The sequence below is a fragment of the Peromyscus californicus genome, unplaced genomic scaffold, assembly GCF_007827085.1.
Source record: "Peromyscus californicus insignis strain IS unplaced genomic scaffold, ASM782708v3 Scaffold_12__1_contigs__length_115047231, whole genome shotgun sequence".
Taxonomy (NCBI): domain Eukaryota; kingdom Metazoa; phylum Chordata; class Mammalia; order Rodentia; family Cricetidae; genus Peromyscus; species Peromyscus californicus.
Genome location: NW_026294413.1, coordinates 68,758,731 through 68,830,602, shown reverse-complemented (window position 1 = coordinate 68,830,602; position 71,872 = coordinate 68,758,731). Strand labels below are relative to the sequence as shown.

The 71,872-nt window shown below is 45.0% G+C and overlaps 2 protein-coding genes across 2 annotated transcripts in view; one reads left to right on the top strand and one right to left on the bottom strand.

The window, feature by feature from the left end:
• The window catches only part of LOC128107957 (dehydrogenase/reductase SDR family member 2, mitochondrial-like), a 6,900-nt gene extending 5,069 nt beyond the window's left edge, over positions 1-1,831 (top strand). Inside the window, exons 5-8 of the mRNA XM_052734287.1 lie at positions 387-438; positions 955-1,089; positions 1,407-1,462; positions 1,720-1,831. Coding sequence (XP_052590247.1) covers positions 387-438; positions 955-1,089; positions 1,407-1,462; positions 1,720-1,831 — 355 coding nt within the window. The remainder of the gene's footprint in view (positions 1-386; positions 439-954; positions 1,090-1,406; positions 1,463-1,719) is intronic.
• Positions 1,832-17,483: 15,652 nt separating this feature from the next.
• Positions 17,484-35,135, bottom strand: LOC128106531 (U2 small nuclear ribonucleoprotein auxiliary factor 35 kDa subunit-related protein 2-like). Its single transcript, XM_052732087.1, has 2 exons — positions 34,902-35,135; positions 17,484-19,181 (listed from the first exon to the last, which is right to left on the bottom strand). Exons 1-2 carry the CDS (start codon positions 35,133-35,135, stop codon positions 17,484-17,486), a joined length of 1,932 nt encoding a protein of 643 aa, XP_052588047.1.
• Between the last annotated feature and the right edge of the window lie 36,737 nt (positions 35,136-71,872).

The following is a 71,872-nucleotide window of genomic DNA, read 5'->3' as shown; positions in this document are numbered from 1 at the left end:
TCAGAGGCACCATGGGCTGACCTCTGACCTGGTCCTTCTGTGTATCCTATGGCTACCCAGGGGTGATCCAGCCTGGGACTCCCTAGTGATCTATGACACCACAGAGGTCCCTACAACATATGGACATCGCTTGAGTTATGTCCTCTGGATGTGCTGCCTCAGTTTGGGGACCCTGTTTAAGGGCTGCCACGCTGACTGCATTTACTAAGTGGTGGTGACTTTAAGGTTCACTACTTCAGATGCCTCGTTTCTCAGAGTTCTAGATCATTGCCTAACACTGTCACCATCAACTCTGAGCTCTTCTCCTCTTAGCGTGAAAACACAGTTTCCTGCCTCTTCTAATTGAATGAATCTCTAATCTCACTCCATATCCCTTTCTCCTCAAGGGGAAGCTCTGTTGTTCTGGTTTCCTCTGCAGTGGCTTATGTCCCAGTGCCGGTGAGTATGGCACCCTCTGGTAAAGTGGGTGAGGGCAGGCTGCCTTGATTTCTTGTGAGGCCTTGCAGAGGGATGTGGGAGAGCTGACTGTTGATCCTAGATAAAAAGACTACACCATGAATATGAATACACCATGAATGCTTCAGATCAGGTATTATTATCTCATTTTGCCCTCAAGGGGCAAAAATCTGCCATTTGCCTGTAAGTGATGTTCATTTGCGTACCTGCCAGGATAAGACCCTGTATCTCCTAATTCCAGTTTCCTGGCTGACTTCAAACGAACAGCGCAGCCAGCATTCCCTGCGTCAAGCTTGGGTACACCTGATAGCAACTTGGTGACATAGACCGGGCCCTGACCCCTGGAAAACTACTGTGGGGTGGTGAGGCGCAAGGGAAGGGTCTGTGTTCAGGCTACAGTCAGGCACAGCTTCGTAGTCTGCAGCCCGGAAGTGACCTTGTTCCAGTAAGGATCCCTTCCTGCCGCACTGATTCGCGGTCCCCTTCTTTGCATCTCAGAAACTGGGCGCCTACAACACCAGCAAGACGGCTCTGCTGGGCCTCTGCAAGTCTCTGGCTGTGGAGCTGGCTCCGAGAGGCATCAGAGTGAACTGCATAGTGCCAGGAGTTATCAAGACTGACTTTGGCCTGGGGGTGAGAATGACAAACGCCTTCCAGTCCCCACCACCTACGTCTTTCTCTCTCCATACGCCTTCTGGTCCCTTTTCAGTCTTCCATCTGAATGGAGGCCCACAGAGCCTGGACATGCAGCGAGAAGAGCCCCCTTCCCGGGTCAGGCTTTGGGTAGCAGCCCCTTACTTTTCCGCAGAAGAATGAGGGTCTCTGTCTTCTTCAAGCACACTAGTGTTCATCCCATCCTCCCACAGAGGTGTGGGTCAGCCATGATGCTATCCTCACCCCATCATATCTCCAGTCCTCTGCCTAACGCTGACTCTGAAATCTCTCCCTAGGAGAAAACATTGCCGAACATGTGGCCTGAGTTGAATAAAATCTATGGATTGCAGCGGTAGGTAGGGCTTGGGGGCTTTGGTGTTCTGGGCTTCGTTTTAGGGAAAATTATATTTCAAGATGAAAAAGCCCCCTCCCCCCACTCCTGGCTTCTTCTGCTTTCTGGAGTCCTGGGTTGGAGGCAGGAGGGTGGGTATGAGTCCAACAGCATCACCTCCCACCGAGACTGGCGGAATGCTAGGTGCCCCTCCCGGACTGTGGAAGCCCGGATCAGAGCTCAGCGTTTCCTGTGACCTCATCTCCTCTTTACTGCAGGTTAGGGGAGCCAGAAGACTGTGCCGGGATTGTATCTTTCCTATGCTCCTCAGATGCCAGCTATATCACCGGGGAGAACATCACAGTAGCTGGCTTCTCCCCTAGACTGTGAAAAGAGTGTGGCTTAGAGACTGGCTGGAGGTCCTCGGGAAAACAGAGGGCTTGGTGGGGAATAGTAGATGAAGAGCCTTAGCACGTGCTTGGGGTCCAGGTCATACAGGGAACACCTACTTAAAAATGGTGAAGGAAGGCCGGTGTTTAAAGTTTTCATTTGGAATAAATTTGTTTGGATCCTCCTGGACATGCTCCTGTTTGTATAGTGATACACACAGCCCTCTGGAGCCAGAAGCACCCTCCTTGGGTTATTGCCTTTTCTTACCACTGGCCCTCATCCCTAACATTTTTTTTTTAAATCCCTCCATCTCTCCTTTCATTCCTTTTCTGTGAAGACGGAAATCAGGCTAGAGTCTTCCCATCTGCTCTTCCAGAACCTTTTCCTTGGTGTTGGACTCTGTGCCTTGGGACAGTCTGTAGGGATACTTCAAGACCTTTGACCTCTGGTTTACAGGTGAGTTTGGTCAGTTGGAGGCCGATTGCAAGTCAAGATGATGAGGTCAGAGAATGTGTTTCCCAGGCTCCCTTCTTATCTGCCTGCTGTGTCTGGGTTCTTCTGTCTACCAAAGGGAATTTTGGTCAGGTGACACCCTCCATAGCTTCTTACCTGTGACTCTGGCCTAGATGTGGTAATGGTTCTTTACCTTGTTGGGAACTAACTAAACATTAGCTGCTCATTTGTAAAGACTTTAAACATCATCTTGAGATTTTCTTTTTACATGTTTACATCGTATATTGATCAAATCAAGGCACTGTGTGACTCTTCCAGGGGAGATGGGAACAAATGTCCATTCCCTCTAGATGCGGCACCAATTTCAGGCTGACGATGTGATTCCATGCAAGTCTAGCAGTTTCCCGAGCTTCCTTACAGGAGCCCGGGTGACTCAGAGGCAGGTGCATCACTGGAGCTCACCCCAGCATGGGTGATGACTGTCCACAGATGCATCCCTGTAACTCCTTGCCCACCTCGCAGGCTGCCCAGTCTTCTCTCCTCAGCAGCTGTTACCGCCTAGATAGCTTCAGGGAGAGACCTTGTGAAACTTGTAATTTTTGAGTTTCCTGAGTCATGTAAATTGTATGAACTTCCCTTCTCTCTCCAGCAGGAAGTGTTTCAGTTGGGAAGAAATGGTTACAGAACACCAAATGATTGATATCCATTGCCTCAAACATTTTATCATTTCTTTGTGGTGAAACATCCCAAATCCTTCCTTCAAGCTATTTTGAAACACACAATATAGCATTACTGGCTGTTGTTACTCTCTAGTAAAACAGTAACAGATTTTATTCTTTCTCTCTAACTCCAACTTCATACTCACAGGCAAAACAGTTCCATTTCCCACTCCCCAACTTTTCTAGCCCCTGGCAACCATTATTTTACTTGCTGATTTTATGAGGTGGAGTATTTCAGATTGTACACAGAGTGAATTATATAGTATTACTTTTCTTATGTCTGGTTTATTTCAGCCAATATAAAATCTAGCTCCATTCACAATGTTGTGTATGACAGGAATTCATAGTTCATAGCTATATAGTGTGTGTGGTATTCTTTATCCATTCACCCATTAATGGACACAAGTTGATTCACATAGCTTAGCTCTTCTGAGTAGTTCTGAAATAAGCTTGGAAGTACAAACAGTCCTTTAATGTACTGATTTTATTTTCTTTGGCTATATCCTCAATAGTGGAATTCCTGGATGATGTGGTAAGTACTCCTGTTTTATTCTCTGAGAATGACCACACAGTTCTCCACAATGGCTATACTTAAGTAAACCCCACCAATAACATTTCCCCCCTCATCCTTGCCAGCACTTACCTTTGTCTTTTGATCTAGCCATCTTAACCAGAGTGAGATGGCAGTGCATCAGGGTTTGGATTTGTATTTTCCCAATGACTAGTAATATAGCTTGAGAAATGGCTATGAAGGTTTATTTGGCCCATTCATTTTAAAAATTTTAATTTAATATTTTTATTGAAAATAAACCCATGGTACTAGACTAGGCCCTCTGGATAGGTTGTGTAGACAGTTGTGTAGCTTGAACTGTTTAGGGGGCCCCCAGGCAGTGGGAGCGGGACCCATCCCTGGTACATGAGCCGGCTTTTTGGAGCCCAGTGCCTATGGTGGGACACCTTACACAGCCTTGGTGTAGGTGCAGGGGCTTGGCCTGCCTCAACTGAATGTACCAGGTTCTGCTGACTCCCCATGGGAGACCTTGCCTTGGAGGGGATGGGGATGGGGGGTGCCTTAGGGAGGAAGCCTGGAAGGTGGGAGGAGGGAGGAGAGGGGAATCTGTGGTTGGTGTGTAAAATGAATAGAAAACTTCTTAATAATAATAAAAAGGAAAAAATCATTTTTTCATATAATGTATTCTGATCACGGTTTCCTCTCCTTCATTCCCTACACCCTCCTACCTTCACCCACTTTCGACTCAGGCCTTCTTCCTCTTTCTCTTTAGAAAACAGACGGAGAAGAAAAATAAACCAGAAAAACAAAAACAAAACACAAGCAGCACACACACACACACACACACACACACACACACACACACACACACACACACTACTACTACTACTATAAAATTGTTAACTATAATATACAAGCAAAAGACCAGTAAGATTAAAAAAAAAATGCCCAAACAAAGCAATCGGAGACAAAAAAAAACCTACGAAAATACCATCAACTTGGTTTTGTGTTGTGCTGGCCATCTACCACTGGGCATTGGGCTCCCTTAGATGTGGTTTGTCTACCCAGTGGCATGCCATTGGGAGAAAAGTAACTTTTCCTTTGCAAATGGCCGTCCACGTCCCCTCTCAGTGCTGGGACCTATCTCATCTGGCTCGGGTCTGTTCATGCTTTGGCCCATTCTTTTTTTTGTTTGCTTGTTTGCTTTTGGTTTTTCTTTTTTATTTTTTTGAAGGAGTCTTTTTTAAAATTATTATTAAGAAATTTTCTATTCATTTTACATACCAACCACAGATCCCCCTCTCCTCCCTCCTCCTGCCCCTCAGCCTCCCCCCACAACCTACCCCCATTCCCACCTCCTCCAAGGCAAGTGTTTTTGGTTTTTCAAGACAAGTTTTCTGTGTAGCTCTGGTTGTCCTAGAACTCACTCTGTAGACCAGGCTGGCCTCGAACTCACAGAGATTCACCTGCCTCTGCCTCTTAACTGCTGGGATTAAAGGCCTGAGCCACCACCACCCAGCTGCTTAAATAAGATTGTTTATTTTTCCGAAAAGTGTTTCCATTTTTGTTTTCTGAATTTTAACTCCTTGTCAGAAGCATAGTAGTCATGTATCACTTGAGGACAAGGACTCATTGTAAGAAACATGTTCTCATGTGACTTTGCTATTGTGGGGACATACAGAGTACACCTATACATACTAATATGATGTCCACTGCCACTATGTGGATATTAAATACCTTCCCCTCTTCTGGTAGATTGTCTTGCTGCTCTTTTGATTGTTTCCTTTGCTGTGAAGCTTTTCTGTTTTCTTTAATCTCATGTATTTCTTCTCACTTTTGTTATCTATGCATTTGACCTGAATTTGCAGGATTAAGGGTCCTGGCTGGTGAGGCGTTGAGTGGGAGGACTGGGGATGAGAAATAAAGATAAAGCTGTAGCTGGGACTAGGAGGTCTTGTATAAGCAGATGATTTATGCCAAGCAAGTTCATTAGGAAGTGCAGCATCGTCCATAGGATTTGCAGGGGGTAAAGGGCAGGGTCAACAGAGAGGTAAGTCAGACAATGTTGGTAAAGAGAGCGTGGGTACTTAGACAGCTGCCTAAGGACCGATGGCCACAGCTCAGGGGAAAGAGTCGGGTCCCCAGAAACTGCAGCCTTGACTCCTGTGAGGGACTGGCTCCAGCCCTAGGCAGACCCTACCAAGTCTGTTCCTGGACAAGGACACAGGACTGAAGTTTGTCCTTTCATCAGGGCCTCTGAGAAAGTCTTGGGGAGGTCTGGCTCCCCACATGTTTTTATGATCTTATCCAGAAAAATCCTCGTCTGGACCAACATCACGAAGCATCATCTCCACCCCCACCCCCGTATTTTCTGATGTTTTGGAGCCTGGTCTCAAACCACATCTTTTTTCTTTAGCTGAGTTTCACTGAGTCTGGTCTGTACATTCAGAGTTTGGGACGATAGAGACAGAATTTGAGGAGTCTCTTCTCTGCCTCTTCCATCGCTGGGATTCTCATTTATTTAGTAGCTTCAGATTGTTGTTGTTCATAACACTTCTTTATTTAATGGTTGTCTTCTGGGGGGAATTATCTGGCAGTGTCTTACTCTATGATTCCTAGAAAATTCTCATTTTTTAAGTTTAAATTTTTAAAAATTAAAATATGTCATTTCCCCCTCCCTTTCTTTCCTTCAGCCCTTCCCTTCCCATTTACCCTGTTTTCTCCCTGCTCTCTCTCTCATTGTTTCCCTTTCCCTCTCACTGTCACACACACACACACACACACACACACACACACACACACACACACACACACACATATAAATACAACCTGTTCAGTCCATATCATGTTACTTGTATGCATATGATTTCAGGGCTGACCACTTGGCATTGACTAACAAATTGGGAGGCTCTTTATTTTTTCAATTTTCAAAAATTAAAGGCTCGAGGGTAGTAGCTGACTCTCAGAAGCCTCAGAGCTAAAATTCTGGAAGTGGCTTAGAAACTGGGCGGTGGTCAGAGGCTGGACCCAAAGGGCCATCGTGGCTCATAAGAAGGGAATCTGCAAAGACAGCGTCAGCCTCCTCAGAGGCTATCCAAATGCTCATGTGCTGGAAATTGGTGGAAATAAGGACAGGGAAGGTCACTTTGATGAGGTCTTATGTTGTGCAGCAGTTTCCTCTGAGGCTAAACCTTTCATCTTGGACAGCAACTTAAGACATAAGGTGTAAAAAAGAAGTAAAACAGCAGGATATTTTAAGATAGGATGCATGTGTGTGTGTGTGTGTGTGTGTGTGTGTGTGTGTGTGTGTGTGTGTGTGAAACATTCCATCCTGTGAAGAAGCTTGTTAAGACAGAAGTAAACGACTCAAAAATATCCTCAGGAAGCCCCTGAAACTGATCAGATTCACCCCCCCCCAAGAGTATATAAACAGAAAAGCATGCTGGGAGTCACTCTCAGGCAAGCTGAGCTGCATGGAGAGGCTCAGATCAACTGAGCTACATAGAAAAGACACTCTCCAACCAGTTGAGCTGCCTGCAGGCTGTGCAGTGTGCTCCAGCTTTTGTGAACTTTCACCTATGCTGGGGTGGCTTTTGGTGATGCAGCTGTCTTTGAGACATTTCTGCTCCTGTAGTAACCCCTCACTTATATTCCTCTAAGTAACCCCAGTAAGACTCATTGGTTCGCCAAGTTAGACTTTGGTGGCATCTATCTGTACTTTAGTCTGTGGTCAGTTCACTATCTGGGGTGAATAGACGTTTGTTCACATCTCCCCAGGAAAAGTGTCTCCCACCTCAGGTATGATTGAAGAGCATCGTTTTTTAAATTGGAGGAAAAGCTATCTGTGTTGAAATGGCAATGAATTTGGTTGAAACTATCCATGTCCTAGTGCCTCCTGGAAGACAGATCTTAGGAGAAATGAACTTGGACATTTGACAAAAGACATCTCCAGACAAAGTTCCTGGGGTGTGGTATGGCTTTTCCTGACTACTTATGATAAAATGCAAGAAGAGAGAAAACAAACCAAAGTGGAACTTAGGATTTAAAGAGACTCAAACATTCAGAAGTGGGACATTTCAGCCTGTCTGAGGCCTGGGTAGGCAGGACAGCTGGGGGGAGGACAAGCAGTGACAACATGGCCCAGTGAAAGGCCAACAAGGAGTTGACATGCACAGGATACTAGATGCTCTTCATCAAGACAAGAGAACAGTGATGCAAAGGAACCTTGGGTGTTGTGGAATAATCTTTGTGTACACTGTGAAGATGTGTCTTTGCCAAGGTGCCTTCTGCGATTAGTTTAATGAACGGCTAAATGGTCAATAGCTAGGAAGGTAGAGGTTAGGTGGGACTTGTGGACAAAAAGAGAGTGCTGGGAAGAAGGAGGCGGAGTCACCAGCCAGACACAGGAAACAGCAGATGAACATGCTGTGCTGAAAAAAGGTACCACCATGTGGTAGAGCATAGATAAGAAATATGGGTTAAGTTCTAAGAGCTAGTTAGTAAGAAGCCTAAGCTATTGGCTGAGCATTTATAATTAATAATAAGTCTCTGTGTGGTTATTTGGGAGCCTGCTGGCAAGACAGAGCTGACCAGCAGTCTCAATAAAAAACTCCACCTACATTTGGAGATCAAGGCTGCTACTTCCATCACAGAACCCTGTGGATGTACAGTTTCTAGGGATGGGCCAAGTGACCCTTCAAGGAACCTTTGAACTTTACTGCCCCATGTGTTTTTTCCTCTAATTTTTCTTTTATTGAAAATAGTTTTTTATACAATATATTATGATTATGGTTTCCCTCCCCCAGCTCCTCCCAGATCCTCCCTACCTCGCCTCCCATCCAAATCCACACCCTTTCTTTCTGTCTCATTAGAAAACAATCTAGAAAATGATAATGAGTAAGATAAAAACGAAAGTGGACAAACTGGAATATGATAAAATAAACAAGCAGAAGAAAAAGAACCAAAGAAAAAGCATAAGAAATATATATAGGTGCACACACACACACACACACACATTTGCCTACACAGACATTCCATAAAAACACAAAATCTAAAACCATAATATATATGCAAAAAAACCTGTAAGATTAAAAAAAGTAGCCCAACAAAGACAAAGAACGTCCAAAAATGCTCATTATGTGTCAGCCATATACTGATGGGTATGGGGCCTGCCCTTAAGAGGGGTTTGTATAATCAGTTAAGACTCCATTGGAGAAAAACAATTTTTCATTGGTGAGCAGTTATCAATTAGAGATAGCTTCTGGGTTAGAGATGGAGGCTTGTGTATACTTCCCCTCTCAGCTTTGGGACCCTACCTGGTACAGACCCGTGCAGGCCCTGTGCATGCTGCCACAGTCTCTCTGAGTTCTTATGTGTGTCAAGAGTACTGTATTTAGAAGACACTGTGATTCCTTGGTGTCCTCCATCCCCTCTGGCTCTTACACTCTTTCCACCTTTTTTTCACTGGGTTTCCTGATCCCTGAGGGGAGAGATTTGATGGAGATATCCCATTTAGGACTGAGTGTTCCAAGGTCTCACTCTCTGGACATTGTCCAGTTGTGGATCTCTGTATTTGTTCCCATCTACTGCAGGAGGAAGCTTCCCTGATGATGGCTGAGCAAGGCACTAATCTATAGGTATACCAGAATGTCATTGGGAGTAATTTTGTTGTTACGTTCTGTAGCAGAACAATAGTATTTGGCATTCCCCTAGGTCCCTGGTCTATCTAGTCTCATGTTCTAGGCTACCTGAGCAGTGTCAGGTGTGGGTTCTATTGCAAGGAGTGGGTCTTAAATCCAATCACATATTGATTGGTTATTGCTGCAAACTTTGGGCCCCCCATTGCACCAATGAATCTTGCAAGCAGGTCACCATTGTAGATTGAAGTGTTTGTGGCTGGGTTGGTGTTTACCTTTCTCCTTTGGTAGCTATCATATGAAGTACCTTTCAGTACCATGAACACTAGTCAACATGGGTGTATGCTCTAGGTAGGCACCAGCTCAGCTTTTCCATGTTCAATGTGTTGTCTTCAGCAACAGGGCCTTATCGTGAGTTTTTAGGATGCAACCAATAGCCTTGGCAACAGCCTGGGTTGTTTGGGACTTTCCCTGGGGCCCTTTTGGCCAACAACTTGATTCGATGTAACCCATTCCCAGAACTGGAGGCTTCATTTGATGATGAGAGGTCTAGTTGGGCCTTTGTCTCCCTGTTATTTGGTGATTCCATTTAGATTTCATTTGTATATGTATTTATTTTAGGAAGATTCTACTGTGTTAGGTTTCTGTACAACCCTTCAAATGACCCTTAGTGTTAGCTGTCTCTCCCCATATTCTCTCCTTTGCTTCTTTCTTCCTTCCTCCTTCCCACTGATCCTACATTCCAGTCCCCCAGCCTACCCACCCCGTCCATCCATAACTATATATTCTGTTTCCCTGTCCTAGGGACATCCCTCCCTCCCACACAGTCCCGTTCTCTATGCCTAACTTCTGTGGTTATAGGAATTATAGCCTTCTTTTCAAAGACTTAACAGTTAAGCTTCACATATAAACAAATACATACCGTATTTTCCTTTTCCTCACTCAGGATAATTTTTTTTCTAGCTCCATTCATTCACCTGAGAATTTCTTGATTTTTTGTTTTTATTTTTTTGAACATCTGAGTAATATTTGATTTTGTACTATACCACAGTTTTCCTTTTCTATCGACAGACATCTAGGCTGTTTCCAGATTCTGACTATTATGAATAGAGCAGCAATGAACATGGTTGAGCAAGAGTCTCTATAGTAGGATGAAGTGTCCTTTGGGATACGCCCAAGAGTGGTGTAGCTGGATCTTGAGGTGGATCTGTTCCCAGCTCCTGGGGAACCACCACACTAATTTCCATGGTGGCTGTGCAAGTTTACACTCCTACCAGCAATAGATAGGGATTCCCCTTCCTCCAAGTTTACGCTCCTACCAGCAATGGATAGGGATTCCCCTTCCTCCTGGCTAGCATGAACTGCCATTTGTTCTATTGATTTTGGCTATTCTGACTAGTGTAGGATGAAATCTCCCCCCCACCCCGCCCCACCCTGAAACAGGGTCTTTCTATGTAGCCCGGGTTCTCAGAGCCTTCCTTCTGACGATATATTTTATTTTGACTCTCTGTTCCTCTTTACCTTACAAAGCTGCCTTAACTCTAAGCCAGGGAAGGTACTTGGAATGTGGAAGTAGGCAGCAGAGACACAGGCATTTGTGGTGTAGTGTTGGGACTGGCTTTCTAATTCCCTGGGCAAAGTTAGTGTGTGTGGGTTTTTGTTTGTTGGTTTTTTGTTTTGTTTTGTTGGGGTTTTTTTGAGAGTCAAATACCTTCTCTGTACTAAGACAGAGGATACCTAAGACTATGGTTTGTGGTTTGCTTTTTAATGGACACCAACCCGTTTTGTGTCTGACCTCTCAATCTTATTCTAACATTCTCTATAAATATTTACTCTTTCAAAGGCTTTTAAACCGGGTGTAGCATCACTTTTGTTCACTCACTATCTAATGGGCAAGTAAAACCTTGACACCTGCCCATTTTATGTGTGTATGAAATATACAATGTTATCTTTTTGATAATTACATCTTGGTGCTGTTTTATCACATTCGGGGCAAACACAAAATGACTCTTCGGTCTTGCAGTAGAAACTTTTTATTAATTGTGCTGTTAATCTTTGTCCTTCCCACTGTTTACCTTTCACAGGAGAAGGTGTTTGTCCTTCTATTTTTAAATGAACAGACACTCCTGCAGTCCCTTATCATTCTATAGCTGATACGTGAAATTCTGCTTCCCCAACAATGTAGTTCAAAAAGTTGTCTCAGACCAGATATCTGAGGTTGTACATGAAAAACACCATGAATGTGTCAAGTTAATGTTGGATAGGTGTGAAAATTTCACATCTGGGCTTCTTTACTGATGCCTTTACCGCAAAGTTTCAACCTCGGCTCGGCTCTTTCAGGATCTCCACTAGCCTTTTCTATCAGCCAGCTTAATGAGCTCTCAGGGTAAGCGAATACCAGCTGCTACCGTTCTGCCTAGAATTTTCCTACCACCGCCATAGAAACAAACCTCTGGCTTTGTGGGGAAAATCATGTTATAATGAGGAAGACTCTCCAGTGCAGCTAATGAGCTGAGCAGCAAACACGTTAGAACTTGAAGAGGAAGGAACTGAGCGATGGTGGGTAGTTAGAGGGAGCAGACAGCATGAATGGAGAGACTATACATACAGTCCAATAGCTTCTGGTCGTCCCCCCAAGAGACAGGGGTCAGAAAGGGGGTCTATTCAGTTTGGTGTCATAAAGCCAATAGTGAACTAATTCTGAGTGTCAACATCATGGGAAAGGGGGAGCCTCACATGAGAATCAAATTTTCAACTCACTTAAGGTTGAGAAGTCATAGATAGAGGACAACGGACTGATAAGGACAGATTGATAGGAGGACAATGGACAGATAAGGACAGATTGATAGGAGAAAGTAAACAAGTTTAATGATATGTACATGGGTGGCAACAGGCCAATGAGGGGACAGAGAGCCTGCGTTTTCTTGGATGTCTCAGAATTCTGGTATGAACTTTCCTACTTCCTTTTGTGACAAGGACTGACTAAGGAGCAATAAGGGGCCAAAGGGAAGAACTTGGAGAGAAGCCAGAAGGAATGCAAAGAGGCAGAGTCAGAACCTATAAACATGTCCAGACACTGGGTCAACAACCATCCAACTGGGCTTTGCACGGAAGGAAAAACATGCAGACACCATGACGTTCTTAGCTGTGTCCTGACATGAAAAATAACATTGTTCCTGTCAAATCACCCTGGTCAAGAACTAAGGGTCTGTGTAGGCCTGGAATGATGGCTCAGGGATTAAGAGCTTGTACTGCTGTTGCAGATGACGGGAGTTTAATTCCCAGGACCCATGTAGGATGGCTTACAACCACCTGTAACTTTAGCTCAGGAGATCTGATACCCCTTTCTTCTGGACTCCCTGGGCACCTACACTCACATGCACACACACCCCACATATACATAAATCTTAAACAAAACCTACGTAACCATATACAACAGCCCCCGGAGTGGCTAGTAAGCCCACTAAAAAAGCCCACCAAGGAAACCCACGCTCTTTCTTTGTTGTTAAGAAATTTTCTATTCATTTTACACACCAACCACAGATCCCCCTCTCCTCCCTCCTCCCGCCCCCCCCCCCCCCAGCCTTCCTCCCTAGCCCACCCACTATCCCCACCTCCTCCAAGGCAAGGTCTCCCATGAGGAGTCAGCAGAGCCTGGTACATTCAGTTGAGGTAGGTCCAAGCCTCTCTCCCCTGCATCAAGGCTGCACAAGGTGTCCCACCATAGGCATTGGGCTCCAAAAATCTGGTTCATGCACTAGGGATGGATCCTGATTCTGCTACCTAGGGGCCCCCTAAACAGTTCAAGCTACACAACTGTCTCGCCTATCCAGAGGGCCTTGTCCAGTCCCATGGGGGCTCCACAGCTACTGGTCCACAGTTTATGAGTTTCCACTAGTTTGGCTGGCTCTATCTGTACGTTTCCCATCATGATCTCGATGTCCCTTGCTCATAGAATCCCTCCTCTCTCTCATCGACTGGACTCCTGGAGCTCGGCCTGGAGCCCGGCTGTGGATCTCTGCATCTGCTTCCAACAGTTACTGGATGAGGGTTCTATGGTGACAGTTAGGGTATTCACTAATCTGATTGCCCGAGTAGGCCAGTTCAGGTACCCTCTCGACTATTGCTAGTAGTTTAAGGTAGGGTCATCCTTGTGGATTCCTGGGAACTTCCCTGGCACCCTGTTTCCCCCTGTTCCCATGATGTCTTCATTTATCATGGTATCTCTTTCCTTGCTCTCCTACTCTGTCCCTGTTCCAGCTCGAACCTCCTGTTCCCTTAGGTTCTCATCCCCCATCCCTTGCCCTCCATTACCCACCCCCTCACCCCCAGTTTGCTCATGTGGATCTCATTTATTTCTTCTTCGCCGGGTGATCTATGTGTCCCTCTTAGGGTCTTCCTTGTTAGCTAGCTTCTCTGGAGCTGTGGGGAAACCCAGGCTCTTCTTAAGTGTGCATTTTCACAAATTAGCAATCTTTGCTTGCTATATTTGGCTTTGTCTCATGTATGAATTCTTTCTCCGATGGTGACAATATATTGGAGATAATATGTAAATGTCTCAGTCTGGTAGTCTGGTCTGTCTCTATCTCTGAGATGTCCCCAGTCTTTTCCCATCAGGAGCTCGTTTATGGTCTGGTATTCCAGTCACCTCAGTGGAGGATGTATCACTTAGCATGGGAATCAAATTGTGGGAAAGTTGCAGGCCATTCGGTGGCTATTCTGGCAGCTCTCTTAGGTTGAACTAGTTTGGACTAGCCCACCAGAAGAGGAACTTTTGGTTTTCAGATATCCTATCATTAAAGATACATTAAAGATACATTAAAGATAAGGGTGGATCAGAAATATAGTCAGGCCACCAGATAGTGCGCTGGACTGCTTCTACGTATTACTCTGGAAGACTGTGTAAAAAGGACAGGTGAGGTTTAACAAGCTGACAAAGAGACTGTGTAAACTGATAAACTATTACTGTTGTTTAAGTAAACAATGGGGAAAGTTAATGATAAACACTGCATAAAAGTATAGAGGAGGAAAAATGATTTCCTTCCCAACCTTTGTGTGTTCTTTAGCAAAGACTCCTTGTTAAAAAAGACAGACTGATATGAGAAAAGCAAACAAGTTTAGTGACGTGTGTGTCTAATGTCGGAGAAAACCCAGGGGAATTAGGGGATCCCTACAGTAGATCGCTAAGATTATCTGGGACTGTAGATTCACATGCTCCTATTATGGGAAACAAGGCAGATGGGTGTGAGAAAAGACCCTTAAGGCAAGGGCAAGGCCTGCTGGCCACGTGTAAGTCATGTCTTTCTGTGGATTGCCACTCTCTGGGATCTCCTCATTTGTCTACAGTGCAGAGGGGAGACAGCTCTACAAGCTGAGATTTTTTTTTGTAAAGGTTAAAGGTGAAATGTCTTTTTAAATAATTAAATAAATATATTTCTATTTTTAAAATGAAGACACAATAACATCATTTCCCCCCTTCTCTTTCCTCTCTCCCATTAATTCCTTGTACCCTACCTTGCTTCCTCTAAGATTCATGGCCTCTTTTTCTTTAATTACATATATATGTAAATGCATGGATAAATAAATACAACCTGTTCAGTCTGTTTAGTGTTCTCGTACATATATGCTCTCAGGAATGACCACTTGGAATTGGATAACCAGTTTGGGGGCTTATCCCTGGGGACAACTAATTCTCCCTCACTCAGCAGTCATTAGTTCCCTGTAGTTCTTTGTTTAGAGGTGGGGCCCCATGAGATATCCCTCCTCTATGATAGCATGTCTGTCGGAACATGGTCCAAGAATAAAGTCATGTGAGGAAAATTCTGAGTGCTTGTGAGAAAATTCCAAGAAAATAAGACAAGAGTCTTGTGACCTCAGTTTCTTCAAAACATGGAATTGTTCTTGGAGTGTGTTTTCATGCCCCTCCCAGGTATAGCAGATAAAAATAAGTTTACTTCAGATTATTCAGTACTCTTTTTTTTTAATCAAGAACTTACAACACATTTATTTTCAATTAATAAATGCTGCTCTTAAACCCTTGATGCGGCTGCCTTTTCTATGCTTCCTGATTTAGCAATTCGGATTTCTCCAGATAATCAATGATATCCAAATGGTGAATCCTCACTTCTTATGTATGAGGAACAGATCTGCTGACTGCTGCCTAATGTAAGCAACAAGTCAAACTTGCAGTTACAGTACTAGTATGGTTATGGGGTCTTCTGCTACTGCAAACAGAAACTGTTGCATTCTAAGCTGGAGATATTTAAGAACAAGGAAAGGATTCTCAGCAAATTAAGTTGAAACAGACATTTGTAGGTTTAAAGGACTTTTGTGAATGCAGCTGCTCACTAAAAAGCCTGTGAGCTTCTATCAGTAATGTGGAGTTGAATCGTAAGTAGTTTATCACAGACACACACAGGCATCCATACATTATAAAAAATGTAAGCTCAAAGTCACTCTCAGGGGAATGACCCAGGCAGAGGTTTTCTAAACTCCCCCTGCACTCCAGACTGGCCATTAACATTCGAGGGGAAAGTCATCACTTGTTCAGGTGTTTTGGACCCATGAAGATGGATCTTCCTTTCTTTCCCATCATGATCTAAATATTCAGCTTTAGGACTGGGGATGGACCTCAGTGGTAGCGCCCCTGCCAACTATGTTTGAAGCCCCAGCATCACACATACAAAACAATTTTTACATCATCTTGGCTGGTTTGTACAGTATTTTAAAAATACCAAATTTGCTTAAAACTATTTAGCATTAATGAACCCAGTGAATCTAGAAATCCATCATTTTTAGTACAAAGTAGGCATTTAGAATTGAAACAAATTGCATTTTGTTAAACTTTTTCAATATTTTGTGCCTGTTTTTTTTTTTTAAAATGAGGCAGGGTCCCACTCTAGCCCTGGCTGGCATCAGCCTCCCAAGTGCAGGGATTACTGGGATAAGCCACCACACAAGACTTGTATGCATCTTTAATGAATTCTCAAATGTCAGATTCCTAAATACCATGTGACACTGAATGTTGAAGTCCAGAGCATGACAGTGAAAGTCTGTGAGAGGAGATCATTTTGGGAAAGCTAGGGATCATATACATGATTCTACATTCAGTTCTCTTCATTGATCACTCTTCAGTGATTGTTATACCAGGACTGTTTCAACAGTGCATGGAGTCAATAGTGACTAATTTTCTGGGAAATGACAAAATGTCTCTATATAAAGAACTGTCACAACACACTATTCAAATAAGATATATACCACGACAGCCCCAGGTGAAGGAGGGGCTGTAGATATGGGGAAAGAGGAGTCTGGAAATGGGTACTGCAACACTCTGAAACAGGAAATAAGTTTGAGAGCAAAAAAAAAAAATGGCCATTAAGTAGAAAAAGTAGTGATAATAAAAACAAGTACTTAAATACCTGAACTTGCCAAACTGGTAAAGATCAAGATAACTTTGTGCTGTGGAGCTGTAAGGTAACTTTGTTTGTCGTCTTCCTGGAAGGCAATTGGGATTGCTTTCTTGATATAGTTTATTCTAAGAAACTGATCAAAATGTGTGGAATCGTTAAGAGGATCATCTTTGAAAATCCAACAATAGGTATACCATCAAATAAACGTAGATGTATTCTCTATGTTGTGAGTAAAAATAAGAATTATGGGACTAAAGAATGAGAATTGTTGAAATGAGACAACTGAGGGAAAAACATTAAAGCCATATGTGACTTTTGAGCTCAAATTAAAGTGTGTTGGGCTGGAGAGATGGTTCAGTGGTTAAGAGCACTTCTAGAGGACCTGTGTCCGGTTCTCAGCACCCAAAGGTAGCTCACAACCCTCTATAACTCCAGTTCAGGGGGTCTGACACCATCTTCTGGCCTCCATGGGCACTAGGCACACATGTGATGCATACAAATACATGCAGGCAAAATACCCATATGCATAAGGCAAAAACAAAGGGTATGGACACTTAACAAGAATAAAGGTGGGCGGGCAAGACGGCTCAGAGGGTAAAGATACTTGGTGTGAAAGCCTCATGACCTCAGTTCTGTCCCTGGATTTCACTGTGTAACTGACTCCTGAAAATTGTCCTTTGACCTCTGTACTTGTGATACACACACACTCTCTCACACACACAGAGAGACAGAGACAGAGAGAGAGATACAGAAAACACAACAACAACAAAAACCCTGACGCTCTCAAAGTTACAAATAATTTCATATTATTATATAAACAATTTATCAAAAAGTATGATTTACACAATAGTGTTTGATTAGTCTGGTCAAACTATACAGGTGAGTGACTGCCATAAACAGACTGATATTTGAAAACAACCAAGTTTATTTAGGTTTGGGACTCTGGGTGGTTTTGTCTCTACTACCTGATTGCCTCCTGCCATGACTCCTGGACCTTGATGAGCTCCGGCTCTGGCTTCGGCTCCGGCTCCTGCGACTCCTCCGGCTCTTGCTCCAGGGGCCGGGACTGTGATCCCTTCTTCGTCCTCTGCTCAGTGACCTGCGCCTCTCACGACTTTTCCGCACGTGTTTGTGAGACTTCCTCCCCCTGTGACTACTATCGCTCTTCCTGTCAGACTCGCCGTTCCTCTCGTAGGAGAGGTCTGGACTCAGGCTCCTTTGTCTTGACCCTCCATAGTGTTGTTCATGGTGGCTGGTCCTTTCCCTCCTCTCCAAATTCTTACCGAGGGAGGAGCGAGGCCAATCTGGCGACAGGTGGATGTCTCTATTAGCTTCCCTAAATTCATTGCTGGGATTCCTGAACACGTGAAGAAAGTTGCAGTGTTTTCCTCTTGGACACTGCTGTACTTCCAATAAGCCACAGATTGCCATTTTCCAGCGGGTCACTGGGCAGAATTCGCACTGAAGCTGTCGTCCCGCGTACCATCGCCCATTAAAGAGAGAGAAGGCTGCTTGGCAGTCTTCCTCCGACTGGTACTGACCGTACACGTTGCCCCGCAGGTGAGGTTCCAAGTTGCAGCTGACCTTAAACTGAATCACTCTCCCCACCTTCCCGAACTCGGGCAGGCCGTCGTGATAGAAGTCTAGGAACTGCTGGTAGGTCTCCTCGTCGCTGTACTCCAGGCTGGAATCCGGGTCATAGTCGTCCCTCCGACAGTGCTCCATTCCAAACGTGGTAAACATGCTCTTCACCAGCAGGGTGGGACTCGAGGCGGGGAAGCTGTGTGTCCGCGAGCAGCGCTCGCCGAATCTGCAAGCCCCGGTTTTGCTGTAGAACGGACAGTTGGCTCGGTCTTTCTCCGGCACCCTGACGCCCGCGGGCGGCTCCGGGTTCTGCCAGGGGCCAGCGGCCCCCAACTCCTTCCCGGCCCGATCCAGCATCTGCCGCGCGGCTTCCTCCCGTTCCCTCGTCTCCTGTTGCTTCTGCTCCTCTTCCTCCCGCTCCTTTCTCTGCAGCTCTTCCCATTCGGCCTTTAACTTTCTCTCTTGCTCCTCCTTCCGCCTTCGGGCTGCCTCCTCTCTCTCCTTCTTCGCCCGGAACTCCGCCTGGGCCTTCTCTTCCCTCAGCAGCCATTCTTCGTGTGACTTCTGCCTCTCCTCCTCCGCCAGCCTTTCTTCTGCCAATCGCCTTTCCTCGGCAGAAGCGTCGTCTTCCTCCTCTTGCTGCGACGGCAGCTCTGCGTCTCTCAGTCGAGCGAGCTCCTGCCTCCGTTGCCGCCGTTTCTCCTTCTTCAGGGCGGCCTGGTACTTCTTGCGGCTCATTGTCTCTGGGCGACGCGCGGCCGGCCCGGCGGCCGCCATGTTGCCGCCCTCCCCGGCGGCCGCCATCTTGCGGCCCTCCCCGGCGGCCGCCATCTTGCGGCCCTCTCCGGCGGCCGCCATCTTGCGGCCCTCTCTCGGCTCCCCCGGCCCGGTGCGTGCGAGCGAGCGGAAGTGGGCCTCAGAGGACGGGCTCTGTCGTCCACGCAGCGCCGCCAGCCGGGCAGAAGCGGGGAGGCACGGCGGCCTGAGGAACCTTCCTCCCCGGAGCCGCCTCCCGAGCTCTCCCTCCACGCAGGCTTTCTAGACTCAAGAAGAAATTTTGAAGTGTTCGGGATAGACTCATAAAATAAAAATATTGGAAATAGTCTAAATGCCCCCCAGCTAAGGAAACTTTTCCGTCACTGAAGTATCTGCCCCCTCCGGTCTCCGGCATTGTCCACTCACTCTACTTGTTATTTCTCAGTCAGGTGTGGCTGGTGTCAGTATGAGGATCATCTCATTTGCGGTACTCTCTTTGGAATACTCTCCCCTCATATTTTCCGTTTGTTAACGCTACCTTGTATTAGTTACTTTTTGTTTTTGTTTTTCGAGACAGGGTTTCTCTGTGTAGCTTTGCGCCTTTCCTGGAACTCACTCTGTAGCCCAGGCTGGCCTCGAACTCACAGAGATCCGCCCGCCTCTGCCTCCCGAGTGCTGGGATTAAAGGTATTAGTATTAGTTACTTTTCTATTGCTGTGAAGAGACACCATGATTAAAGCAACATATAAAAGAAAGCACTTAATTGGGGTCTTGCTTACATTTTTCATAGAGTGAGCCCCCTGACTATCACCGCAGGGAGCATGGCAGCAGGCAGGCATGGCCCTGGAGCTATAGCAGAGAGCTTACATCTTATCTGCCAATTGGACGTGGGGAGCAAGACTAGACCTTGAAGCCTGATCCTAATTAGTCTTAACAATAAAAACCTGGAGTTAGGCCGGGCAGGTGGTGGCGCACGCCTTTAATCCCAGCACTCGGGAGGCAGAGCCAGGCGGATCTCTGTGAGTTCGAGGCCAGCCTGGGCTACCAAGTGAGTTCCAGGAAAGGCACAAAGCTACACAGAGAAACCCTGTCTCAAAAAACCAAAAAAACCCAGCACTCGGGAGGCAGAGCCAGGCGGATCTCTGTGAGTTCGAGGCCAGCCTGGACTACCAAGTGAGTTCCAGGAAAGGCGCAAAGCTACACAGAGAAACCCTGTCTCGAAAAACCAAAAAAAAAAAAAAAAAAAAAAAAAAAAAAAAAAACCAAAAAAACCCCAAAAAACCTGGAGTTAGATCTCGAGGGTGAAAGCTGAAAGATCAGAGAAGCAGAGCAACCAGCCACCAGAAATTTCTTACCTCTACGAAATCTCCGAGGAATAGGGCATCCTGTCTCTATGAATCCTCAGACTGAATGGACCCGATGTCCTGTCTCCACCTCCCTCGTGGCATCCTGTCTCTATGAATCCTCAGACTGAATGGACCCGATGTCCTGTCTCCACCTCCCTCGTGCTGGGATTAAAGGCGTGTACCACCACGGCCTGGCCTCTATGGTTATCTAGTGGCTAGCTCCGCCCTCTGATCTCCAGGCGAGCTCTGTTTGTCAGAACACAAACAAAATACTACACAGCAGGGCTTGGCATGGGCTTTTGAAATCTCTAAGTCCACCCCTAATAAGTAACAGGCTTTCTCCAACAAGGCCACACCTTCTAATCCTTCCCAAACATTTCTACTAACTGAGGCTAAAGCATTCAAACATAAGGGCCTATGAGGCCATTTTCCTTCAAACCACCACAAGCTCACCCAGGTCTTTCTTCAAACATCACTTTCACAGCGACTCCTTTACAAAGCCACGCCTCTTGGCTGTGTCCCTTCTTTGCCTTCATTTTCCTTCCTGATTTTTAGCACTATCTAACATTCTATGAAGGACCTCAATTTCAAGGCAATCTGTCTATCAAGTTCATCATCACCCAGTAGCCTTGAAAAAGGTTTTAAATTTTAAAGTTCAATTAAGTGCTACATTTCATGGAACTGCGAGTTATTTTCATGTTTCTAAAAATAAGACAGAAAGAAGGACTTTTGAATCAAATCAGATTTAAAAGGGTATACTCAGAGGCTGCCTAGATGGCTCATTGGGTAGAGGAGCTTGTTGCCAAGCCTGGTGACCTAAGTTCAATCCCCAGGACTTGCCAAAAAGTTCTGATACCTACTAGACTTTTAGGGGACTTGATTATCAGTGAAATTTCTAGGTTAGGCAAGTGAGTTCTTATGCTACCTCAGTCTCAAAGGCAACCCTGGATTCTGCCTCTCATAAATTCAGTCAATAGCAAGTGATCGACTAAAGAAGTCTGGTTCCCTAGAAGGGACCATTCTTCCATATCCCCTCAGGTTTTGCCAGGGAGGGCAGTGTGTGAAAGAAGACTTCTATCCAGTGGGCAGGATAGAAGTATTCTACTTCCTCGACACGAGGAGAACTTCCCACGCCCCCTGCTATAGGGTGATGGCTGCTGCTCATTGGCTTTTCTTTCCTTTGCTAGGTGATTTTAGTTCAGGTTGCTCTTGTTTTCCTTCCTCATTTGTATCTGTTGAGGGATGGGTTGCATTTGAGGGATGGGTTGCATGGATTATTCATGCATAGGTTCCATACTTATGAAGTAAAAAGACTTGAAATTGAAATGGTATGGACTTGGGGCTGGATGAGATAATGTCATGACATTTGGTTGTTCCTCTTTCAGAACTTGTAAATACAATAATTGTGCCATATTGAGTGGCTTGGTTTGGCACTAAAAGTAGGCTTGCTGAATAGCTAAGGGATGGAACATGGCAGACCTATCATTTCTCTGCAATGTCTCGTTTATTTTATCTTTATGTATATAGGTGTTGTATTAGGGTTCTCTAGAGTAATAGAACTTATAGAATTAGTCTCTATGTATTATATAAAGGGAATTTATTAGAATGACTTACAGGCTGTGGTCCAACTAATCCAACAATGGCTGCCTATGAATGGAAGGCCCAAGAATCCAGTAGTTGTTCAGTCCACAAGGCTGGATGTCTCAGCTGGTCTTCAGTATATGCCAGAATCCTGAAGAAGTAGGCTCCAGTGCAGTGGAGGAGTGGACTTGCTAGCAAGATGAGAACAATCAGACAAAGATCACAACCTTCCTTCTTTCTTGTCCTTATATATGCTTCTAGCAGAAGTCGAGGCTCAGATTAAAGGTGGGTCTTCCCACCTCAAAAGATCTGGATTAAAAGTGTGTCTTCCCACCCCAAAGATCCGGATCCAGGAGTGGGTCTTCCAAATTAAGCAAAAATCCCTCACAGGTGTGCTCTATTTTGGGGTTTCAGTTAATTCCAGATGTAGTCAAACTGACAAGCAAGAACAGCACCACAGGTGTTCTGCCTTCAGGTGTATCTGTGCACCATTCGTTTGCAGGCCAGAAGAGGGTTGTGTATCATCATGTGGGAGGTATTAGGAGTCAACCTGGGTCCTCTGGAAAAGCAGCCAATGCTCTTACTGCTGATTACAACCCCTAAAATTCTCTTGTTTTGGAGAAATGTCCTTCACCTACTGTCTGATATACTAGGTATCAATAAAAATGTCTGTTCCATGTCTTGGGGCCCATCTGAGATAGGAAGTTTGGATTCTTCACTCACTAGCCATGGGGATTGGTTTAGGAATAGACCTGTGGCTTAGGATGAGCTAGTCCAAATTCTCAGTGGTTTCCTCTGCTGGAGCAAAATTTTTCCCATTCTTCTAATTCTATGATCCTGAAAGTACTTGGAGTTAGGTAACTAACGGTCACCCTTCTAGTCACTCTGCCCAAATCAAGAAGCGTTTTGAGGGAGGGAAGATTGATTTTGGTTCATGATTTGACTGTGTAGTTCAACATGTCAGGGAAGGTGTGTAAGTAGGATAGCTCCTGTCCCTGGCGGCAGGGATGTAAGGCACTCACATATCATCTGATAAGGAGGCAATGGGAGACGAATGCTGGTGTTCATCTGTTTTTTTCTTTCCCCCCTTTATTTAGTCTGCGCTCCCAGCATGTGGGACGGTGCCACCTACATAGGTCTTGGGTTCTATTTCCTCTCTGGAAATGCCCTCACAGACACACCCAGAGGTGTGAGCTCCTAGAGGATTCTAAATCCAGTCAAGTTGATGATGAAGGTTAATGATCACATCAGCCACAAAAGAAGGAACGGGGCCAGCACACAGATTTAAACAAATTACTTTTAAAAGATGAACACAAAGCAAGTGGAGATGCACACAGCATCAGCCCACCTGTGCGAGCAGTTTTTAAGTGGCTCTTGGTCTGGTAGTGGCTGTGAGGAAGGTAACTCTGTCTCCTTCGTGCTGTCTGTTTATGCTACACAACAAACCCTGTCTTGCTGAGTGTTCAGTCAGACTTCGGGTACTTACACAGAAGGGTCCTGACCCTTCCGTTGTCTCTACACAGAAACTGTGTCCTGCCCTTCACTCATCTATGATGGATCCTGTCAGCTCCCATCAACTCTGGTGTCTGAAGATGATGTATCTTTCTAACTTCACTTTTCTGGACATCTTCTCCAAGCTTTAATGTTGTTTACAACTTTTGTTCTCTTTGATTATTTTTTTTGAGAGACACTCTTCTTCTTTTGTTGTTCCTGCTTTTATAAGCTCTTATCTTAGTTTCCAGGTCAATGTGCATCTCTAAATTGGTTAGCTCCAGAGGTTTTACTTTACCAACAAGTCTTGGGTCTTGTACCTTGGGTGACTTCCTCCTTCTTCTGTTATTGCCCGTACACTGATTTCCTCAAGACTCCATTGCTTAGCTTAGACTCTCCTGATTTATAACCCACTGTATCCTTTGGACAGCCTTCATCCATCACACCTTCAAATCATCATCTTCCACACACTCTCTTCTTCTACTGTTCCAGGCACAGTGAATGACTGTATGTGAGCATTTGTTTTTTCTTCTAAGAAATCTGAGTACCGTTGTTGACTTTTTCTTTACCGTCTTGTCAAAGTCTGTCAGTGATTCACATATTTTTCATAAACTCTGTAACTACACATTTATTCCTACTGGGTTGCCCCAGTTTGGTCCAGGACTCTCTGAGCTATGCATTGTGTGAGTACTGCCTCCCAGATCTCACAATGGATGGTTTCAGTGTGTTTGGGGCCTGATTTAGGCTCAGAATGTCTCTCTTAGGTTTCTGCTGCAGCTTTCTCATGCTTTCCTCATATCCAGCCTCATTTCTCTTCAATCCGGTCTGCCAACGTGAGAAACTCTCTTCTCCTCGACGCAGATGAGAGCATACACCTTTTCCACTACAGATCTCATCGCTCACCACGCCTTTCCACCTGAACCTTTTACCTGGATTCTTGCTATGCTTTTGCCTTGCTGAGTATTTGAACTTTCCCGAATTGCCACATGTTCTGCAGTACATTTGCTTTGAAGTTCTTAAGTCTGAAGCCTAGGATCAAGGTCTACCCTCCATCCTCCAGCATGACTTATTAGCCTTTCCTGAATCTAATTATTGTGACTGACACTTACCTGTGTTAGAGCATGAATACACCATGTTGACACATCCTTTCTAAAAATCTCATCCGTCTTTGTACCTAAATATGAAGAGGTTTTGATTTGTTTTGTTTTTGACAGTCTCATGTAGCTGAGGCTAGTCTCCAACTCCTGATTCTCCCACATTGACCTCCTGAGTTCTAGAATTACAGGTTTGTGCCACCATGCCTGATAGATGTATGAATTTCTTGTTTTCAGGTTTTTGTTAGTTTGTTTTATAAAATTTGGGTTTTACAGAGGAGGAGTGGATTGGGGGGTGGAGGAAAAATGGGGGAGGGGATGGGAGAAGAAGGAGGGGAAAATGTGGTCAAGATGTAAAATAAGCAAATAAATAAAACAAAAAATAGTTTTATTTTTAATTTTAACTTTAGATTATGTGTATGGTGCTTTGCCTGCATGTATGTTTATACATTGTGTGTATGCCTGGTGGCCACAGAGGCTGGAAGAAGCCATTAGATCCCCTGGAAATGCAGTTACAGAAAGCTGTGAACTGCCATGTGAGTACTGGGAATTGAAGCCAGATCTTCCGGAAGAGGAGCCAGTGCTCTTAACAGCTGAGCCATCTCTGCAGCCCAGATGTGAGTTTCTTGATGGAAGAGACTTAAGTTACTTTGCTGTGTATTGCCAGACCATCATTGTCTTAGTTGGAGCTTCTACTGTTATGATAAACACTGTGCTTGCTAGTTTTATGTCAACATGCCACAAGCTATAGTCATTTGAGGGGAAGGAACCTTAATTGAAAAATTGCTTCCATAGGATGGGGCTGTAGGCAAGCTGGTAGGGCATTTTCTTAACCAGTAATTGACGTGGGAGGGCCCAGTCCATTGTGGGCAATGCTATTCCTGGGTAGTGGTCCTGGGTTCGATAAGAAAGCAGGTTGAGCAAACACAGGAAGCAAACCAGTAAGCAGCACCCCTCCATGGCCTCTGAATCAACTTCTGCCTCCAGGTTCCTGCCTTGTTTGAGTTCCTGCCTTGGTTTCCCTCAATGGACTGTGATCAGAAGATATAAACCAAATAAACCCTTCGTCCTCAAGTTGCTTTTGTTCATGGTGCTTCATTACAGCAAGAAAACCCTAAGACAAACACCATGACCAAAAGCAACCTGGGGAGGAAAGGGTTTGTTTCACTTTGCAGATTGCAGTCCACCATAGAGGGAAGTCACGACAGGAACTCAAGGCAGAAACCCGGAAGCAGAAACTGAAGCAGAGGTCATGGAGGAACGCTGCTTTCTAGTTTGCTCCCCATGGCCTGCTGAGCCTGTGTTTTTTCCCTCCTCCTCCTCCTCCTCCTCCTCCTCCTCCTCCTCCTCCTCCTCCTCCTTCTCCTCCTCTTATTCTGAAAATGTATTGCAATACTCCAACAGCATATTACTTTTTTCTTTGTAAGAGCCTGCTTTCTTATATACCCTAGGACCACCTTCCTTGAGAGAACACCATTCACAGTGGGTTGGGCCTTCTTATACCAGTCACTAAGAAAATGCCCTACAGCCTGGCCTATAGGCCAATCTTAGAGAGACATTTTCTCATTTGAGAGCCCCTCTTCCCAAATGACTCTAACTTGTGTCAGGGTGATCTAAAACTAGCCAGAGCAATCACCTCACAGATACTAAGTGCTCACTAATGTTCAGAAAATTGCATTGTCTTGTCCTCTAAGCGTGGCATGGCCATTGCTGTCTTGAAAGTGCAGCAGGTGTCACTGCATCAGGGGACCCTCACAGGATTAGGGCTACCAACAATCCCTCGTGGTGGGGAAGGAGGGCTTACATGTATGTGAGGCAGAGTACACGGACACACAAGTATCTTATGAGGTGGGTCATGCAGACTGTCTTATCCTCAAGGATATGTAAGCAGTTAGCAGCTGCTGGTGTGGTGGGGAGGCTTTCTTCAGTGGTGTAACTGATGAGTTTCCCATGCTCCTACAGGAACCTCTTCATCCATGATCCCCTAAGTAACCCTAACTAAACTCATTGGTTGACCAAGTGGGATGAGTGGATGAGTGGAATAATTTCTTTCATCTGTCACTGGCGAGCAGATGCTTCTTCATGACTCTCCAGAAAAAGCCAGTGCAATGAACAATGGAAGCAGAAACATTTAGCTTCTACATCTGTCAGCTGCCTTTCAATCACTCCAGCTATATCTGTCCAGAGGAAGGAGGGGAGGAGAAAATGTTATTTGTTGATTGCCAGTCATCCACTCAGAATTTTCTGGGCATCTTTCACGGTCAGTTACTATGCTAGGTATCTTCACACCATTAGGCCGCATTATTTTTATTTAAAAACCCGATTATATTTTAACTGTGTTCATTTTTTCAGTGCTGTGACAAGTACTGAGAAAGGAACTGGAAAGAAAGAAGAGACTTCTTCTAGGCCACAGGGTAAGAGCTTTCGGTCCGTAATTGGCTGGCTCCAGTGCCGTGGGCCCTGCTGTGGCAGGCTATCACGGTGGCAAGAGCGTGTGGAAAACGTTCAAGTCCTCACTTGGTAGCAAAAGGAAAAAGAGAGGGAAAAGGAGGGGCAGAGAGACCATGAATCTTTCTTGGACATTCCCCCAATCTTCTTCCTCCAATTAGGCTCCACCATCTAACTTTCCCACCACTTCCCAATAATGCCATCAAATTATGAATTCATCAATGGATTAACCCACTGATGAAATCAGAGACCTTGTGATCCAGGCACAGAGCTCCACCTCTGAATACTGATTATACTGATTCATTGAGTTCCAACCCTTCAACACAGGAGCCTTTTGAGGGTGCATTTTCTTTCTTTCTTCCTTCCTTCCTTCCTTCCTTCCTTCCTTTCTTTCTTTCTTTCTTTCTTTCTTTCTTTCTTTCTTTCTTTCTTAGAAACTTCTTTATTGGCTCTTTGGGAGTTTCACATCATGTACCCCAATCCTTCTCACCTCTCGGTCCCCCAGTATCCTCCCCTTACCTCTGCCACGCCCCCCAAAGAAAACAAAACAAAATAAGCAAGCAAGCAAACAAACAAAAGCAAAACCAAAAAAACCAAACCCAAACCAAACAAAAACAACAACAGAAGAACCTCTTTGCTTCTCCTTCTTCCCTGCCTCTCCATCACCTCTTCATTCCTCCTGGTGGCATGGAGGCTTCGGTGTGTCAACAGTACACCCCGTTGTCCCATGGGCTTTACCGGCAAAGTTCTTTGCACTGAGTCACTGGTCTGGTTCAAGGCCTCTGGTTTCTGGTACACCATCCTCACTGGATCCTCACCAGAACTCCTCTTATCCACAGATATCCTGTGGTCACCCCAAGTCTTGGAGGTTTTTTTGGGTATCGTTCCACAAGACCAGTTCCTTCACTAGCTCCCACAGGTCCTAGATGGGGTAGATGCTAGGGTGGGTCAACCCAAGGCCCAGCTGGGGGCCTGGGTGGTAGCCAAGCTGGTCAGTCGGGGCCACTAGGGCCACTGGCCTGGGGTGAGGGGGTAGAGTCAGCTCCCCTACGTGCATGCCCTCAGGGTCAGTTCACCCACGCCTGTGGTGAGGGGTGGGGACCATCTTTCTGGAGTGCAGGGGCCAGCTTTCTTGCTGTAGTGTTCAGTGAGAGACAAGGCCAGCTTTCCCAGGGCCAGTGAAGGGCGAGGCTGGCTTGAAATGGCCCTCTAATTTAAGCTTGCATAGTTCCTAAGGCCTCCTGAGGTGACACAGGTCACAGACATTAACACAGTCCCAGACATGGCCCCAGGTAGCAGCTCATCCTAGCTCCAAGTGGTGGCCCCAGTCACTCAGGTTAGGATGGCTCTGGCAGCAGCATGGCCCCTGGACACCAGCAAGGCCACAAGTTGTGGCTCAGACCCAGGCTTCATGTGGCCTTTGGTGACACCATGGAACATGAGCATCAGCGTAGACCTCAGCTGCAGTAGGGCCATGGACCCAGACATGGTCCTTGGCACCAACTTAGCCTGGTTGTCACCATGGCCCCAGATGGTGGCAAAGGCCACCCAGATCAGTATGGCCCAAACACGGCCTCTGGAGGCGGCCCAGCCCACTGGAATCAGCATGGCACTCGACAGCAACAGGAGCCTGGACATTAACACAGACCCTGGCTACTGTAGGACCAGAGACCCAGACATAGCCCTTGGCAGCAGCCTGGCCTGGACATCACCCATGGTGACAAGCAGGCCCCCACCATCTGCCCACTCCTCACCGTCTTCATTTCTTCCTTTCTACATCTTTCCACGGTGCACAAACCTTCCCGCTTCTCTCTCCCCCATTTCTCCACCACATATTTCCTTATCATAACAAGGCCCACATGGCGCACGCCGCAAAGGGGCGAGCCCATGGCTGTCTTCCCACCAGCCAGGGCCTTGAGGACCCGAACTGGCTAGACTCCATCGGAGCAGAACCCAGGGTGTATTTTCACATCCAAGTCATACTGGCATTACAGCTCTTAAAGCTAAGAAACCTGAGTTTTGAGTCCAGCAACTGTTTTGCTGACTTTTAAAATTCAAATGATGTAATTTTAATAGCCACACCACTTCCTGTTATACATATTTCTCTGATTTATTTTTTCTAATTTCTATCTTCTAGACTTTTTTTTTTTCAAATAGAATGTCCTGTTCAGGACAGTTATTCAGGAGCATTTGGTCTCCACTTCTAGAGATAGTCTTGCAATAATTGTACATAAGCACAAAAAGCACACACCTAACAGTGAAGCAAATAGACCAAGAGGCCACTAGTTGGCTAGAGATTGCCCTCATTAGTAAATCCATTTCCTCTCTTCTCCAAGCCACTCTTGCGACTGCATGTGTCCCAAGGCAGCACTTGTCACTGGCATGGGGTTAGTGTCACCAGCCTTGGCACTGGAGTGATTCTGGAAGGGGGAGGGGCCTTCCTTTGTTTCTGAACATTTCCCTTCGCACAGCTTATCCTGGTGGTTCACAGGGCAGTCTGTGAACCAGTTGTCACTAACAGTCTGTGAACTACCTGTTACTAATAGTCTGTATGGAAAGGAATGCTAACTTTCTTTCTATTCTCTTATATTCACTCCCTTTCTCTTTCCCTTTATCATTCTATTCCATCCCATCCCATCCCATCCCATCCCATCCATCCCATTTCATCATCCCATCCTATCATCCCATCCCATCCAATCCCATCATCCCATCCCATCCTATCATCCCATCCTATCCCATCCCATCCTATCATCCCATCCTATCCCATCCCATCCCATCCCATCCCACCCCATCCCATCCTGTTTTGTTCCATACTGTTCCGTTCTGTTCTGAGGTAAGGCTTCTCTATGTAGTCCAAGTTGACCTTAACCTCTTCATCTTCCTGCTTTGTCTTCTGGAGCAGCAGGAGAGTGTATGCCACGATTCTGGCCCCTCCTAAGATTTTAAACCTCTAGGAATAAATTTCAAACCTCCCTCCAGGCTTCAGAGTCCAGGAGCCCTCATCTGTGGCACTCCTGAGCTGGACTCATTCTCGGAGGTTTGAGTCTTTCCATTTGTGGATCACAAGGCCAGGCTGGGCCACAGCTCCCAAAGGATCAAGCCATGACAGAGAGAGGACCTGTCCTTAACCTTGCAGGGGACTCCTTGTGACCCCCACCTTGTCTTTGTCCTGGAGAGGTGGGTGGAAGTTTTTCATAACAGGTTTAGACTGTAGCAACTTTCCCGAAAATGTCTGAAGTCCAGTTCTCACCCAACGGCCTGTGTACAGTTTGTGCCAATTTCCAGGACAGGTTTACAGCACCTTCACTAAGTATTGCCATTTGAGGACAAATACTCTTTCAGAATCCTCTATGGGTATTTAAGAAGAAAGAGGATTTTTAAAGCAGAAGTAATATTTTTCTTAAAGAAATTTGGTAAGAGAAGAAAAATGAAAAGTAAAGAAAAAGCAAACATATAGAAAAGTACTTAGAAAATATAGAAAATACTTTTAATGTTTTGGTAAATTTCATTTCAATTTCAGTGATTTGCTTTTATCTTTTTAATGTCCTTTCTATTTTGAGTTTATTTGCTATTCTTTTAGTAGATTTCTGTGGTAAAAATTAACTGTATAATGCTTAAGCTTTCCTAAGTGGTTTCTAACAAATGTATCTATTTTTTTCATTTCTTTTGCCATAAATAATGGCATTTAAAAATGTGACATGGGGGCTGGAGAGATGGCTCACTGGCTGCTCTTCCGAAAGACAGAGATTTGACTCCCAGCACCCACATGGTGGCTCACAGCACCTGTAACTCCAGTCTCAGGGGATCTGATGCTCTCTTCTGACCTCTGAGGGTGTCGGGCATGCGTGTGGTACTCATACATACATGCAGGTAAAAGTGTGACATGTTTTTGTTGTTCATTTATGGATATTTGTAATCCACATTTTAGTTTTCTCTTTAACTGAAGGATAATAAGAACGCCATAATAAAAGTTATGTTATTTAATTACCAGTTGTTTTGTTGTCCAGTATGGGAGCCACTGGATACCTGTGGGCAATGAGTACTTTAAATGGGTCTGCTCCAAACCGAGATAAGCTTCTGGTGCAAAATATGTACCAGTTCAAGGGACTTAATTGAATTGTTTTTTATATCAATTACATTTTTGTTTTGTTTTGTTTTGTTTTCAAGACAGGGTTTCTCTGTGTTGTTTTGGAGCCTGTCTTGGAACTCGCTCTGTAGACCAGGCTGACCTTGAACTCACAGAGATCTGCTGGCCTCTGCCTCCAGAGCACTGAGATTAAAGGTGTGCGCCACTGCTTGGCCTCTATCAATTACATTTTTTTTTTGTTTTTCGAGACAGGGTTTCTCTGTGTAGCTTTGCGCCTTTCCTGGAACTCACTTGGTAGCCCAGGCTGGCCTCGAACTCACAGCGATCCTCCTGGCTCTGCCTCCCAAGTGCTGGGATTAAAGGCGTGCGCCACCACCGCCCGGCTACATTTTTAATGGTAAACTTTTTAATTTATTAGGTTGAATAGAGCATATTATTAAAAGTCATTTTTCCTAATTTTTTTCCCGGCTTGGGTTTTTGTTTGTTTTTTGTTTTGGGCAGTGTTGGGAATTGAACCTAGGGACTCAAGCATGTAAAGCAAACACAGTACCACTGAGTTACGACCCCAGTCCTTTATTCCTTTTGCTTACTTTTAACATGGCTACTAGATTGTTTTGTTTGTTTCTGAAAAAGTAAAGTTTAATTTAAAAATCCGACACACCAAACAACTTTCTGTTCACTTTAAGCCCTCCCACTGGGTTTGTGACAGGCAAATCTGTTTCCCTTTGAGCTCAGACTAGCTCAAGATGCACCTGCAGTAGTCTGAGAACCCATCTGTCCCTCAGAGGTAAACAACGTGTCCACAGCAGCCCGAGTAACTAAGAGGCACCACTGTTTTCCACATGCTTCAAAAGGTCAGTTTATTAATCAGGCCACAAGCTCTCAAACCTACCTCAAATCCATGCAAGCCATTGGCATTACCCCACCCCCCACCCCACCCCACCCCCAGCACACTGAGCAGGACTGTGGAGGCAGAAGAGCTGCTCTAGTGAAAGGACCGATACTCTCATTCTGACACGCCCTCCCAAACATTACAAACTCAAACGTGTCATCCCGGGAAGACCCATCACCCGTGGGGGTGAATTCACCATTGTTCATTGGCATCTTCACACAAGGTACTAGCTTTGGCAGGTTACAACCTATCATTCTAGTCTATGGTGTAAATTTGAATGACCATATCTAAGATGAAGCCCACATGGAAAGATTCATTCTCAACACGAGATCAAGATACATCCTGTTAGGTTAGGGGAATGTGTATGTTGTCTCTTCACAGCAACAGATCAGTGACTTAAGACAGTGGTCAGAACAGCTCATTCAGGCATGCCCTGTGAACCTGCCACGTTTGCACTGATAATCGTGACCTGCTAGGACACGTGAGGAAGACAGCGTGGAGGATGGATTGAGAATGGTCTGTGGATTTCCTGTGAGGTTAGCAATAGGAGACGCCATCAGGAAGACCCCATGGAGACACATCTTCCACAGTTCTGATTGTCTGTCTCCTCAAGATTGGGTTCAGTAAGACAGGAGGCTTACTGGTACTCGGCTACTATGCTTGGGGATGCGTCATGGACTTTTGAGGGTCTTCTTTACTCCCTGACTTTCCTTTCCAGATAGGAGCTGTGCCTTAGCTGGAACCAAATGCAATGGGTTCACATCTTAGCAAGTGCAAAACCAAAATAAGCACAGCCAAGACCTGAATGAATAGAGAAAGATTTATGGCCTGCAGCAGGAGAGATTGGGAGCCACTTACGAAAGAATGATCAACATGACCATTAATTTTAAATGTGTATACACATTAAGTATTTTGGTTAATACATGTAGACCATGGCCAGGGTAATGGAAATTCCAAATGTGTTGTTAAGCAGCTCTTGGTGGGTGGAAGGCTGACGAGTGTTTAAGCAGACACAAGACGCAGCTGGGACAAGATGGTGTTCTCTTAACTTCAATGCCCTCCTCAACAAAGGAAGCCTGGGTTTTATCCAGGGAGCCTGTCTTGGTTAGGGTTCCTATTGCCGTGAAGAGACACCATGAGCACGACGGCTCTTATAAAGGAAAAACATTTCATTGGGGTGGCTCTCTTACAGTTTCAGAGTTTCAGTCTGTTATCATCATGACAGGAGCATGGCGGCATGCCGTAGCACTGAGAGTCCTACATCTTGCAGCAACAGGAAGTCTATTGAAACACACTGGGCTGTATCTTGAGCATAGGAAACCTCAACCCCCACCCCCACCCCACGGTGACACACTTCCTCCAACAAGGCCATACCCACTCCAACAAAGCCACACCTCCTAATAGTGCCACTCCCTAAGGGATTATGGGGCCAATTACATTCAAACCACCACAGAGCCTACTCATGGCAATTGTTACATGCCTAAGTATGCTCAGTTAAGGTGTAATTCCCAAGCATGCTCAATTTAAGATCAAAAGATTAAATTGATGGACAAGAATGCCCCTTGGGCAAGTTCAGCGTGTATTATGAAATTTTAGCTGAGAAAGGGTAGGCCCTTTTGAAGGTGCATTAATACCGTTTTGCCCTTGAAGATACCTGCCTCATTTAGTGACTAACAAAATGGTTGCCATCGCTGGATGAGCAGAAGGGTAAATACATGGGAGCCCATGGCTTGCATATGTCTAGGGTTGTTTGGGTCCCCATGGCAGAACGAAATCTACAGTCCCTGTTCTAACATATCCCCATGTGACCTCCTGCCTTGTGGTTCAGCTCCAGAGATGGTGAACTTCCCCAAGTGGATTTCTGTCTCTAGTGACCTGCTTTCCCAGAAGCCACAGGAGACGGTGGAAAGAGCCGATAGTTTGCATCCTGATTCAGATTGGAATCTGGGTTCCAAGCTTGTTTACCCGGGGCCTTTGTAAAATATGAGTGTGTTTCTGTGACAGGACAGTGTAGACACTCAGCTGCTGATGTTTCCCCTTTCCTGCCTTGAGGATTTGAGACTGGACACTAGGGAATAGCTGTTGTGTCTCACCAGCAGGCCTCCAGGAGCATGATGGGAGGGACGAAGCCATCTGCACCTCTGCCCACAGGATTGGCTTTGCCACTGCTTGGTGTCTGGCTTAGGATGACCTCACATGAACAGCCACTGAAAGCCACAAAACGTGAACCACAAAGTGACTACATTACAGGGAGAGGGGCTGAGGGAGAGAGTCCAGATGGATCTGGGGCCTCACCAGAGACTGCAATCATGTGTTGATGTGCTTGGTTAGGTGGCGATCTTCAAACTAGCTGTGCTCCCTCACAAGCTGTGCTCCCTCACAAGCTGTGCTCCCACACAAGCTGTGCTCCCTCACAAACTGTGCTCCTTCACAAGCTGTGCTCCCTCACAAGTTGTGCTCCTTCACAAGCTGTGCTCCCTCACAAGTTGTGCTCCTTCACAAGCTGTACTCCCTCACAAGCTGTGCTCCCTCACAAACTGGGCTCCCACACAAACTGTGCTCCTTCACAAGCTGTGCTCCCTCACAAGTTGTGCTCCCTCACAAGTTGTGCTCCTTCACAAGCTGTGCTCCCTCACAAGCTATGCTCCTACACAAGCTATGCTCCCACACAAACTGTGCTCCCTCACAAGCTGTGCTCCCACACAAACTGTGCTCCCTCACAAGCTGTGCTCCCACACAAACTGTGCTCCCTCACAAGCTGTGCTCCCTCACAAGCTGTGCTCCCTCACAAGCTGTGCTCCCACACAAACTGTGCTCCTACACAAGCTGTGCTCCCTCACAAGCTGTGCTCCCTCACAAGCTGTGCTCCCACACAAGCTGTGCTCCTTCCCTCACTGGCCCCATTATGGCCATCAGCCACTCCCAGTACTCAGCTTCCCCCCCTCCCCCAGCATCAGCACAGACCTAATGTTTACAGTGTGTGAGTTCTCACCTCCACTCATTAAAGAAGACACTGATACACAAGCTTTCCGAGCATCCTTCCAGAGCTCTCGTTTCACTGACCTGCTTTTCTGAAATGTACTGTACCCTGGACCAGTCTGTGTGGTCAATAACACCGATGAGGTTGTCAAACCAGGTGTTCTGGATATTCTCAGAGGCGGGAAAGATCCCCGAGTCCCTTCTCCACAGCTCTGGGGTCGTATGGAGAAGCAGGCCAACCTCCAGCTCCCCCCTGCAGTCACTCTGGCCTTGGATGTCCAGGACGTAGCGATGCTGGCTGACCTGATGGCCCTGCATGCCCTGAGCTGCTTTCAGACCCTAGGCATGGTGGAATCGGTCCTGCCTGCTGGGGTGAGGAAGGAAAAGAGCCCCCCAGCCCCGGCAAGCTGCCTTGTTCTCTGCTCTCACCCGGGACACTTGAGGAAGGAGCTCAGTAAATGAAATTTCCCAAGGAGAGAGGTAGGAGTGTGTCCCAAGCGCTGGAACATTTCTCTTGGCACTTTTATTTATTAGATGATGATAATGGTGCCAGTGATGATGATGATGGTGGTGGTGGTGGTGGTGGTGATGATGATGATGATGATGTGTGTGAGCGCTATGGGGGAAGTACTGTGGCATTCTTGTGGATGCCAGAGGACAGCTTCATGGAGTTGGCTCTGTCTTTCTACCTTTCTATGCAGGTTCTGGGGATTGAACCTAGGCTTGCATTGTTGGACAGCAAGTGTCTTTACCTGCTGAACCATCTCACCAGCCCCTTCTCGCTTCCTGAGCCATGTCTCCCCATTTCTTAATCCTCAAAGGAGGTGATCCACACAAGGAAAGGGAACATTTCAAGGGACTGTGGCCCTTGGTGGGGAGGGTCTCCCGTCATCTCCGATGTGCCCTATCCTCTGAGAACAGCAGGGCAGGGGCACCTGCCAGGGACAGGGCCACGTGGTGCCACCTCAAGTGCTCACCCTCAGTTCCTGGTAACGGTGCTCCCTGTGTGCTCCTCCTGGCCAGTGGTCAGCCTAGTTCACTTGGGGGAGATTTGGAACTCGGGTTACTATAAATGGATTTCTCTTCTGTGGTGCTGGCTGTCCTCAGGTGGTGACCACTTCTCAGGCTTCTCATGGATGGCTCCATGTCCCCAGGTTTGTGCTCTGGAAATCGAGCTGCTGACTGGCCAGCCCAGTGTCTGTGGAGAACTGGAGCTTTCCAGCAGGAGAGGCAACATCGGGACCCTCTGAGGTAGCTTCCCTAAAGCGTTCACTTCTGCCAGGAGATCCTGCCCCACCCCACCCCTGTTTTCCCTCCATCTCCTTACTCTCAACCCCATCTCTTCTCCTAGAAGCCCATTTTCTAGAAGCTTCTGCCTTGGTTAAGCTCCTTTCCCATTATGACACCGGCGGCGGCGCCTCCTCACAGAAGATTCTCCCTGATGCTCATTGTCACTGCTGTTGTGTGTGCACCTCACTGAGAGGGGAGCTTTGGGACGGGGCTGTGGAGTGGACCTAGGGTGTGTGGGAGGCAAACGCTGACCCCATGTAATAATAAAATCCAAGCTGACAACATTAAACATAAATCCAAGTTGACAATCATTGTGTTTATATTTAAAAACCACATGTGCTGTTTGGTTTTTGTTAACTTGACTCAATCTAGAGTCACTTAGGAGAGAACCTCAGCTGGGGAACTGTTCCCATTAAAATGGCCTGTGGCCATGTCTGTGGGGGCAGTCTCCCGATTCATGTGGGCGAGCTTGGCTCCGTGTGATTGGTGCTATCCTTGGGCCTGTGGTCCTGGAAGGCAATCGGACTAAGCCATGGAGAGTAAGACATTGAGCAGTGTTCCTTCATGACTCTGCTTCAGTTTTTGCTTCCAGATCCCCACTTGAGTCCCTGCCCTGACTTCTTCCAATGATGGACCGTGATGAGGACGGGTAAGCCAAATAAACCCATTCCTGCCCCCACACTGCTGTCGGCCACAGTGTTTATCAGAGCAGCAGGAACCAAACCAGGACACCAGGTTGACTGCTTTTATCAACCCCTGGGCTTCCAACCAGTGGGGGCCTAGGAATGAGCGGGAGCTGGACTCAGACCCAAATTCTGCGTGCAGGTGGTGGAGCTTGGCGTGAATTCCTCCTCGTGAACTACTCCATCTGGAACCAACCTCTTGGGGTTTTTTTGTTTGTTTTTCTTTCAGGTTGAAAATAATCAGGCTGCAAAATTCTTGCATTAGCCTGAAGGAATGGAGTGGCTTTAACATATCAAGCATCCAATGTAAGCTATCTAAACACAGAAGAAAGATTTTTCCAAACCTCACACCAGAGGGCACTATAGACCACCAGTGTTCTTCGAAGCCAGAACTACTGAGAAACAAGACTTGGAAACTCGGTGTAGCAAAAGAGGAAATTAAGGCCCAGAGAGATTAAGGGACTTGTCTGAAGGTGGCCAGTTTACATCGGGATCTGCTGTGGGCCTCCCTAGGTCAGTTCTGTTTGGGCCAAGAGTGGGCAAATAGCCTCTGTCCTCCTGGATTTTCTTCAAGCCCAGCTTCACGCTGCTTTTGCTTGGTGATTCCCAGGGGGCACTGAGAGACTCATCTGGGTTTGTGACCAGGAGCCAGCAGATTTATCCTCCATACCTTGAAGGCCAAGCAAGCCCCACCCACCCCCCAGCGTCTGTCTGTCTTAGCTACTTTTCTTATATCTGTGATCAAAATCCCTGACAACTTGAGGAGAAAAGGTTCATTTTGGGTTCAAAGGAATTTCTGCCCATCGTGGCAGGGAGGACACAATGGAGGAAAGGCTTGGCTTGAATCCGGGTGGCATGTGACAGTAACCAAGGGCAGCCAATCCTCCCCCCCACCATGGTCCCCATCCCCAGGAGCTCCTTCTTCATAGGTGTCACCAGCATTTGAGTGCCCTGAGATTCTGGTAAGAGATACCTTGCCTAACACCCAGAGTGGTCAGCAACTCATCCCAGAAGAGTGATGACACCAGGCGATCCCCGGCCTCCCCACCTAAAAGTGAAACTGATCAGGAGGGAATACCTACTAAGAATCCCTCCTCGGCCATGATCTGCACCTGCCCGGGCTCAGTGTCCGCCATTACAAAAGGAATTGGACAAACAGTCCCACATCTCCTCCTCTGGCTCTCTGGCAGACATCACTCAGTGTTTCCCAGTGCTCTGGCCTCTAGGTCAACATGGTCTGGAAGCTTCAGTTCTCATGCGGTAAGCTCTGTCACCGTGATAATGTGATGGCCTTCCTCGTGTGGCAACAAACCTAACCAGGTTCCTACCACAGAGCAAAGAAGCCTGGGAAATGTGGGAGCTTCAGAGGGTCCCAGGCCACCTAAGATGCCCTATGCAGTCTAGTTCTAGGGCCCCTCTGTCCTTGTCACCAACCTCTGTGCTCACACAATCATCTCCACCATCACTCATTAGTGTGACACTGTCACCCTTCCTTATAACCCCCTTCCCTGGCTGTCCTACTCTCCCAGGACCCTTACCTGCTTTTCCCAGCGCCTATTTGGAGAGTAGGGAACACTGGGGATTGAACCCAAGGCCGTATTCACGCCATGCAAGTGCTTCTTCACCGAGCCACACCCCTGAACCCCAATGGCTATTTAAACTGCTGCTTCAGGAAATGGTTGTCACAGACATCACCCCGGCAGTAAGATGCTCCATCCTCAGTTTCCCACACTGGCTCGCCGCTTGCTTGCTTGTGTTTGCTTCTGTTCTCACCTGTGAGCTCACATGTCTTCACCCTCTCCAAGGGAATCCTTCCGCATCCACTGGGATCTCTGCCCCTCCCGCCCTTCTCCTCAAGCACTTCAGTCTGAAATCAAGGCAAATCAAAAAGCAAACCAAGCTCAAACTCACACATCTCCAGCTAGCCAAGAGCCACCGTGCTGTTTCACTCCTGTCAGGTACGGTCCCCAGTGGCTTTACAAGTGTTTTCCCAGTTAGCACGCACGCTGGGTTTCAGCCTCCCGCTTCTGCGGGTGTTTGGGACTTGAATCCGGGACTCTGCACACACTCCAGCCCCCAGTAATATCTACAAGGGTTCTTCCTCTGGCTAGTGCTAGTTTATTGCTTGTTTTTATTTTATTTATTTATTTATTTATTTTTATTTTGCAATACAATTCAGTTCTACATATCAGCCATGGATTCTCTTGTTCTCCTCCCTCCCGCCCCCCCTCACCTTCCCCCTAGCCCACCCCCCATTCACACCTCCTCCAGGGCAAAGCCTCCCCTGAGGACTGAGATCAACCCGGTAGACTCAGTCCAGGCAGGTCCAGTCCCCTCCTCCCAGGCTGAGCCAAGCGATCCTGCATAGGCCCCAGGTTTCAAACAGCCAACTCATACAATGAGCACAGGACCCGGTCCCACTGCCTGGATGCCTCCCAAACAGATCAAGCCAATCAATTGTGTCACCCATTCAGAGGGCCTGATCCAGTTGGTGACCCCTCAGCCATTGGTTCATAGTTCATGTGTTTCCATTTGTTTGGCTATTTGTCCCTGTGCTTTATCCAACCTTGGTCTCAACAATTCTCGCTCATATAAACCCTCCCCATTCTCGCTAATTGGACTCCCAGAGATCCACCCAGGGCCTAGCCATGGATCTCTGCATCCAGATCCCTCAGTAGTTGGATGAGGTTTCTAGCATGAATTGTTTTTATTTTTTTTGTTGTTGTTGTTTGTTTTTGTATTTTCTTCTTCTACAATGTGGCTGCTGTGGTGGCTACAGCTGGCTGATTGCCCATTTTACCATTTTTTCCCTAAGAAAAAATTCTATAGGTCTTTGAGGAGTGGGGAGATGTGCATCTGAATCTTCCAAAGACAGATCACAGTGAAGGCTTCTCTTTGCTGGATATTTGGGGATCAAGAGTGGTCCAAACTGTTCTAACTAAGCAAAGGAGTTTCCTCAACTGTTTCGAAGCTCATGCAGGAGCATTCTGTTTTCCATGGCCATGGCCACAGCTACAGCCACCAGGCATTTGGCCACCATGGATATGTGTCACAGTAAATCTAAGAAGTAGGAAAGTCTCATGCCCACCAGGGGATCCTGGAGGACTTACAGTGTTGGAGTCCCATCAGTAGGGTTGCCTAACTGTGGGTTAAGATTCCCAAAGCATCTCTGTGTCAACCGATAGAAGCCCATCTGCTCCCAAGAAGTCCTGTGTGGTTTCCACCCATTTGAACCTCAGGTCAATGGCCAGCATTGCTCTGGAGCATCATGGAAATCTTCAGGAAGGGTGCTTTTCACCTTCTTCCATGTTTTCTCTTCCATCTGTCTAGGAGATTCTCATGTAGGTCGTTCAAAAGTACTGGGGAGGAAATGTCTGTCTTTCTCTCCACTTCCTTCTCCTCCTTCACTTCTTCCCATTTTCATTTCAGCTGAAGAACATCCAAACGGACTGAGCCATGCCGCCAATAGTGTCTCACAAAGGCAAGGCGGCCCTCTGCCTCTCTTCCCCGTGTACTAACCACCCTTAGGCACAATGGGCTCAAGGGATGTTCTAGTCTCCAGCAAGCAGGCTTACCTGCCATATCTAGTCAGCTCTCTGCGCTAGGTTAAAGATAGGCTACTTGGAAACTTGCTGTGTGCATCATGTCGGTCCTTCTCTGTTGGATGCCTTCAGTTTAGAAAGCAAAGAGTAGAAACTCCATGCTACAATTCAACATTAGCATCATGAAGGTGACGTCACTCTCAACTGTCTTCTTCCATCTAATTGTAGACTCCTTGGCTCCGCCCACTCACGCAGGAGCTGTGACTGGCTCCTCCCGGTGGCTCACCACCAGTGGCTGGGTCTTTTCACTTTGTCCCGGTGGTGAGTGGAGAGAACTTCTGGCTCCATGGAGACCGAGCAAAGAATGAAACTCCTGCTAGCCTGCGCCCCTGCTGTCTCTGCCGGCAAATGCGGGTGTGTGTGTGTGTGTGCATGTGCGTGTGCGTGTGCGTGTGCGTGTGTGTGTGTGTGTGTGTGTGTGTGTGTGTGTGAGAGAGAGAGAGAGAGAGAGAGAGAGAGAGAGAGAGAGAGAGAGAGAGAGACTGGTGTAGCTAGAGTTTTCCTGCCTGGCCCACCGTCAGGATAAATCTCTGCCACCCGCCAGTCCCACAACCGCTCAGACCTGACCAAGTAAACACAGAGACTTATATTGGTTTCAAACTGTATGGCCGTGGCAGGCTTCTTGCTAACTGTTCTTACAGCTTAAATTAATCCATTTCCATTAATCTATACCTTGCCACATGGCTCGTGGCTTACCGGCATCTTTACATGCTGTTTGTCATCATGGCGGCTGGCAGTGTCTCTCTGCCTCATCCTTCCACTTCCCAGCTCTATTCTCCTCCTTGTCCTGCCTATACTTCCTGCCTGGCCACGGGCCAATCAGTGATTTATTTATTGACCAATCAGCAACACATTTGCCATACAGACCATCCCACAGCAGACTGGTGCTATCACTCTACTTATCTCCTGCCAAAGCCTCTCAGGTCATCTTTTATGCCCACAACAATCAAAGGCCTCAAGTGCCACGGCCACAGGAATAGCTGTGGGAATAGCCACTAGTTCTTAGCGGGGCTTGTGTCTTTAAAGTCAGGGTGTTTCTGTTGGTCCATTTGTGTGACCATTTTCACAGCTTCATTTCATACCCCCACCCCCCCAGTGTACTTAGGAGTCCTTGGGGTTGGACTGGAAGAAAGATAAAGACAGTGCCAAGAGGGGTCACTGGGAGGTCTGAGATTCTTCCAGAACTGTGTGTTGAGTTCGGCACAGTCGCTGCTTTTTAGATCGTCTAAGTGGATCTGGTTTAAGAGCAGCTTCTGTACTGTGATAGCACTGTGCACATTTCTAAATGTGTCACTGCAGTAAGATGTCCCAGCTCCATCTTGATTTTTCTGCCCTCTGTGACAGCACTCAGAGGAGCTTGGGGTGTTGCAATGAACCAGGCATACACCTAGCTTGAGATGTCCAAACATGAGTACATTGCATCCACAGTGCATGAAACGTAGAGTAAAATCTGTATCACAGCACTGTATGTAGAAGGGAAAAATGTATCCACACAAAATAACGTGGGTTAGTAAAACTGTGTAAAAGGGAAAGGAAACCAATCAAGCCTCTGTGAAGGGGAATAACGGTGGAGTAACAGATAAAAGAAATAAATTAAATTAAATAAACAGGAGCCTTGAACAGGCCAGTAATGATTAGTGCACCATGAAGCAAGGAGAGGAGCCCAATCCTGTCTCCACAACTTATAAATTACAGAGGTGGAAAAGCCCTGTGTGCTGGGATTGCGTGTTTTAACCATGGCAGTTCCCAGACAAGGCTCCCCAGAGCTTTAACTTCCTGCCTCTGTCTCTCTAGAAGTACAGATCTTGTGACTTGACTGGTGTACTGGCTAGTTTCGTATTAACTTGACACAGGCTAGAATCACTGAAGAGAAGGGAGAGCCTCCATTGAGAAAACGCTTCCATAAGATTGGGCTGCAGGCAAGCTGTAGGGTATTTTCTTAACTAATAATTGATGGGGGAGGGCCCAGCCCATTGTGGTGCCATCCATGGGTAGGTGGTCCTGGGTTCTATAAGAAAGCAGGCTGAGCAAGCCATGGGGAGCAAGCCAGTAAGCAGCACTCCTCTATGTCCTCTGCATCAGCTCCTGCCTCCAAGTTCCTGCCCTGACTTTCTTTAATGATACACTACAACGTGGAAGTGTAAGCCTAATAAACCCTTTTCTCCCCAACTTGCTTTTGGTCATGGTGTTTCGTCACAGCAGTAGAAACCCTGGCGAAGACAGCTGGGGTACCTGCAGAACCATCAGAGTAAAGGCTGGGGAGGTAGAGCTGAAGAGCCAAGGGTACTGGGAGGGTATGTGCAAATGCCAGGGAGAAGGGGAGAGTAAGGAGGAGCAGAGCCAGGGGCAGGGGTGAGAAGGAGAGAAAGTTACCACACGTCATGTATACATGGGAAAGCCTCTGCTGCATGAACTTGAAGGCTGATGGGGGACAGAGAGTAAGCACTCTAGGATAGTAATATAACTCACACTCCCCTTGGTGGATTTAAAATGAAATACCTAGGGCAACTTGATCAAGTCCAGTGAAACATCCACTGCACCATTTAGGAGAAATATTTATAGACTCCTGATAGGAAAATATTTGTCAGCATACAAGAAAGCCAACCACTTGAAAAGATTAATACATCTAACATTAAAATTGGTAGCATCTTAAAAAAAATCAAAACGCACTATTAAGAAAGTAAAAGGTATATGAATCAGTTACTTTTCTGTTGCTGTGATAAAACACCATGACCAAGGCAACTTGTGGAAGAAAGAGTTGATTTTGGCTTAGGGTTCCAGAAGGACAAGAGTCCATCAAGGTGGGGAGGTGTGGTAGCAAGCCCCAGGCACGGTGGCGGGTGCGGGAGCTGAGAGCTCACGTCTTTAACTGCAAGCATGAAACAGAAAGAAATGGAAGTAGGCAAGAGTTTATACTCTTAAATCCCACTAGCAGTGACGTACTTCCTCTGGGAAGGCCACACCTCCTACACATCCCCAAACACCACCAACAACTGGGGACCGAGTAGTCAAATGCCCGACATTTCTCAAACTCCTGCAGCATGGTATGTCTTATGGGAGACATTTCTCAAACTCCTGCAGCATGTTAGTTTTTCATTGTTGAAAAGCAAAATGCCTGATATAAGGTATTAAGGGAGGAAGGGATTTATTTTGGCTCAGTTTCATAGGCTGCGTCGACAATCAACTTCACTTCATTGTACTTGGGCTGCGGTGAGTCAGAACTGTTGGCAGAAGTCTCTATCCCTCCAGTCAGCTCTGTCCCACCAGCTGGCTCCTAAATAATCACACAGAGACATATTATTAATTATAAATGCTCAGCTAATACCTTAGGCTTGTTACTAACCAGCTCTTACATCTTAAATTAACCCATATTTCTTATCTATGCTCTACTATGTGGCGGTACCTTTTTTCAACATGGCATGTTCATCTCCACCTTTTTTCTTCCCAGGATTCTTCCAGTCTGGCTCTCCCTCCTAACCTCTTCCTGCCTTGCTATTGGCCAGTTGGCTCTTTATTAAACCAATGAGAGTAATACACATTCACAGTGTACAAAAGGATTATTCTACAGCACGGAGCTCCATGCAAGGAGGGCTGTTGGAGCAAAGCCGTTCACCTCACGGTAACTAGAAAGGAGAGAGAGAGAGAATATGTTGGAGGGTATGAATATGTCAGAGGCAAGGAAGATTTTCCCAGGGCATGCTCCAAGGACGCACTTCCCCTTGCTAGGCTATACCTTTCATCCACAGTTCCACCACCCACAATAATGTATTTAAATTTAAATTCATCAGTGGATTAATCATGAAGTCCTAGCCCGTCAACACTGGGTGCCTCAGGAACCAACTGCCAGTACAGGAGTCTTTGGGGAAACATGAATATCTACACTGTAACGCCTGGAAAGTCTCAAATGGGAGAAACAACTCAAAATAACAAAAGAAAAGGACAGGATGAAAGACGCTTTACAAAACAGGATTTCCAAATATTCATAAACCCATAAAAATATGCTCAGCCAATCAGGGAAATTTGGGGGAAAAAACAAGGTAAGGTACATCTGAGAATGTCCTGTGTTGGTGAAGATGTGGAGTAACGGAGACCCCAGGCACTGCCATTGGAGTGTAACTGACACCATTGTGATGGTATTGTGTGCTGGCTTGACCATACCCTTACAGGAACGGTAATTCCTCATCTGGTTCCTAGGCAACCGATTTATATGCACCTGTATTGCTTTGCTTATAACTGACTCACACTGAAACAGCCCAGCGTCCATTAGCAGCAAAATGTATAAATAAGTGGTCTATTCATAAATACCCTATCAAAATGAAAGAACTGAAAACATTGTATGACTTACGGAGGAGACAGAAAGAAACGCCTGTTCACTCCAAATAGGGCATTGATGGACCCAAGAAATAATTCCATCCTGTTTAGCTTGGCAAAGCAATGGGTTTATTTGGTTACTTATAGGGGTGTGGGTGAGGGATTGTTCACAGGAGTGTGGTCACCAGCCCACAGGGAGCATGAACAAGAGGTCATCTGTAGGAGCATGGGTGGGGGGTTACTTACGGGAATGTGGGTGACTCTTGGGCAGCTGCCTCACCCAAAGCCCCACTTACCCCAGTCTAGTTGACAATTCACAAGAGCTGCGTGGCTGGAGTCTCTACCCTAGGCAACATTGTACCTCCTTTGTAGGTAGCCCCCTCATCCCTGTGACCGTGAGCAGATGGGGCAGATTTGAGTGCGGTTAGGGGCGAAGAGAACGGTGGCTGGAATCTCAGGAGAGAGTCCGATCGCCCTTCCTTCACCAGGGGTTTTTAATAGGCCTGATCGGATGTCAATGCCCATGTCATTCCCTAGAGAACAGAGTTCCAATAAACAGACACAATATAGTCAAATTAGAATAGAGTAAAATGGGCCGGGCGGTGGTGGCGCACGCCTTTAATCCCAGCACTCGGGAGGCAGAGGCCGGCGGATCTCTGTGAGTTCGAGGCCAGCCTGGGCTACCAAGTGAGTTCCAGGAAAGGCGCAAAGCTACACAGAGAAACCCTGTCTCGAAAAACCAAAAAAAAAAAAAAAAAAAAAAAAGAATAGAGTAAAATGGCAACATTTCAAAAATAAACAAGAGTGCATAGTGGGCGATTTTCATTTATGTGATGTCACAGGGAAACAAAAGAAAGCTATGAAACTAACCAAGATGTTGAAGGATACAAGTGGTTTGGAATTGCACTGGAAATATGGAGAGAAGCAGGCAGATGATTACATCAGTCACATCAGTGTGGGTGGGTAGTGAAGAAAGGGTTCTGTGTGGCAACGGAAGGGACTCAGGCCATGCTGGTAATGTCTGTTTATTGGCCTCATCCGAACTCTAGTGCTATTTATCTGGAGAGACGGTTGCCCCTGCAGAACACTTTTATTGTGAGAATTCCATCGTGGGGTGCTCTACTTCATAATCTAAAAGTTAAAAATTGGTTTACTGTCCTGGTTTGCTTCCTGTTACTGGGATAAACACCATAACCCAAAGCAACTTGGCTTACACATCCCCATCACAGTCCATTATGAAGGGAAGTCTTTGGCAGGCTGCAGGCATGGGTAGAGAGTTCTTATGTGAATAAAAAGGGTCAGTCAGCAGGTAAGGTCACAGGGGTATTTGGCGTTGTGAGTGTTAGTCCAGAGTCTTTACTTCTAAGGGATCCAAAGGAGAGGCCTAAGGCTGGGCACGAACATGTGGTCCTCCAGGATACCTGTGCGGGAGAGTCTGGGGTTCCACTTTGGAGATGGGGTACTGGAGGGTGGGCTGAGAAGATGAATGGAGTTGGCAGCAGGAGGGTGGGGTCCTTACCTAGAGAGTGGAATTGGATCAGAACAACCACAGAGGCATATGATTTAAACTTGTGTGCTTGTTTGTGGAGTAGAGTGAACACTTGAGCGTGGAATCTTTCTGGAAATCTGCAGTATTTGTTCATGTAGCTTTTAGATGCTCTTAGCAGAACCCAAACCTTTCAGGAATTGAGTTGTTTCACTTTGTTCTGTGTTGACCCCAAACACCTCTGCTGTTCTAGGCTCAAGGAGAGCAAGGATGTTCTGCTTTAGAGGCAAAAGGAATTGGTTTCTCTCTCTCTCTCTCTCTCTCTCTCTCTCTCTCTCTCTCTCTCTCTCTCTCTCTCTCTCTCTGGTGTTTTGAGACAGGGTTTCTCTGTGTAGTTTTGGAGCCTTTCCTAGAACTCGCTCTGTAGCCCAGGCTTCCCTTGAACTCACAGATCTGCCTGCCTCTGCCTCCTGAGTGCTGGGATTAAAGGCGTGTGCCACCACTGCCCGGCCCTGGTTTCTCTTTATAGGAAACACAAATACAAGTAATTGTATTATTTATGATTGGCTATATCTAGGTCAGCGATAATGTCTAATAACCAGTCTTAATAACCTCAGTATATGTAGTCTCTATGTCCAGCTTGGTAAGGAGAGAGATATTTTAGCCTGTCAGTGTGGTAAGTGCTGTAACTGAAGAATGAACTGAATTTGCAAAGGAGACACACATATGATTACCCCTTTTAGTCTCTGAGGATGTTACAGTTTGGACATGAAGTGCCTAAAAGGACACTGAGATCTTTGGTCCTTGGTCATGGAAAGTCAGCAACATTGAACCCAGTCTTAAAGACAAGAGGGAGCCAAGGACAAAGTTTTTCTTGTCCTATTTTATGGAGGAGGCAACTCTTTTATTGCTCCAGCTCTGTGCAAGGAACTCCCATTGAGTTTCCGCCATGTTTGGGCTGGAAGCATGATTTTGTGTCCATATAGAAACACCAGTCCAGCTGGGTGGTGGCGGCGCACACCTTCTATCCCAGCACTCAGGAGGCAGAGGCAGGTGGATCTCTCTGAGTTTGAGGCCAGCCTGGTCTACAGAGTGAGTTCTAGGAAAGCCAGGACTGTTTCACAGAAGAACCCTGTCTCAAAACAACAACACAAACAAACAAACAAACAAACAAACAGGAAAGGCCAGTCTGTGTGTTGCAAAGCTCTCCCTCCATTCATTACCAAGAATCCACTCTGAACCGGATACCACTCAGTAATGCTGATAGTGACTGATCAGAAAAGCAGACTGATTAAGATAGTACTCTGTGATGATGGATTAGTTTCAAAAATTGTAGTGCCTTAATACAAGAGTCAACAACTGTCACCTACCAGGCAGAGACCAAATCTGACCTGCTGCCTGTTTTTACAAATGATATTTTACTGGAGCACAGCCATGCCATTCATTCATGTACTATCTGTGACCACTTCCACACCTCTTAGGTAGTTACAATACACAGTTGGGTACTTGTAACAGAAGCCACAGGACCTTGAAAATCTAAAATCTCTATCTGGTCCTTTATGGAAAGAGCCCACTGTGTTAGACACACGCTTTTCTTTTATGTAAATCCAATGCTGGCAGATTGTTGAGGGCTGGACTGGCCGACTGAAGCTTTCCCTGAGGCAGAGCCAGTAAGAGCCTGGGGCCAAGGCCTTAGGCATTCTTTCCTGAAAGCCTGGTGTATGGAGGACTTCTTTGTGCTGTCCGAGCCCATCAGCCAGGACTCTGTTGGCTCCCTAATCCAGGCTCCACACAGAGCACCAGACAAGGACTCACCTTGAACCTCAGACATATTAAGCTCTTGCTGCCATGGACACCACCAGAATAATCCTCAGCTCTCCAGAAAAGCAAACTGTAAGCGGTACTTGTTGGGGAACATTATTTTAAAGTGTGTTGCATTTTTTTTCCTACTGCTTTTGTTAACAATTCAAAGATGCATTTGATTAAATAAAATTAACCTGTGAGCAGGAGACTGAGTCAGCAAGTAGCTGACAGGAAGTGGTAGGGAGCAACCCCGTGTAGCAAGGGTTTTTTAAGAGGAGGCTGAGGGAAGGACGCTGGGTTTATTGGAAGACGCCAGCAGAGGGAGAAGGTTAGCTACTTGCTATTCAGCCTCTCTGGAAGAGCAGAATTCCACCTCAAACTTTGAATTGTGAGTTCTTTAGATTTAGATAAAGTTTCCCTTAGTAGCTTTGAAAGAGTCCTGAGGGAACAGAATCCCCTCAGGCTGCAGCCCTTGCAGCCAAATCGCTGCTGGTAGCCGTGGAGCTGCAGTCTCTGACTAGGACAGCCATTGCTTAAGGGGCAGCCACTGTAGATAACAACAGACAGGGAGCAAGAGGTGCTGGCACGTGCTTGTCCTGCTGTGAGTTTTCCATGGTTTACAGACTGAGCAGGACCTCTAGAGTCCTTTGGGGTACTCTCATGGGAAGAATCTACCCACTTTTGTCTTCTAATCACCCCTCGGCCCATCATATGAAGAATTATGGCAAGACTGTGGGGATGTGAGACTTGTGACAGATTCCAAACACTTTGTGTTTAACTGCGGTGGCCCACTGCCTGCACCCAAGAGAAGTGTCTGAAAAGCCTTCACTCAGTGTGCAAAATGGACAGGATAGTTCAGTGCTCACGCCGTTCCTGATAGCCAGATAGGACTGTCAACTGGAGTTCATTAAAACAAGGCCTCCCGTTAACAGTCACCATTCAGTATTATTTATATTAAAAACTTCTGCTTACTCTTCTTTATTGGTAATTACACCATCCAGAATGGAAGAGAAATGAAAAAAATAAGAAAAAAGATTCACCAGAAGTTGTTAAATTTGGAGAGCCGATTTCCAAATAAAGGAACTTTCCAAAAGTGGCAGAAGTAGACAAGAGGATCTGAAGCAGTTCTCAGAGAAACCATTATTTTGGGGAGAAAAAGAAAGAACAAGAAAACTACGGAAGTCTCAGGAAAAATCAATAGTAAAAGCAACACCATAGCATAGTTTCATAAAAATTTAAAACGGTAAGAGGAAAAAAAAGAATTCTGCAATTTTCAAGCAGAAAAAAAGTAGGTCATTTTCATGGAGCAAAATATCGAAGTGACTTTGGCTTTTTCCACTGAAGTGAGCGATGCAAGATGAAGCGTGGTGACATCTTCTAGACAAATGGCAAGCTGCAACTCAAGAAGAATGGACCACATCAGGCCGTTTGTACGGAGAGATAATGGAGAGACACTCTTGGATCTTAGGCAATGTGGCAGCCAAGGCTCTTTTGAAAAGTTTGCTCAGGGCTGCAATACGCAGCAGGCAAGGCTGAGATGAGAGAGCAATCTGAGTGAGAACCAGAAGATGAACCTATGATAACTGTTGATACCCACTACTGCAACGAAGTGAGGCTGGCTGTGCGAGATGTCTGATACTGGAGTCAGGATGTAACGACACACAAAATACAAAGATGAAAGAAAAAGAGTGAGAAACACCAAAGTTAACTACAAATGAGAAATTAAATGTAGGGGATAAGAGACACAGACAAAAGGAGTTGTGTCCTGTGTCTTCCATAAGAGAGAATAAAAGTCAATCACGGTGGTGTACTTAGGAGGCTGTCGGGAACTCCCAATCTCCAGACCCTGTCTTAAATCACAAACTAAGTCTAAGGGGCACTGATGAGAAAAATGGGAGAATTAGGATGCTTAGAGAATTTTGTAAGATATGCACGGGATTGCCAGTGGGTGGTGATGCACACCTTTGGTCTCAGCACTTGGGAGGCACAGGCAGATATGAGGCCAGACTAGTCTACATAGTGAGTTCCAGGTCAGCCAGGGCTACAGAGGGAGAGCCTGTGTGGTGGTTTGAATAAGAATGGCCCCAATAGGCTCACAGACTTGAATGCTTGGTCATCAGGGAGTGACACTATTTGGAAGAATTAGAAGGTGTGTCTTGTTGGAGGAAGTGTGTCACTGGGGGAGGGGTTGTCAGGCCTTGGGATTTCAAAAGCCCAAGCCAGTCCCAGTGTCTCTCTCTTCCTGTTGGCTGGATATCTGGATGTAGAACTCTCAGCTCCAGCACTATGTCTGCCTGCATGCTGCCATGCTCCCTGCCGTGATGACAATGGACTAAACCTCCAAAACTATAAGCCACCCCAATTAAACACTTTCCTTTATAAGATTTGCTGTAGTCATGGTGTCTCTTCACAGCAATAGAACACTGACTGAGATACCATGTCTTAGAAAAGTAAAGGGGAAAATATAGCCCATAAGAACCAGAGAGATATAAAGATTCATATAAAGAGTCACAATAGTACAGTGAGAGGATTCACATCAACTATATCAAACATTCAATTAACACATTATCTGAATCTAATGTTTTGATCAAACCCTCCCCGAACTTCCTCCTCTCTAATGCTTCCTACACCCATACACAGCCCACCAGGTCTGCTTTGTGTTGCTCATAGGTACCCATGTCCAGGGATGACCACTTGGGGTTGGACAGCTTGTGTGGGAGCTCCACCCTGAAGAAAGCAGGTTCCCCCTCCCTCAGCAGCACTGATTGCCTGTGGCTCTTCATCTGAGGGTGGGACCTTTTGGAATTTCCCACGTCCACATTGGCGTGTTAACTGGTGGTGCCTTCTTGCAGGTCTTGTTCAGGAAACCATGTTGTTAGAGTTCATGGGTGCAGTTCCCCTGTCTTTTCTAGAGGACACTATCTCACAGCAGGCGCGCTGGTCCTCTGGCTCTTACAATCTTGCAGCCTCCTCTTCCCCGATGTTCTCTGAGCCGTAGGGACAGTGGTTGATTTGTAGACGTATTCACTGGGATTGGGCAGCCCATGGTGGCTTATTCTCCACATTTTGACCGGTTATGGATCCCTATAACTGTCTCCATCACTACGAAAAGAAGCTTCTTTGATGAGGGGTGAGAACCACACTTATCCGTGGCTGTAGGCGGAAGTGTTCAGGATATAGTTAGGATTATATTGGCTTAGGAAAGTGGCAATAGTAGGTTGTCTTCTGGCATCTATGACAGTCGTTCTTAACCTGTGGGCCACGACCCCTTGGGGTTTTACAGACCCTTTCACAGGGGTCACGTATCAGATATCCTACATTTTAAATATTTATATTACTGTTCATAACAGTAGCAAAATTATAGCTTTGAAGTAGTGACAAAAGTAATTTTATGGTTGGAGGGCATCACAACATGAGGAACCGTATGAAAGGGTTGCAGCATTAGGAAGGCTGAGAGTCACTGGTCTATGACCTATCCAGCCACAGGTTGCAGGCAGGCTTGGTTTATGATTCCAGGCATGAATCCCCTATTGAGTGGGCCTCAAGTCTAACTCTTGGTTATCCCCTAGAGAGAAGGGCCACAAACACTAGGTTTAATGTGAGTATCCTAAACCAGTCTTTAAAAGATTGTTTATGCCTAAATCAATACACATAATTAACATACTAAAAGGTTGACGTGACAAAGGTTGGCTCAAGATAGGTCATTTTAAATCAATAAATAAATTAAATACATGTGTGGCTGATATATTGTGCACCCCAATAAACTTATCTGGGGGTCAGAGAACAAAACAGCCACTAGACATAGAAGCCAGGCATGGTGGCACACAGCTTTAATCCCAGGACTTGAGATCTCACAGCTTGCTTGGGAAGGATACACGCCTTTAATCCCAGGAAGTGATGGCAGGAAATAGAAAGGTATATAAGGCATGAAGACCAGGAACTAGAGATCTTTCTAAGCTTTTAGGCTTTTAGCAGCAGTTCAGCTGAGATCCATTTGGATGAGGACTCAGAGGCTTTCAGTCTGAGGAAACAGGATCAGCTGAGAAGTTGGCCAGGTGAAGTTGGATGTGGCTTGTTCTGTCTCTCTGATCTTCCAGTGTTCACCCCAATACCCAGCTCCGGGTTTGTTTTTATTAATAAGACCTTTTAAGATTCGTGCTACAGACATGCAGGGAAAAAACAGGAAGAAATTAAAGTTGATAAAATTAAGATCAGATATTGGAGCTGGAATATCAGTCGATTATTTCCCATTAGTGTATACCTCACAGAGAAGCAGACAACTAAAAATTTGCCCTTGGTGTTTTGGGACAGAGTCTCACTATGCAGTCCCAGTTAACCTCAAATTAGCAATGCTCCTGCCTGTGGGTCACAGGTGGGGTGTTGGTGTTCACAGGTGTGCTGGAGCTACAAGTGGGTGTCTTGGTACTTGTGTCTCCATTGGGTGGACTTACCCATCCTTTGTAAAGTGGGTTATAGGGTTATTCACTACGCCTCACGAAGGTGGAGAGGGAGTCTGACTTTAGAGCCCGGCTTCTGACTAAGACTATGGTAACGAAAATTCAGAGACAGTAAAGGGGCTGATACAACAAGTAGCCTAAAGCATGGTGGCGCATTCCTGTAATCCTAGCACCCGGAAGCTGCTGTTGAGCTGTGTCCTGAGTCACAGGCCAGTCTGGGCTTTGTAGCAACACTGTCTCATCAATATAATGGGAAGAATAATGATTCTAAAAGTAGATCCTCTCGAAGAAGGAATGGCTGGCTCCAAGAACAGAGAAGGGGAAAATTTAACTGAACCCACATTAGCTTGTGGGCACAGAAGGTGGCAAAGTGTCCCCCAAAGTCTTTATTTTATTTTCCCACAAAAATTACTTTTTCTAAATTTCCTCTACTAGTTTTGATGGACAGAAACCCTGAAATCATTTTAAGTTTATAAAATGTAATATTGTATATTTTAAATTACTTGAATTATGTATTTTTGAAAATTAATTATTATAATGCTATGAATGACTCAATGTACCTTTATTCTTTAGCTCCTTAATAAAATCTTAGTCCTTAAAGCAATTAAAATATGAGTTAATTTGTAAATAATCTAAGGAGAACATAGTTTTAATATAACTGTTCTTATTTTTCTTTACACAGTAACATCAAATGCCAGACTAAAATGTGTATCTCTTCTGTTTGTTAGTTCATTATAAATTGTCATTTATAAAGCCGGGCGGTGGTGGCGCACGCCTTTAATCCCAGCACTCGGGAGGCAGAGCCAGGCGGATCTCTGTGAGTTCGAGGCCAGCCTGGGCTACCAAGTGAGTTCCAGGAAAGGTGCAAAGCTACACAGAGAAACCCTGTCTCGAAAAACAAAACAAAAAAAAATTGTCATTTATAGTATTTTATATCTCCATAGTAGTGTTTCCTTTTCATTTTTTATTTTGTTTGCTTGTTTGGAGACAGAATTGGTACCCAGGCTGGCCTTGAGCCTCTCATCCTCCTGCCTGCATCTCTTACATGCTGGCATCTCAGCTGTGCAGCATCACCCACAGCTATTTTAGTTTTTATTTTATGTATTTGAACATTTTCTTTCTCTTTTTTCTTACTCTAGTTATGGGGTTTTCAGTTTTGCTTTTTTCCCCAAAAATCAAATTCTTCACTTTACTGCTCTTTGTATTTTAAAATCTCTATTTTGTCCATTTTTCTCAGTCTTTTATTTTTTTTCCTTTACTAGTTTTGGGTTTCGGTTTGATTTCTTTCCCTAGTTTCTTGAGGTACAATGCTAATTCATTTGAGATCTTTCTGCTTTGCTCTATGTGGGTGTCTATGGCTACGGACTCTTCTTCACACTGTCTCTGCTGTATTCCCATTTTGTTTCAAGAAGTATTGAATATACTTTTCACTTTTTCATTGACCCATCGGTCATTCATGAGTGTACTGCTTAATTTCTATCTTTAGTCCACTGTGATCAGAAAAATTATTTATATAGTTTAAATTTTTTAAAAAATTGAGACTTGTTTTATGCCCCAAGTATAGGTGCATCCTGAAGAATATCCCATGTGCAGCTGAGAATAATTTTGGATGAAATGAGTTTGTTTGAGACAGGGTACTCCTATGTAGCCTAGGCTGGCCTCCAATTCACCCCCTCTTGCCTCTGCCTCCTGAGTTTTGTATTACAGTTGTGAACCATCAACCCGACTTTAATGAGTTCTAGGTCAGATTAGAGACTTTGTCTTCAAAGTAATTAAGGTGGACAGCTCTTGAGGAGTGATGCCCAAAGTTGGCCACTCGCCTGTACACCCACATCCGCACACAGAGAATTTAAAAGCACAGATAACACAAGAAAAAAATAGACACATGGGGTTAAATCAAACCAATAGTCTGGGCTACATAGCAAGACTCTTCCAATGGCAAAAGAAACAATCAACAGATTAAACAAATGCCTACAGAATGGGAGGTACATTTGCAACATATTCATCTAACAAGGGATTGATACCAGAATATAAAAGTTTAATAAGAAAAGAACCAACTAACCCAATTTAAAAGTGGGAAAACGAAGAGACATTCCTCAATGGAAGATATACAAATGTCCAACAAGTATAAGAAAACATGGTCAACATCTAATCAGAGGGAAATGTAAATCCAGTCCACAGTAATGTCTCTCATTTCTGATAGATGGCTTTAGTCACAGAAAGAAGTGACAGGTCCTGTTGGGGGTGTACAGAGAGGGGAGCTCTTACAGACTTAATGGGAATCTAAGTAATAAAACCACTACGGAAAACAGTAAGGAGAACCCTATAAACAAACAACAAAGGAACATCAACAACAACAAAAAACTACCATGTGATCTGGCTGTCCCATTTCTGAATATGTAACAAAAGAAAGTCAGCACATGAAAGAGACCCTGCTCTCCCATGTTTATCAGGGCATCATTCACAGCAGTGAAGATATAGTTTCAACCAAGGTGTCTACCGATAAGTCAGTGGAGAAAAAAATGTGCTATCTGTATGCAGTCACATGAAAACTACTGTCATTGGCAGAAACATGGAAGGACCCAGAGATCACAAAGTTAAGTGAGATAAGCCAGTGGTAGGAAGACAAATACATTGTGATTTCTCTTATATGAAGAATCTAAAAAGCCTGAGCTCACAGAAGCAAAACAGTAATTACCAAAGGTGAGGAATGGCCAGGGAATGGAAGGATGCTGAGCAGGTGCAGAAGCAGTCAGACAGGAGGGCTAAAATTCTGGTGTTCCAGGGGAGTGATTATAATCAACATTATTGTGTCATATATTAAAAATAGCTGGAAAAGGGGATTTTTAAAAAAATGTTCTCATTCCAAAGATATGATAAATGCTTGAGGTGATGGATAACCTAAATCTCCTGTGTTGATCAATATATTATGTATAAATGTACTGAAACATAACACCGCACCTCATAGCATTATATAATTAGCAACTCCTGAAAAGAATATATAATTACCTTGCATAAAAATGGCATCTATTTTTAACAAAACGTATTTGTCATTCCAGGTGAATGCTTGAAAGTAGGTCTTCTAAACTGGGCAGTGCAGCATACCACACATCTGTTATTTCAGCACTCAGAAGCCTAAGTCAGGAGGAGTGCAAGCCTGGGGTCCACCTGAGCTATACAGCAAGAACTGGTGGAGGGGGAGGGAAAGCAGGAAGGGAGGAGAAGTGTTGTGTGCTATTCTGTTTGCGTTCTGATAGATAAAGCTCGCCTGGAGATCAGAGGGCGGAGCTAACCACTAGTCAACCATAGAGGCCAGGGATGGTAGCACACACCTTTAATCCCAACATTTAGGAGGAAGAAGCAGGAAGATCAGGAGTTCAAGGCCATCCTGGGCTACAGGAGATTGGATCAGTCTAAAGGAGAAATAGAGCCAGGTGGTGGTGGCTCACACCTTTAATCCCAGCACCTGGGAGGTGGAGACAGGACTATAAAGCAGGTGGAGACAGGATCTTGGCCCCCATTCGGTCAGAGGATGCAGAAAGGAAAGAAGTCTCTGGTGGCTGCTCCTCTGCTTCTCTGATCTTTCAGCTTTCACCCTAATAGCTAACTCCGGGTTTTTATTGTTAAGACTAATTAGGATTGCGCTTCAGAGGGGGTGTCAACTCACATCTCTATATCTCAACATTTTGGAGGGTTCAAAATTCTGTGTAAGTTGAAGAGATTAGACTTTAGGAGAACACTTTTTAAAAAAAAAAGTGAAGGCATGACCTCAAGAAGCGCATCTTAACTGATTAGAGACCGGCGGTTTATATTGATTGTCAACTTCACAGCTTCTACGGTTGCCTTGGAGACAAATCTCTGGGAATGACTGAACAGCTTTCTAATGGAGGTGGGTGGTTCCGTCCAAATCCCAGGGGCTGGGGTCCTGGACTGAATAAAAAGGAGAGAGCTGAGCATAAGCATTGTCATACTTCGCTTCCTAACTGTGGACACAGGTAACCAGCTAGCTTCCTGCTGCCACACCTTCCCCGCCATGACAGAATGTATCCCCTCCAACTGTAAGCCCAAACACACACACACCACACAAACACACACACCACACAAACACACACAACACACATAAACACAAACACACACACAACACACATAAACACAAACACACATATACACCACATATACAAACACACACAACACACAAACACAAACACGCACACAAACACACACACAAACACAAACATGCACACACACACACACACACACACACACCCCTTCCTCATGCTGCTTCTGTCAAGTGTGTTATCACAGCAATAAGACAGGCACCTAACACACACATTCAGGCATCGGTTTCATTTCGCCTCACAGAATGTTAAAGAAGAGATAAAACTTCCACTGTGTGAGCAGGAAGCCTCTCCTGAGCACAGGTGCTGCACGCCGGGTGACGAAGAGGAAGTTGTCACAACATCTGTGTGGAGCCATTTGGCGACATCTCTTCTCACTCATTTAGTGCACGTTGTGGTGGGGAACGGGCATCAGGGGAAAGGACCAGTCACGGTATTCCCTTGCTTCAACGTCATGTTCATCCCCCATTTGCTACATTTTAATGAAATCTCGGGTGGATCTGATAACTCTTCTGGGCATTTTCAACTATTAGTGAATAGTTTTACTTTCTAGGTATTAACAATTTTGGTCCTGTTTCATATCAAACTTCTTTTTATTGGAAAGAGTATCTCAAGCAATATATCCTGATGACGCTCTCCCCTCCCACAGCTCCTTCCAGATCCTCTCCACCTCCCCACCCACCCAGCTCCCTGCCCATTCTTTCTTTCTCTCTTTAAAAAACAAAAAGAATCCAAACAACCAAATAAACAATAACAACAAAAGAAACATACGCACAAAAAAGTCCACACAAATACAAAAATACATAAACAAAAGATCAGTAAAACAAAGAAATGCAATCAAAGCAATATGAAAAAAGTTCATTTCGTGTTGGCCAGTTACTCCTTGGCATGGGGCCTAGCCTAAAGTGTGGCTAATATACCCAATGAGACTCGGTTGGAGAAGACTAATTTTTTTCTCTGCAAGCAAGTACCAGTTGCAGGTAGCTTCTTAGTTAGGGCAGGAGCCCATGTCCACACCCCCCCCTCAGTGCTGGGACTCCATATTGCTTGAACCTATGCAAGCCCGGTACATGCTGCCACAGTCTGTACGTTCATCTGTATATCAGTCTTGTCATGTCTGGGGAGCACTGTTTCCGTGAGGTCCTCCATTTCCTCTGGCTCTTACAATCTTTTTGCAGCCTCTTCAGCATAGTTCCCTGAGACCTGGGGGAGGATTTGGTGAAAACATTCCATTTATGACTGCGTGTTGCAGATTCTTTAAAACTCTGCACATTGTCCAGCTGTGGGTCTCCATGGTGATTCCCATTTACTGTAGGAGGAAGCTGCTCTGAAGACAGGTGAGCAAGGCACTCATCTATGGGCATAGCAGAGTGTCATCATGGGTCATTTTTTGCTGTGTTCCTTTAGCGTAATAATAGTATTTGGTTTTCTTGTAGACTTATGGCCTATCTAGTCTCAGGTTCTTGGTCACCTGAACAGTGTCAGGCATCGGTCCCATCTCAGGGAGTGACCTTAAATCCATTCAGAGAGTGGATTTGGAGACACCTCATTTGTGCCATGATTGTACCAGCATATCACGTAGTCAAGTCACCGTTGTAGATTACAGGTTTGTGGCCGGGTCGGTAATTGCCTTTCCCCTTTGGTAGCATGCAGAGAACCTTCTGGTATCTTGAACAGTAGTCAGTAAGACTCTAGTTAGGCACCAGCTCAACTTCTCTGTGTTCATTGAGGTAAGTGAGTGTTGTCTTTAACAGCAGAGCCTTGCCTTGCTATCAGGTTGTGGAGAGCGACCAATAGCCTTGACAACAGCCTGAGTTGTTTGGTGGTTTCCATGGGGCCCATTTGGTCAACAGCTCAGTTAGATGTAACTCATTCCTGGCACTGGAAGTTTCACTTGGGGTCAAAAGATGTCTAGTTGGGTCACTGTCTCCTCCAATTATTTGATGACTCCGTTTGGACTTCTTTCATACATGTATATATTCAACAGAAGTAGATTCCATATGACCCCTCAAATGCCTCTTGATGTTACTTCCCCTCCCTGTATTCTCTCCCTTACTCCCCCCCCCCACATTTCTCCTCCACCTCAATAGTCTTCCCTGTCTAGTCTGCCCCAGTCTCTTCATAATTATATATTCCATTTCCTCCTCCTTGGGAGATGTTCCCCATTTCCCTAGCCTCTTACTCGTTACCTAACCTTACCAAAGACTTAAAAGCTAACATCCATATATAGAAGAAAACATTTTGGGTCTGGCTTATTTCACCCAGGATAACTTTTTCCTAGCTCCATTCATTTACCAGTGAATCTCATGATTTTTTTTAAACAGATGAATGATGTTTCATTGTGTAAATACACCACATTTTCACTCTCCATTCATCTGCTGATGGACATGTAGGTTGGTTCCAATTTCTGCCTGTTATGAATAGAGCAGCAATGAACATGGTTGAGCAAGTGTCTCTGTAGTAGGATGTAGAGACCTTTGGCTATACACCCGAGTGGTGTGCTAGAGTTTTGTCAAGTTGACCAAAGTCATCTGAGAGGAGGGAACCTCAATTAAGAAAACATCTCTGTAAGATTGAGTTGTAGGCACCTGTAACTGGTGATTGATGTGATTGTGGTGGGGCCATCCCTGGGCTGGTGGTCCTGGGTTCTACAAGAAAGCAGGCTGAGCAAGCCATGAGGAACAAGCCACTAAGCAGTATTCCTCCTTGGCCTCTGCATCTGCTCCTGCCTCCAGGTTCCTGCCCTGTTTGAGTTCCTGTCCTAACTTCCTTCAGTGATGAACAGCAATATAGAAATGTAAGCCAAATAAACCTTTTCCTCCTCAACTTGTCTTTTGGTCATGGTGTTTCATCACAGCAATGGAAACCCTAACTAAGACAAGTGGTATAGCAAGATCTTGAGGTGGATCTATTCCTAGCTTTCCCAGGAACCACCACACTGATATCTATATTGACTGTACAATTTTGTTCTCCCCCTAATAGTGGATAAATAGTTCCCTTTTCTCACATTTTTGCCAGCATGAGCCGTTATTTATTTAATTGATCTTGGCTATTCTGACTGGTATAAGATGAAATCTCAAAGTAGTTTTGAGTTGCATTTCCCCAATGACTAAGGACGTTGATTTTATTAAGTATTTCTCAGCCATTTGTGTTTCATCTTTTGAGAATTCTGTTTAGTTTTATACCCCATTTTAAAAATTGAATTATTAGTTTCTTGATGTTCTTTATATGTTTTATATAATAACACTTCATTGGGTATGTAATTGGTAAAGATCCTTTCCCATTCTGTAGTGGGCTGCTTTATCTGAAAGATGGTGTTATTTGCCATACATAGCTTTTCAGTTTCATGAGGTCCCATTTACTAACTGTTCTTAGTACCTGTGTTAAGTGTCCTGCTCAGAAAATCTTTTCCTGTGCCAATACCTTCAAGACTATCCCCACTTTCTCTTTTTATCAGATTCAGGGTATCTGGCCTTAGGTTGAGGTCCTTGACCCATTTAGAGTTGAGTGTTGTGCAGGGTGATAAATATGGATCTATTCACATTCTTCTATGTGCAGCCATCCAGTTTGACAAGCACCATATGTTGAAGAATCTATTTTTTGTTTTGTTTCATTTTATCCCCATTGTGTAATTTTGGCTTCTTTGTCAAAAATCAGGTGTCCGTAGATGTTTGAGTCTTCAATTTGATTCCATTGTTCAATGTGTATGTTTTTATTACTATAGCTCTATAGTACAACTTGAAATTGGGGATGATGATATCTCCAGAAGTTCTTTTATTATTCAGAATTGTGTTAGCTGTCATGGGTATTTTGTGTTTCCATAAGAAGCTGAAAATTGTCTTTTCAGTTTCTGTGAACAATTGTGTCAGAATTTTGATGGGGTTTGTGTTGAATCTGTAGATTACTTTTGATAGATGATGAATTTTTTCCTATCTGTCCATCTATCCATCCATCCATCCACCCACCCACCCACCTACCCACCCACCCATCCATCCATCCATCCATCCATCCATCCACCCACCCACCTACCCACCCATCCATCCATCCATCTGTTTTTAATACATCCCAATGACAGTTTCTCCTCCCTCCACTCCTCTCATTCCCCTCTCCCCTCCCTCTCCCCCAGATCCATGCCTCTGTTTTTACTACACTAAAATATATCCTACTGATCAATGAGCATGAGAGATCGTTCCATCTTCTGATAGCTTCTTCAGTTTCTTTGAAGTTTTAACTTTTTCCCTCTTCTTCCCATGAAGTTTTTAATCATACAAGTCTTTCACTCACTTGGTTAGAGTTATCCCCAAATATCTTTTTTTAAAGACAATTGTGAAATGTATTGTTTCCCTGATTTCTTTCTCAGACTGTTTGCATTTGTATATAGGAAGGCTACTGATTTTTGTGTATTAATTGCGTACTGATTTATGCTACTTTGCTGAAAGTATCCGTTGTAGGAGTTTCCTGGTGGAGTCTTTAGGATCTTTGATGTGTCACATCATATCATCTGCATTTGACTTCGTTCTTCCCAGTTTGTATCCCTTTGGCCTCCTTCAGTTGTGTTATTGCTCTAAAGAAGGCATCAAGCACTAGATCGAGTAGGCATGGAGAGAGCGACTGCCTTGTCTTGCTCCTGGTTTTAGAGGAAATGCTTTGAGTTTCTCTCCATTCAGGTTGATGTTGACTGTGGGCTTGATGTAAATTGCCTTTGTTATTTTGAGGTCTGTCCCTTGCATCTGTAGTCCTCCCAAGACTTTTATCATGAAAGGATTTTACCAGAAGCCTTTTCTGCATCTAATGAGATGATTATGTGGCTTTTGTCTTTCAGTCTGTTTATGTGATGGATTACGTTTACTGATCTGAATATATTGAACCATCTCTCTATCTCTGGGATGAAGCCATTTTCATCATGGTGGATAATCTTTTTTTGTGTGCTCTTGGATTTGGTATTTTATTGATAAGGAAAATTGGTCTGTAATTTTCTTTCTTTGTTGGGGCTTTGTGATTGTGGTCTTATAAAAAGAACTAGGCAATATTCCTCCAGTTTCTGTTTTGTGGAATAATTTGAGGAGTATTGGTGGTAATTCTTCTTTGAAAGTTGTGGTGGTATTTTACTTGCACTGAAATGTGTATACCAAGCTAACTTTGGAGATGTGTAAAGGTTAAAACCTTCCTTTTTAAGAAAAGAAAAGGGGAAGTGCTGTGGGATGGTCTGTATGTCAAATGTGTTGCTGATTGGTCAATAAATAAATCACTGATTGGCCAGTGGCCAGGCAGGAAGTATAGGCGGGACTAACAGAGAGGAGAATTGAGAGAACAGGAAGCTGGGTGAGGGAGACACTGCCAGCCGCCATCAGGACAAGGAAGCTGTAAAGTACCGGTAAGCCACAAGCCACGTGGCAAGGTATAGATTTATAGAAATGGATTAATTTAAGCTGTAAGAACAGTTAGCAAGAAGCCTGCCACGGCCATACAGTTTGTAACCAATATAAGTCTCTGTGTTTACTTGGTTGGGTCTGAGCGGCTGTGGGACTGGCGGGTGTCAGAGATTTGTCCTGACTGTGGGCCAGGCAGGAAAACTCTAGCTACAGAAAGTCTAGTAGAATTCTGTACTGACTCCATCTAGCCCTGAGCTTTTGTTTGGTTAGGAGATTTTTTAATTACTGCCTCTATTTCACTGGGGATTATAGGTCTGTCCACATTGCTTATCTGATCTTGATTTAACTTTGATAGGTCATATATCAAGACATTTACCCATTTCTTTTAGGTTTTCCAGGTTGGTGGAGTATGGATATTTAAAGTGTGCCTTTATAATTCTCTGGATATCCTTGGTGTTTGTGGTGATGTCCCCCTTTTGTCTAATTTTATTAATTTGGATCTTCTCTGTGTGTCTTTTTGTTGGTTTGTCTAAGGATTTATCAATCATATTGATTTTCTTAAAGAACCAACTCTTCCTTTCATTGATTCTTTTTTTTTTTAATCCCTTGATTTCAGCTCTGAGTATTTCTTGCCATCTAGTCCTTTTTTCCTTGTTGTTCTAGAGCTTTCATGTGTGCTGTTAAGTTACTGATACAAGAGCTCTCCATTTTTTTTTAAATGTAGGCATCTAGTGCTATAAGCTTGCCTCTTAGAACAACCTTCATTGTGTCTCGCAGGTTTGGGGATATTTTGTTTTCATTTTCATTCAATCTTAAAAAAAATTTAAATTTCCTCTTAATTTTTGTCTTAAGCTATTTTGCTTTCAGCAGTGAGTAAGTTGTTCAGTTTCTGTGAGTTTGTAGCTTTCTGTGTTTTCTGTTGTTGCTGATCTCCAGCTTTAGTCTGTGGGGGTCAGATAGAATGCAGGGTGTCATTTCAATTTTCTTATATCTGTTGAGACATGCTTTATGTTCAAGTATGTGGTCAATTTTGGAGAAAGTTCTATGAGGTGCTTGGGAAAAAGTTCATTCTTTTGAGTCTGTGTGAAATGTTTTGTAAATACCTATTAGGTCCATTTGGTTTATAACATCAGTTCGCTCCAGCCTTTCTCTGTTTAGTTTTCGTCTGGATGGTGAGAGTGGGGTGTTTATGTCACCCACCATCACTGTTTGGGTGTCTGTAAGTGATTTAAGTTGCCACAGTGTTTCTTCCCACCTCTTCTGTGTAGTTCTGGTTTGAAGTCTGTTATGTCAGCTACTAAAACTGGCCACATCTGACTGCCTTCTTGGGTCCATTTTCTTGGAATACCTTTTTCTACCCTTTTATCCCAAGGTGGTGTCTATCCTTGAAGGTGAGGTGTTTCTTGGATGCTGCAGAAAGTCGTGTCGAAGTTTCAGTCTCATCCAATTTCAAGCTTTCCCTAACCTCTGAATGAGCTTAGAACCAGAAGCCCTCAGAGGATCCCTTGATTAGTCCTTTGCTATTTCCTCGTCCCCTGTTACTTTATTTCTCTTACGGTTTGAATGTTGCCCCTCTGAAATTCATGTTGACACTTAAGTCCCATTGTGGCTTATTATGAAGTGGGTCCTTCTCTGCCCTCAGGGATGGATCAGAATGGAAGCTTTCCCTCATTAGGACCTTTTCGCCATGGGAAGACGCAGCAGCCAACCCCTTTAGAAGACACAGAAACAAGCCACAGAGAGATGGCCTTCCCCAGACACCAGAGCTGCTGGAGCCTTGATTTGGGGCTAACCAGCCTCCACGTCTATGAGAAATAACTCAATGGTATTTGTAAGTTACTCCCATCAGTGATGTTTTGTTAGAGCAGCAAAAACGGGGGGGGGGGGGGGATTTTTTCCTTCTTGTTCTGTGAGAAGTGGAAATGAGCCCAGGCTGGAAAATGACAATCTGACCTCAACCCCTCTGGATGGAGCCACTCTCCAAATGTTTGTCCTTTCATGAGACGGCTTGGGGCTCACTGGTGACCTTGACCCGTCCTTTCCTAACCGGTCTGAACATTCTTCTGCAGACCATTCAAGACTCCTACACTCAAGTGCTGGTCCCCTGCCTCCCTGTCCCCATAGCATCTCTGTTCTCATTGGGATTCCTTTGGTTTTAGCTCCCTTTCACCTGATCCACACCAGATCATAGGACTTACACTCTCGCCCAGTTGTTGAAGGACAGGCGTCTGTGTATTTTAATTGTGGAGGCAACCAGGTACTTGCAAGGCACTACCATGCAAAACCACTCATCTGCATGAATACACACTAGTCAGTACACAAAATATCTGTATAAAGTCAATCAGAAGTTGACACTGTGATTTGTCACAGGGAGGGATGGGGGATGAGCAGTAGCTTTCGGGTGAAATGATGTGCTTCTCCCTACATCCACATTATATTTTGACATTTTTTCACTGTGTGTAGTGGGTAGCTGTTCCAGCTTTGACCTTGAAGCACCACCCCACTGAGGCAGAGGGTAAGTGCTACGCCTACCTAGGACCTGCCACTGTGGCCAGGACAGGCGTCCTTAAGATCTGAGATCTGGACGAGCTGGCCCTCTGGGTTTCTCGTGATCCTGGATGCTGGATGGCAGACCGAGTCAGAGTTCTCCAGAGAACCCCGCTGGACTGCACCTCACCTCTCCCGGATCCTGTAACCAACCCCTTTACTGGCTGTAAGTTACCCCCAAATCAACCTCCTTTTAACTATGTGGAATTGCCTTGTTAATCCCCACAATAACCGTATGTATTTTCTACTCTCAGTATTAGTTCAGAGCTCCTCATCCTGTGTCGTGCCTAGCTGTTCCTCTGAGGCACTGCACTTTTAGGGTCAGACCCTTGTAGTCTCTGTCCATTTTCCTACTCTCACGTGGTGAGGAAGGTAATGGAGAAGGATGCCCCAAGTCTACTTGGTCCTTCTATCAAAAGGCTTAGGTTCTCAGATAAGGAGATGTACCCAGCTAATGATGCCAGGCGCCCTTTGTAATTCTACTAGGCACTGTATCCCTAAATTGTCCCCAACTAACTTTACTATTTTAGAAGATAGAGAGAAAAAAGAAGCGGGTCTTATAAACCCTTACTCTAAGGGTTCCCGGTCCTTCAAGCTCCTGGCCTGGGTGTGATTCCTTGGGCACTTTACTATAGGTTCTTGCTACCAGGATACTCTGTTCTCTTCATCTCAAGAAAGAGTAGGAGCAGAACCTAAAATCTACCATTGGTTCCTACTCTGGCTGTGTTTTGAGTTATGGTAAAGGATAGTGATTGTAACAGCATGTTGACACTGAAATCCACATGGGCTAGGCAACAATGCATCATTTATCTGGTCCTTTCAGGGACCCCATAAAATGATCACCATGATCGGTTCTGATTTGTGAGCAACTTGTCACACATAAGACCACACAAGAACTCGACTTCCTGCTTCTAGGTCAGTTCACCCAGCTCTGCTGCGTATCTATTCTCGTCTGTGAGATGTAGAGATGAAGCAGCAAGCTTTCCTTGGTGCTTCCAAGTCTATGCTAAGACTTTATGGTCCGTTGCCTGGAGCCTGAACTGTGCCTCCCTTCTCTGTCAGCAGGGCCGTCCTGAGTATTACATCTAAGACTTGCTTGTTCGTTCTTGAAACCTTAGTAGATCAGCAAGAGACCCTATAGGTCCAGCAGTTCCTTCTGTCCTGTTTCCATAGCAGGCTAACTCTTGGCCTGGCTCTTCACTCATTTGTCAACACTGATCAGCTATCCTTTTGAGTGCCCGTGAGTTTCTCCTCTTCTCCATAGAGGCTCGGGACAGCTCCATGCCCTCCATAAATTCTTCACTTGCTTACCTCAGAGCCCCGCCTTCCCTGAGCCTTGAGTTCATGAATAATTTAGCACACCCATGTGAAGTGCTTCTCCTTTGCTCTGTCTATGAAATTCTGATTCCAAAGGCAGAATCAAGGCTTTTTCCCTCTGGTGATTTGCACCTCTACATTCCAGAAGAAGGGCCCTAGAGAGCATTTATGTCACAGTGAATTGTAACTGCCTGTCTCTGTCTTAATGAGATTATGAGATAATTGAGGGGAGAGAAAGGATCATGTTTATCTTTCCATTACCAGAAAATTAGCACTGGTTCTGGTGTGTCAGAACATGGTCTGATGTTGTGGAATATTAATTTAAGATGTATTACATTTGTTTATTCTATGGAACATTTGTTTAATGATGCAAAGATGTATTGCATTCTTTTATGTTGCATTTGTTTAATTCTGTGAAGCTGTGTTACTGTGCCTGTCTAACACCTGATGGTCTAATAAAGAGATGAACAGCCAATAGCAAGGCAGGAGAAAGGAGAGGTGGGGCTGGCAGGCAGAGAGAATAAATAGGAGAAATCTGGGAAAGAGAGGAATCAAGGAGTGAGAAAAGAAGGGGCCAGCCACTGAGCTACACAGCCAGCCATGGAGTAAGAGTGAAAGTAAGATTACAGAAGTAAGAAAAGGAAAAAGCCCAGAGGCAGAAGGTAGATGAGATAATTTAAGTTAAGAAAAGCTGGCTACCAATAAGCCAAGCTAAGGCCGGGCATTTATAAGTAATAATAAGCCTCCGTGTGTGATTTATTTGTGAGCTGGGTGGCAGCCGCCCCCCCCAAAGAGCCAAAAGAGTGAAAAGCAACCAACAACAGTCCAAGAATGGAGTCATGCGGGGAGAAATCTGAGCGCTTGTGAGAAAACTCCAAGAAAACAAGACAAGAGTTCTATGACCTCAGTTCCTTCAAAACACAGAACTGTTCTTGGAATGTGTTTTTACCCAGGTGTAGTGGGTAACAGTGAGTTTACTTCAGATTACTCATTACAAGTGGCTGTTGTTATTTGTTTATATGCCTTCATGGAAAAATATTTTTGCCACATTCAGCTTGTCCTTGTGATTGTACACTTCCTTCATGTGACTCCTCTTAACTCTCAGGTTATAAATTGATGCTCTGAATAAATTTGGCTATAGCATGAGACTTTAGTCGCCTCATTTATTGACTCCATACTCCCAGGTCCTGCTGCCTCTAGAGTGGTAAACACTGACACACAGCAGTCTCCATTGGAGTGACTTTCCCAAGTTCCTGGGAAGTTTCCACCAGTTAACATAAATGAGTTAACTTGGTTCTGGTCTACACTAGCTCGGAGAGTATTTGTTTGGGGTCACAATTGATTCTAGAAGAAAATGTCCATTCCTTGCAGACATATGTAGGGAAGGACACTCTGATTTCCATGTCCACATAGAACTGCTCTGGACAAACAGCAAAGCATGCCATCAACTTCCTTTTTACCCCTGTGCCTACTCACTGCTCTGGTCTCCACAAATAGTAGGTGTGTTAGTTACTTTGCATTGTGTGATAAAACACCACGACCGCCAACTTATAGAAGGAAGGGTTCGTTTGGGCTTATGGTTTCAGAGGGATGAGAGTCCATCATCATTGGAAGTGTTACAGCAAGTAGGCAGGTGGAAGCAATAGTTAAGAGCTCAATCTCGAACCAGTGGCTCCTGTCTTTAAATTCCCAAAGCCCGCCTCCAGTGACACACTTCTTCCAACAAAACCATGCCTCCTAAACCTACTTAAAAAGTGTCATTCATGCCACCACAATAGCCAACAAGTAAAAGAAAATGAATTCTAAGAAACATGATAGAACTTTGAAGAACAAAGAAATCACAAAACTGTGAAAATATGGCCTCTCTGTCATGAACCATGGGTAAACTGGTAAAATCAATGATTTCTTGGAACTGTGTGTAAAAAGTTGAGGACAAAGACTAAGGCAAAACTATTTAGAAGCTCTGGCCAGTCATCATGTATGATCTTAATTTTATTGCTACAATATCAGTAGGCAAAAGAGCCAAACCCAGAATAAAGAGAATTGAATACACCTGACAGATGATTTGGGGGACCAGAGCAGAGCAAATGGGTGCTGTACAATGACTGTGAGAAGTATGTTATTTCACAAATGGCTGAGACAAAACAAGCAATACCTTGAAAGAAATGGCAAATATTTGGGTTTGGATTAAATGTTGAAATTGCACTCCAAAGAATAATTGGTCTAGCACTTTTAAGTCAAAAGATTTTTCTCAATGTCTCAGTCAGAGCATTCAGGAACCACTGGTGCCAGCCAACACCTGGGCCACGTGGGGATGCCACAGCCTGTGTTACCTTATTGGATGTTTTATTACCAAAGAACAAACCTCTCTCTAGAAGACTAGCAAAGCTTAATGTTGTTGCATTCTATACACACAGAGACAGGATTTTGGAATTTGCTTGATTTTATTAAAAGAGGGATAAATTTAAGCAGATTGCCTTGCAACTCAATTACATGTTTTCCTTCATACAAATATCATGTGTTACTACCAAGTCTTTTATCATATACTAATGTTAGTCAAATACTAATGTCGGTTCTACTATTTTCCTGGTGTGACAGTGCTACACTTTGAAGTATACCTTTACACATTTCTACAGCATAAGTTCTGAGACCAGAGAGGACTAAATAATCTGTTACTCACATGACTTATTTTCTGAGTCCTGCCACAGCCAATACACTTGCAGATGAGAGTCATCTCAAAGCAAAGGGAGTGAGCGCCAGGCGCTGCAGAGCAGGTGACAGTTGAGCCAGCGGAGGACAGAGGGAAAGGAGTCACAATAATTAATATCTGCTTTAAATCTTTTAACTAACGATTTTACACCTTTATTTCATCCCTACAACCTGACTTTGATTCATAAGGAGTTATACAAACTCTAATGATTTGCTCATAAATATATGAAATGTAAAAACAAGATTACTAAAATAATGATGTAGGTGTGACTTATCACTTGATGTTAAATTTTATCCTTTTTTTGTGTATAAATGTGAGTGAAACAAATAATAGCTTGATGATAGATATATGATATTAAATAATTCTGCAGTGAAGAGCTATAGGTAAACTCTAATACTACCTCTGAATCTAGAATCACAAACATTTCCCTCTGGCTTTATTTTGCCAGTGCTATATGCAGGCAATTAAAATAAATTAATTAATTCACAGCAGATACTGACCCAGAATTATAAGCATTTGGTGTTTTACAAAGTTAACATTGGGAGATGGAAAGAAAGATGGCACAGCAGTTAAGAACATGCTGCTTTCCCAGAGGACCTGAGTTCAGATACCAGCACCTGCATATAGCATCTCACGACTGCCTATAACTTCAGTTCCAGGTGATCTGATGCCCTCTTGTGGCCTCCAAGGACACCTGCACTCACATGTACACACACACACACACACACACACACACACACACACACACACACACACACACAAAGCACATTAAAATCATACATTATGACCAGGTTGGTTTCAGCCAGGGATGGAATGCTGGTTCAATATATGCAAATAATAAATATAATGCACAGTAAAAAAGGTTATATTAAATAAAGCAACCCAGACTGAGAAGATAAATGCCATATGTCCTCCCTTGTCTGCAGTTCCTAGCGCTACAACCTGAGATGTGAAACTTACAAGATGGAGTAACTACAGAAACCAGGAACCGGTAGGGGTGGGGGTGCCATGGGGGAATGGCAGATACAGGTGATATGAAGTGAGAAACGGAAGAACAGTGAGGGGACTCCAGCTGGGGAGGAAGGAGGGACAAATAACACCAAGGTGGTCAGACAAAAGCTCTAGGAATCACTATTTTATGTTTACCTAACATTTTCATAAAATAATTTATTATTATTATTATTATTACTGCTACAGGAAGTTATGCTACTTGGGCTGACAGCGCTCCCCACAAGAACCATAGACTACCAAAACCTCCAGTACCAGGCATGAGACGCCTTCTTCCACGGGGTTGGTCAGGGTAGTCCAAGTGACTCCCCAAATGATAGAAATTATTGATGTAGCCCTTAGTTGCCTCTTAGGGGTTGAGGCTCCTGTTGCTGTAGATAGGACATAGGACTTGGATAATTTGAACTCCATCTGACCTCAAAGCTTCCTTCCTAGAGTCTAGCGTTCATGTTCTAGAAAATACTACTGAGCTGCAACACCTGTGAACTACAACAGTGACTGGCTTGGCAAGATACGCACAAAAGTACAATAAACGGCATGCACAGGGGGAAAATCATGGCTGGTGCCGGAAACCTAAGCAGCTCCCTGGGGCCAGTGAGGTCATGGATCTTGGAAAACAATCCGCTCTCATCACTCTGCTAGGCCAGCATAATTCTTTACTACATCCTAAATCTTATTCTTACACACACAGATAAGTGTAAGTACCAATCCTCATCAAAGAAGTCTCTCTACAGCGAAGGGAAGCTATCACAGAAAACCAGAAACCAGCACAATGCAGAGACCAACAGATTGTTGAGAGCCCGGCCCCAACAGATAAATCACAGCTTCCCAATCTACGGCTCAGGGAATATTGATGGGGGGCAGGATTGTAAGAGCCCAGAACACCGGGAACTCTGCTGTGAAACAGTCTCTCCTAGAAATGAGTGCATAAATAAGACGGGAACAATTGGCAACGAACGCTGGCTGAGATGTGGTGAAAGAGGAACCCAATTGGCTATTGGTGTGTAAGCTGGTGTGGCCTCTGTGGTGGTTTCTAACCAAATTAAAGCCAGATCTATCACGTGACCCAGCTACACCGCTCCTGGACCCACTCCCAAAGGACTCTGTATTCTCCCGCAGAGATACCTGCACATCCATGTTTATTCCTACTCTATTCACAATGGTAAGGAAAAGGAATCAGCGTGGTCTTCTACGGATAACACGAATCTGGTACCTACATGCGATGGAATCTCATTCAGCCAAAAAGAAGAGTAAAACTATAAAAATTTCAGCAATGAGCACAGATTGGAATTTTTTGTTGTTGTTTTGGATTTTTTGTTTTGTTTTGTTTTTCGAGACAGGGTGTCTCTGTGTAGTTTTGGAGCCTGTCCTGGATCTCGCTCTGTAGACCAGGCTGGCCTTGAACTCACAGAGATCTGCCTGTCTCTGCCTTCCAAGTGCTGGAAATCTTACAATAAATGAGGTTACACAGGCTCCAAAAGAAAAGCATCGCAAGGTCCTGCTCACCTGCAGATCCCAGCTTCTAATTTAGGTATGTCTATCAGCTGGGGGAGGCCTGTGAGTGGAAGCCGGGAAACTGGAGAGCGTGAGAGAAGGAAAGGAGGTTTGTAAGACGGAGGATGATAAGGGTAAAACAGCACACGAGACACGAAACTGGAGAGGGTAGAAGGATGCAAGAGAGGAATGGAGATGAGTGACAGGGGAGAAGATAGGGTGTGAGGGGATCGGCCGAAGTAAAATGCATAAAAAACGCCACAAGGCACCCTGTTACTTTGTATGCTAATTAAAAATATATTAAGATGTGCTAGACTTGTGTGACCTTTAACCTTTTAACTCCCTGTTCCCTTTTCGAAAGAAAAACATTTTATTTTCATTTAAATTCAGTTACTTCTTTTCTAGCATATTGAAAATCTATGTAGACATGGGTCTGATTCCGGTAACTTCTTGCAGCCATGCTGTGAGCATGGAAAAGAGGTCAGGGCACTAGTCCTTCCAGGTCGAAGAGAGGTCAGGGCACTAGTCCTTCCAGGTCGCTCTGCCCGGCTAATGTGTGGCAGGCTTCCCTGGTGTCAACCACTTCCATTGCTTCTGCAGATTCCCGCTTAGGGAAGCATCAGCGTGGCTGTCCTGAACTAGTAGCTACTTTGCTGTGTTAGGATCTCCGATAGTGACGTCAGCAGCATACGAGGCTCTGAAAACACTGTGTTTTCTGGCGTCCCTCACCAGAGACGGCTCCTAAGATTCCAGCACCTGTGACTTGAACTCACTTCCATTGAATTACAGTCACTCCCAGATGGTGGTTTATCAGCTTCAGAACAAAGCTTCGCCAGTGATTCCCCTCAACAAAACAG

Excerpts from the sequence above, each read along its gene's own strand:
- LOC128106531 (XM_052732087.1), bottom strand. The coding sequence starts at position 35,135 with ATGCAGGGCCATCAGGTCAGCCAGCATCGCTACGTCCTGGACATCCAA. Across the intron at positions 19,182-34,901 it reads AGTACATTTCAGAAAAGCAG|AAAGCCTGCGTGGAGGGAGA; the intron begins GTCAGTGAAACG and ends TCTTGAGTCTAG.